The sequence below is a fragment of the Nicotiana sylvestris genome, chromosome 1 (assembly GCF_000393655.2).
Source record: "Nicotiana sylvestris chromosome 1, ASM39365v2, whole genome shotgun sequence".
Lineage (NCBI taxonomy): Eukaryota > Viridiplantae > Streptophyta > Magnoliopsida > Solanales > Solanaceae > Nicotiana > Nicotiana sylvestris.
The window spans coordinates 187,694,134-187,765,601 of NC_091057.1; the positions used below are offsets into that span (position 1 = coordinate 187,694,134).

The 71,468-nt window shown below is 39.7% G+C and overlaps 5 protein-coding genes across 11 annotated transcripts; 2 read left to right on the plus strand and 3 right to left on the minus strand.

Annotated features, from left to right (window-relative positions):
- Positions 1-88: 88 nt before the first annotated feature.
- On the minus strand, positions 89-3,662 carry LOC104243446 (probable flavin-containing monooxygenase 1). Of its 2 annotated transcripts, XM_070172535.1 has the most exons (6): positions 3,048-3,662; positions 2,168-2,405; positions 1,892-2,067; positions 843-1,201; positions 338-726; positions 89-200 (listed from the first exon to the last, which is right to left on the minus strand). In XM_070172535.1, exons 1-5 carry the CDS (start codon positions 3,507-3,509, stop codon positions 384-386), a joined length of 1,578 nt encoding a protein of 525 aa, XP_070028636.1. In that variant the 5' UTR covers positions 3,510-3,662; the 3' UTR covers positions 89-200; positions 338-383. The 2 variants fall into 2 exon arrangements, with proteins under 2 accessions (XP_070028636.1, XP_009796934.1); XM_009798632.2 differs by having other exon boundaries at positions 89-726.
- A 13,630-nt stretch (positions 3,663-17,292) lies between these two features.
- LOC104243445 (SEC1 family transport protein SLY1-like) lies at positions 17,293-20,150 on the minus strand. Its single transcript, XM_009798631.2, has 3 exons — positions 19,880-20,150; positions 19,431-19,769; positions 17,293-19,085 (listed from the first exon to the last, which is right to left on the minus strand). Exons 1-3 carry the CDS (start codon positions 19,908-19,910, stop codon positions 17,593-17,595), a joined length of 1,863 nt encoding a protein of 620 aa, XP_009796933.1. The 5' UTR covers positions 19,911-20,150; the 3' UTR covers positions 17,293-17,592.
- Positions 20,151-21,101: 951 nt separating this feature from the next.
- On the plus strand, positions 21,102-26,949 carry LOC104243444 (metal-independent phosphoserine phosphatase). Its single transcript, XM_009798630.2, has 6 exons — positions 21,102-21,247; positions 23,509-23,589; positions 24,616-24,744; positions 25,956-26,018; positions 26,129-26,253; positions 26,512-26,949. The coding sequence occupies exons 1-6, from the start codon at positions 21,149-21,151 to the stop codon at positions 26,702-26,704; spliced, it is 690 nt and encodes a 229-aa protein (XP_009796932.1). The 5' UTR covers positions 21,102-21,148; the 3' UTR covers positions 26,705-26,949.
- A 1,062-nt stretch (positions 26,950-28,011) lies between these two features.
- LOC104243443 (uncharacterized) lies at positions 28,012-33,649 on the minus strand. Its single transcript, XM_009798629.2, has 10 exons — positions 33,494-33,649; positions 33,326-33,384; positions 33,173-33,213; positions 32,515-32,546; positions 32,185-32,213; positions 31,989-32,025; positions 31,760-31,816; positions 29,361-29,437; positions 28,966-29,039; positions 28,012-28,312 (listed from the first exon to the last, which is right to left on the minus strand). The coding sequence occupies exons 1-10, from the start codon at positions 33,575-33,577 to the stop codon at positions 28,293-28,295; spliced, it is 510 nt and encodes a 169-aa protein (XP_009796931.1). The 5' UTR covers positions 33,578-33,649; the 3' UTR covers positions 28,012-28,292.
- Positions 33,650-35,372: 1,723 nt separating this feature from the next.
- Positions 35,373-40,706, plus strand: LOC104243442 (uncharacterized). 6 transcript variants are annotated; one of them, XM_070172561.1, is made up of 5 exons: positions 35,382-35,490; positions 36,838-36,942; positions 38,535-39,246; positions 39,341-39,427; positions 40,311-40,706. In XM_070172561.1, the coding sequence occupies exons 3-5, from the start codon at positions 38,535-38,537 to the stop codon at positions 40,385-40,387; spliced, it is 876 nt and encodes a 291-aa protein (XP_070028662.1). In that variant the 5' UTR covers positions 35,382-35,490; positions 36,838-36,942; the 3' UTR covers positions 40,388-40,706. The 6 variants fall into 6 exon arrangements, with proteins under 6 accessions (XP_009796929.1, XP_070028662.1, XP_009796928.1 ...); XM_009798626.2 differs by having other exon boundaries at positions 39,344-39,427; XM_070172550.1 differs by having other exon boundaries at positions 36,838-36,929.
- Positions 40,707-71,468: the final 30,762 nt, after the last annotated feature.

The window sequence follows — 71,468 nt, forward strand, 5'->3', positions numbered from 1 at the left end:
ACTGTTTAGATTGACCAGAAATGGAAGGAAAACAATATAGCAAATTTAAAATGCTAGCCTTATTGTTCAAGGTTAATGAACAACAATATAACACACCGTTTCGAAGATCCCTCTGATATTCTTGTGCCATTGAGTCAACACAAACTGTTTGTCATTCAGTAGAGATTCATAAAGCTGAGCCAGCATGCATGATCGTCAAGCTAGTATAAATCAGGGTTTCCAAAGGTGGATCACAAGCTTATTGTGCGAATGCTAAGGCACCCGGCCATCAACATGAAGAAAAATAAGAAAAATACAATAGAATTTTGAATACAAGCGAGAACAGAGGAAAGGAGACCTTTCTGAAGCTGGCAGAAGAGGACCTGATGATACTCTTAAACTCGTTAGCCGGTGTAATCCATTGGTCCATAAGGATCGAACCACTCAGACAAACGACCCTTTTTCCTTTTAGGATTCCATCCCATGTCCTTGCACAGTTGGTCATTGTACCAAATATGCAATGCGCCGATGCATGATCTCCTGTAGTTCTTCAAATATGAATATCTCTTCTTGTATTTATCCCACTCTGCTATGTCTTCTTCCATGATCTTGATGCTAGGTAGCTTAAATTTTCCATCCAGAAGTTCTGCCAGCCATCGGCATCTTATTTCCGAGGTGTATAGATTTGCTATGCTTTCCGAGAATCCAATTATTGCCAGATGTGGAATTCGAGGATGAATGCATTCCCTGAAAATCATCCGGAATGACATTACTTTCACACAAGATGAGGTTATACACATAGATAACTCTGATGAACGTATGCAAAAGAATTCCCACCACTACACAAAGCTTTTAATACTCACCTATAGAGAGGAACTGCAGAGTCATCTGTGCCTGCAATGAAGTCCTGAAATCTTGGTGATTCAAAAATGTGTTTGAGCTTATCAATTCCCTTGAAGCCAGTAGCGAGTATGACTAAGTCGGATTTTATTGGTTCAGCCTGACCCTCAAGAACGATACCTTCTTTCGAGAATCCAAAGCTCTTCGCTTTCTTCAGCTTGATACTTCCTTCCCCAACTCTATCGTAGAATTCTTCAGGCACTAAAGAAATTAAACATGAACTCAATTCGTTTAAGAAACTATGCTCTGGCACTATTCCATGTTTTGCAAGCCCGAGTTTGTGTTGTATATGACTTTCTACAAATTTTGAGAAGGCCCACCTCTGTAAAAATATGAGTGATTTCTATTAGTACTGCATGTTAGTTTTGTGAGAGGAAGAATAGAAATCACATTCTTGTAACTTCGAGCATATGGGTAGTAACTTTAAGATGACTTCTAGTAACTTTGGGATGGATTCTGATATTTTGAGAAGGAATAGTAGTTAACTTTGTCGACGGTTGCTGCTCCGTTGTTGCTTCAGCAGCAATAATACTTATTTTTCTTGTTTCTTCACTTAACTTGCACACTTGCATGTATCTGTGTTACGTAACAGTCATGTATTTTGATTCTTATGCTAAACTCCACTTGTTTACTTATTTTATCCTTTTGGGTTCCAAAGTGGTGTCATGTAAAGAGTTTTTCTTTGCTTTTTTGCATTTTTTTATAACAGTTGGTGGAATAACTTTTCATTTCCAAATTCAACATCTTTCCAATTTACAAAACTACTCAGATTCTCAGTCTTTGGTTATTGAAATTCAGGTATATAACTTATATGTAGCTTAGTTTCTCTACAATGGTTAAGTTTTGAGCGACATGTACAGTCCACAGCCAGAAATGAACATTAGTCAATCTCAAAGTATTTGGCTTTGTTTGCAGATGCATTTGTTAGTTTCAATGAGAATGTATGACTAATTGTTGCTGCACATAGTTGATTTTTTTTATAAGTTTAATTAGTCAGGAAGAAAACAATTACCAAAGGTGAAAGAGTTGTCGCCAGGAGACTTAGAAGAAGGCCTTCGCCTGGTTTATGCACCATAAGTTCGGAGAATCGACTTAGGTAGAGATATGCCAAAGGGAATCCCCATGGAAAATAATCGGGAATGTTCCAATGCGGCGTCCTAGTTAATACTGTGCATGGACGTTCAATCCCTGCAAAATTAGTGCAAACAGAATCAAGCTGATGTTTATAAACAAACAATAAAGAGGTCCAGGGAATGAAGGTATATGGAAGATCAGTAGCAGTACTTACCATTAACTGTGGAGCACTCCATGGCAATGTCCATTCCTGATTTCTGGGACCCAATGACAGCTACATTTTTTCCTTTGACAAAGTTGGTTGCAGTTGTTGAGTCCATTTTGGAATAGTCCATTGAATGGATTACTTCACCTTGAAAAGCTTGGGGGCCTTTGTTTGGAGGGAATTGAGGGATATTTGGAACTTGGCTGAATCTTCCCACGCAAACTACTACAAAATCCACTTGGTATACCTGCAGCCATGAGAGATATGCCAGCTTATCCTCCATTTGATTGTAAAAATCAACTTTATGCAGATAGATATCAAGCAGGAGTCGACTCAGATAATACTAATACATACTGAATTGAACTTGTAAAAATAATTTGTAGAAGTTTTTGAAATGGCACTCTGCCGTTTATGCAGCTCTCATTGGGTTACAAACAATCATTATACACACTGCATTAGATTAGCTATTCTAGTAATTACTGGGGAATTATATTAGAACAGTGTTAGTAATTTAATACTAGCTTGTCAGCTCCACTACTCTTACTAATTAAGTATTGGCCTGGTGATCAATATATAGGACAAGCTCGGTTAGATACAATGCGTTAATGTATTCCAGTACTAGCTAGTATATGCTAGAGAATGCCAAGTTGCGTTGCTCTAGTTGTTGTTATGTAAATACTACTAATTGACCCAAAAAGTATGATGCCAAACAACCTAAACAGAATAAGTATATTTCAGAATCTTAGACGATACTACTCAAATGTCATCATCGGACCGGACGTTGACACCGACATGAATCTCGAATGTCTGAGAACATTTTAAAATAGGAGATAAAGAAAGTAGCATAGTAATGGATTTGCTATAAGGGGGTGGTTAGTTAACTAATTACCTGCGGGGAGGGGGTTCGAGTGTCCTGTACAGTTACGTTCCATTTCCCCTTAGAGCTAAAAGGCTCGCCTGTGCCGCCCCACAAATTCCATTCTCCATCAGAGCCGCCACCAGATTCATAACTGAGGCTCAACACTTTGCTATTGAACTGAATGTGACGGAGCAAATTAAAGTGATGAGCATATGATTCAATGTACTCCAGCACAGTTTGTTGGTCGGGAAACACATCGGTTACAGAATCAGGCCATGGAAAATCAGAGAACTGGTAAACAGGTCTTGGTGTCTGCAGCTTGGTACTCCCAATAGTCTTAGTCCACACACCTCCAATGCTACCCTCGGACTCAAACACAATGGGATCGAAACCTTTTGAAAGGCTGTATTTGCAGGCCAATAGGCCGCTTATACCAGCTCCGACTATTGCTATCACCTGCTTCTTTCTGCTCTCTCTTTGATTAGTTGCCATTGTTATGGCGATAGGATGAATAACTTGATTTCTGGACAAACTTTGATAGTCCTATAAGTATTAATTTATTGGTAGTTGATCTACCTTTCCTCTTGTATGATTTAAAATTCTTAATTACCCCAGCACTATAGCATTTAATTAATATCTAAACCATAAAAATATCTGAGTTATACAATACACTGCACGACAAGAAGTATTATATTCCTAGTGAGCATAAGTAATATTATTAATAAATTGCTGGCGCCAAACATGGTAATGTCGCTTTCCAAGGTCCCAGTATTACCAGATTTTGATGCTAATCAGGATTAGGTACTTAAACAGATTGCATTACTTAATAAGGGCAATGTTATTCAATTGTATGGCCCATGTCCTCCTAGGACATATCATTGTCAAGACAAATGTAGCTATCAGTATTATATAACCGTTTTACAAACGTTTCTAACTTTGATGCCAATATAAAGATATTGACACTGATATTTTCAACAAAAAATCAATCACGTGGAGACGAAGAGATGTAAAAAAATCAGGGAGGGACTTGGGAAAAGCCACTGATAGAGGATTGCGTGCACATCTGGTTCTAGTGCACATCTGGCATGCTTCCTAGTACTTTAACAAATGGTTTCGTCTGTCCAAATTGTTGCCTATATTTTCCCTGTATGCTGGAATATTTAGCAGCTGCTTATATTTTGAATATCAAATGTTTGATAAAAGTTGAGTAGGTATGGCATTGTTAGGCCATGTTCAAAAATGCCGAGGTTGCTAATGCTTGTTCAAAATAGTTGTCTCTATTGTTTTACTATTATCATAGCAATTTTTTATCACGTTGTTATTTCCCCTGCCTGCAACATATAGGAAGTGTCAAGATATTGAGTGATTTTATTTTGTGTCTCACACAACTTACACTAGTTGTGTGAGACCTCTTTTTATCTCACATATTTGTGGACCCATATCTTACACATCTGGGTCCACAAAATTTTGGGACCACACAGTTGTGAGACAAAAAAGTTGTGTGAGACACAAAATAAAATTTTCCCAAGACATTGGTTGCGTCCATGTTCCTAGTATTAGTTAGGAGATTATCATCGTAGACGGGCCATAAAAAGGAGGAAAAGTATAACCATGCTCATGCACAACTCAGAAATGTTATTGAACGTGCTTATGGAGTTTTAAAAGCAAGATTTCCAATATTGGACAAGATGGCTCTATATCCTATTGATGTCCAAAGAGATGTTGTTATTACATGTTTTGTTGTCCATAATTTTATCAGAAAAGAGCGTCTAAATGATGACTTGTTTAATCAATATGATTTACCTCAAGTAATATTTGAGGAAGAAGGAGAACATGAACAAGTATTAGATGAAACAAATGGACCTAGCTGGACAACTGAAGATTCACAGTTTATGAACAATATGCGTGAAGCACTTGCACTTCAGCTAATGCAAAGAAGAGGAAATAATTGATAGTTTCATATTTTTGTTATTAGAATTATGTTTTTAATGTTTGAACACTAGAATTTTGACATAATGTTTAATTACTATTGTTCGAATTGTGTATACACAAACACACAAACACACATACACACACACACACACACACACACACACACATATATATATATATATATATATATATATATATATATATATATATAGAGAGAGAGAGAGAGATAGCATATTAATTATTCAGTTGTGTATTCAGATTCAGATGTCTTGATCTTAATGCATATCTTCATATTCAGATGTGTATTCAGATTCAGACGTCTTACTCTTAATAAAAACAAATGAGGCCTTATACAGACTCTTTAAGAAAAATTAATTAGGACGAGATTTCGACTATTTTATCTTTATTTATATTTTAATATTTAATTTTTTTATTAATATTTGAACAAAGTTATCATAATTGAGGTGTTTGTAGTCTTCAAAGATAATTACTACTAAAAATAAAAAATAAAAAAGATAATCTATTTTGTCTTGAACTTTTAAAGTGACAAATAATTTGAGATAACTATTTTTAGTAACCTGTTAATATGAGACGGCATGAGTACATTATATTGTGATTATTAATGTCGTATTTTAATTTAAGTGTCTTAGTTTGACCAGCACAAAATTTAAGGGAGACCTTAAAATCTTGTGATTTTAAACTAAAGTAACATGTAATGTACAAAAAAATCTTTTGAACTTTGTGGCATTAAACGGTCATATAGATAGTTAGATTTAAAAAGTTACTAAATTAAGAAGGCCAAATATATAAAGATACCATTAAACTTGTTTAAAAAATAGGTTTGAACACCTAAACTAAACGAGTGTTCTTTTACCCTTTTAAATATATTTGGAATGAATTATTTCACCACCTAAAACACGAATACCAGTCTCACAATATGACAAATAAATAATTTTAATGACATTTTGGGCATCCAAGCGCAAGCTTTGAACCAAACTGAAGACTATTTGTTTCCATTTTTCTAGTTCTGACTGTATGGGTCCAAATTTGATCGATCACGACCTACAACGAGTATGACAAATGACCAGGTATCTTCGAGTCGACGTCCCGAGAGAGACTACCTTAGGGCAAAAGAAGAAATTATACGACCCCTGCAGTAGAGTAAGCCCATTAGGGGACATTAAGAATATTCCGTCGAATATTCCTTGTATTTTGTTTCTTACAAAAGAAAAGAGTTTCTCTCTAGTATATGAGGGGGACAAAAACCATGTAATAAGGCATCGATACTCTGGGAAGCTTACCATTCTTGAATGAAAAGAAACTAACAACCATCTTCTCTTTATCTATTATTATTCATTCTAGAGATTATTATCTTCAGCTAGGATTTACCCCTTCATCTTAGATTGATTTGTTCAAAAGGTTTTAACATCTTTTGAGCCAAATAATTTGGCGCCGTCTCTGGGGATTTCTATAGCTGAAATCGTAGTTTTCATCTAGATCCTTGAAAGAAACGGTCATCTCTCGTCAGCTCCATAAAAATTGACGATGGCGGAAAGGGAGAAGCAAGGTTAAAGGCAATAGAGGGTGTCATAAATAACTTTCTGAATTCCCTCAACGAGGCCAGTGGAGAACACACTGAAAATGCGACACCAAGTGTTATACCTGAGGGTGAGATCTCACCTCCTCCGCACGGAGATCTAATGATCTTACGCGAGAGAGGAACCTCAACATCCTCAGCAGGAGAAGCGCCACCAGCTGTCAAAAGGCTACTAGAAGAATGGTTAACGAGTGCCTTGAGCAACATGCTCGAGAAACCCATTCAGGGAGGCGTCGAAGACGCGCTACCCACAGAAATCGCAACCGCTGCCGATGAGCCAAGTGCTACATGAACAGGTAATACCCACACTGTTACTGATGCAGGTGACGATGCCCTTATGTACATCTTAAAGAAAATGGAAGAGATGGAGGATGAGAATAAAACACTCTGCGACTAGATGAAGGAACATCAGGAAAGGGTCGACAAAATACCAGGCGCTCCGAAGCTGTTACCAAAACGTGACGAAGGCCGGTTCGTTGAATAGCCATATAGCGAAGGGGAAACTCCCCATTCTATTAAAAGACCTTCAAAATGTCGCCATATTTAAAAATATATGATGGTACTACAGACCCAGAAGATCACCTAATCCACTACGTTACCGCAGTAAAGGGTAACAATTTATAAAAGGAACATGTGCTATCTGTGCTGCTGAAAATGTTCGGCGAAACTCTGACAGGAGGAGCGCTGATATGGTACTCTCAGCTACCAGTACGATCGATATCCACATTCAAAGAAATTGCAGATAAGTTCGCAACCGCGCACGCGGGAGCGAAAAAGGCAGAAGCTAGGTCAATGATATCTTCGTCGTCAGGCAAACGATGAGCGAGGGACTTCGGGATTTCCTAGCCCGATTCAACAGAGTAAGGATGAGCCTACCAAACGCGTTTGAAGGGATGGTAGTAGCAGCCTTTCAAAATGGGCTAAACAAAAACGGGTCGAAAGCAATCAAAACGTTACTCAGCAGACTCATGAAGTACCTTCCTACCACATGGGAAGAAATCTATAATGCCTATTGCGCCGAAGTGAGGGTAGACGAGGATGAACTGAATGGCCCGCTTCAGTAATTGACATCATTCCAGATTGAAACCAGGAGAGATCGCTGCCATGATGGGCGAAGGGAGCAACTACCACGCTTCAATCGAGAAAGACACCAGCCCTATATCCGAGCATCCTATCCTCCACCTCCACGACATGCAGATATCGCGCCTCGACATACCACACCCTCCCGAAACGAAAGAGGTATGCCTCCACTACTATCTGCTCATAACTTTTGTATTTCCCCTTCAAAAATAGTGTATGCACTGGAGAAGTTCGGCACTAAGGTGTAGTGGCCGCAAAAGATGAAATCGTACCCGAGCACAAAGAGGTCAAACATCCCATGTGAATTCCACCAAGAAAGAGGACATAAGACCGAAGATTGCATAGGTCTGCGACATGAAGTAGTTAGGATGTTAAACCAGAGGTACCTGAAAGAACTGCTAAGCGATAAAGGACGGGCCAACTTCGCTCGAGAGCGCGACCCACCTTAAGGACCTCCAAAGCCACCATCACCAGCTCGTACCATACAAATGATCATTGGCAGCGGTGACAACACGACAATCAACCATGTGAAGTTCACCACCATGCATAAACCCAAATGGACAGTCGCACACGAACGTTATGACAACCTCAAAAATAGTATCATCTTCGATAAGTCAGATATCGACGGTTTGTCTTTCCCTCACTATGATGCTTTGGTTATAACTTTACATATCATTGATATCGATGTAAAAATAATCATGGTGGATGACGGAAGTGGCGCGTGTATTGTTCACCCGCAAGTTCTCATGCAAATGAGGCTCGAGAATAAAATAATATCGTGTTACATAACACTAACGGGTTTTAATAATGCAGTAGAGCGAACATCTGGAGAAATAGTGCTACCCGTCCTAGCAGGAGGGGTTACTCTGGAGACGACATTCCACGTCGTGAATTAGAAAACAGCCTACAACGCCATCATAGGGTGACCATGGATACACGCCATGTGAGTCGTCCTGTCCAGTTTTTATCAAGTAATCAAATTTCCCACCCCATGGGGGATATTTAGCATCCTCAAGAATGCAGGGGCCACGTACTAGAGGTTAGTCACCAAAATGTTCAAAGAACAGCTCGGTAAGACCATGGAGGTTTACATTGACGACATGATAGTAATGTCGACAAAGAAAGAGGATCACGTTGGCCATCTGAAGGAAGCCTTCAAGATATTAAGGCAATACGGGATGAAGTTGAATCCCGAAAAGTGCGCCTTCGGTGTAACTTCAGGAAAATTCCTTGGTTTCCTCGTGTCACAAAGGGGAATCAAAGTCAACCCGGATCAAATCAGGGCCATCGACGAAATACCAGAGATACTGACCAGCAAAAAGCAGGTGCAAAAGCTAACAGGGCGAATAGCCGCCCTATTAAGGTTCATTTCACGATCCTCGGATAGATGCCACAAATTCTTCAATGTGCTGAGAAAAGACCACGGTCTGCAATGGAACGAAGAATGTATCGATGCCCTGAGAAAATTAAAAACGTATCTATCCTCGCCACCATTACTCGTCAAAGCGGACCTAGGTGAATGTCTACTTGTGTATCTAGCAGTTTCCGAAGTTGCGGTAAGCGCAGTCTTGGTCTGTGAAAATAAAGGTATGTAATCTCCGATTTACTATATCAGCAAAACTTTAATCGATGCCGAGATGAGGTACCATCACCTTGAAAAGCTAGCTCTAGCATTGGTCGTGGCTTCACGGAAGCTTAGACCGTACTTTCAATGTCACCCCATAAAAGTGGTAACAACCTTCCCACTAAGGGGTATCCTACACAAACCCGAACTATGGGTAGACATGCCAAATGGTCCATAGAACTAAGTGAGCACGACATAACGTACCAACCGTGAACTGCCATTAAGTCGCAGGTGCTCGCCGACTTCGTCACTGATTTCAGCACGGAAATATTGCCCGAGGTAGAACAGAAAACACTCCGTACTTCCACGCATACCGACCTCTGGGTCCTCTACACCTACGGTGCCTCTAATACCTCGGGATCGAGACTGGGACTCGTCCTCGAGGTCCCTACAGGCGATGTAATTTGCTAGTCCATACGATGCCTCGAGATGACTAACAACGAGGCCGAGTATGAAGCTGTGATTGCAAGTTTAAAGTTAGCCCTCAAATATGGCGCTTAACAACTCGTCCTCCACTGTGACTCTCAACTCGTAGTGAATCAAGTCACCAGGACTTTCCAAATCAAAGAGCATAGACTATAAAGGTACTAGTCAGAAATCTACAAACGGCTGCCAGAATTCGACGAATGCCGCCTCGACCAAATACCTAGGGCATAGAATATTGAAGCAGATGGCCTCGCTAAACTAGCTGCGGCTACCAAGAATATCAACAAGGAAAACGTGGTCACCCTCCTTCATTCCGCAATAGACCACGTCGAGGTACATTTCATAAACTTAACTTGGGACTGGCGTAACCGCTTTGTAGCCTATTTGCAGGATGGTACGCTCCCGTAAGATAAAAAAGAAGCCAAAAAACTCCGGGTACAGGCAGCCCGATACAGCCTAGTAAACGGTAATCTCTACAAAAGAACGTTCGGTGGCCTCCTAGCCAAATGTCTTGGACCACATCAAACAAGACGAGTACTGGAAGAAGCACACGAAGGGCACTGCAGCGCCCACACAGGAAACCGCGCCCTCGTCTGATGCCTTATCCGCGCCGACTACTGGCCTACCATGAAAAAAGAAGTCGCGGACTATGTCCGGAGATGCGAGCAATGTCAAAAGTATGCCCCTATGATACATCAAGCAGGGGAACTCCTTCATTCTGTCACTTCGCCATAGCCATTCATAAAGTGGGGAATGGGCATAGTCGGCCCCCTCCCAGCAGGACGAGGTAAGGTACGCTTCCTTTTGGTTTTAACTGACTATTTTTCTAAATGGGTGGAAGCAGGTGCATACACTCAGATACGTGAGCATGAGGTCATCGCGTTCATATGGAAAAACATTTTATGTCGTTTCGGCATCCCTAAAGAAATTAGCTGCGACAACGGACCTCAGTTCGTCGGGAAAAGAAGAGTGAGTTTTTCGAAAAATGGCACATCAAACGAATACTCTCCACACCATATCACCCTTCCACCAATGGTCAAGCCGAATCCTCCAACAAAGTAATACTGAATATATTGAAAAAGAAGCTTGAGGATGTTAAAGGGCTATGGCCTGAACTACTACCGGAAGTATTATGGGCATACCGTACTATGCCAAAAACCAGCACAGGAGAAACGCCATATTCACTGGTCTACGGGACTGACACAGTTATACCCGTCAAAATCGGAGAACCCAGTTTGAGATACTCCAACGAGAGCGGACCAAGCAATAACGAAAGTAGGCTACAAGATCTGGATGAAGTCGAAGAACGGAGAGACATGGCCCATATAAGAATGGTAGCCCAGAAATATCAGGTAGAAAGAAATTACAACAAGAGAGCCAATGTGCGACCACTCAAAGTTGGAGACTACGTCCTCAAGGCCAAAACACAAGCATTAAAAATCCCAAATGAGGGAAAATTGGGAACGAACTGGGATGGACCCAAAAAAATCGTAGCTGCAACAAACAAAGGAGCATTCCAGTTAAAAACAATGGAGGGAAAATTACTCCAAAACAACTGGAATGTCGCCCACCTCAAGTACTTCCACTTCTTAAAATAAGGCGTTACCTAAGTCGTACTCTTTTTCCCTCACCCGGGTTTTTTCCCAATCGGGTTTTCTCGGGGAGGTTTTTAACGAGGCAGCGAGAGAGACGCCTCAAGGATCGAAGTGTTGTTCATTACCTCGACCCATCGACATGGTCTTCGAAACGAAGTAATGAAGGGACTGGATATAGACAGTCGAATCTCCATTGAATGTGTAGAGTCGACATGTGATTCTCACGAATTTAATCAAATATCCATTGTATGTGCAAAGTCGACATGTGATTCTCACAAGAATTTAGTCAAATCTCCATTGTATGTGCAGAGTCGACATGTGATCCTTACAAGTATATAATTAAACCTCCATTGCATAAACAAAGTCATGTATTCCTACGAGAATACGATCAAAATCTACAAGAAGAAATGGCCAAGGCCATCAACGAAAAATATGAGTTCGACCTCATTCGAACTACGACGAGATCCTACTTCGACGACAGATCGAAGCAACATCCCAATGGCCAAGGCCATCGACGGAAATATAGGTTCGACCTCGTTCGAAATACAAAGAGATCCTACTCCGATGACGGATCGAAGCAACATCCCAATGGCCAAGGCCATCAACGCAAATATAGGTTCGAACTCGTTTGAACTACGACGGGATACTACTTCGACGACAGATCGAAGCAACATCCCAATGGCCAAGGCCATCGGCAAAAAATATGAGTTCGACCTCGTTCGAACTACGACGGGATCCTACTTCGACGACAGATCGAAGCAATATCCCAATGGCCAAGGCCATCGACGACAATATAGGTTCGACCTCGTTCGAACTATGACGGGATCCTACTTCGACGACAGATCAAAGAAACATCCCAATGGCCAAGATCATCGATAAAAATATAGGTTCGACCTCGTTCGAACTATGACGGGATCCTACTTCGACAACAGATCGAAGTAACATCCCAATGGCCAAGGCCATCAACGAAAAATATGAGTTCGGCGTCTTCGAACTACGAAGGGATCCTACTTCGACGACAGATCAAAGCAACATCCCAATGGCCAAGGCCATCAACGAAAATATAGGTTCGAACTCGTTTGAACTACGACGGGATACTACTTCGACGACAGATCGAAGCAACATCCCAATGGCCAAGGCCATCGGCAAAAAATATGAGTTCGACCTCGTTCGAACTACGACGGGATCCTACTTCAACGACAGATCGAAGCAATATCCCAATGGCCAAGGCCATCGACGACAATATAGGTTCGACCTCGTTCGAACTACGACGGGATCCTACTTCGACGACAGATCAAAGAAACATCCCAATGGCCAAGGTCATCGATAAAAATATAGGTTCGACCTCGTTCGAACTACGACGGGATCCTACTTTGACGACAAATCGAAGCAACATCCTAATGGCCAAGGCCATCGACGACAATATAGGTTCGACCTCGCTTGAACTACGAAGGGATTCTACTTCGATGATAGTTCAAAGCAAGATCCCAATAGCCAAGGCCATCGACGACAATATAGGTTCGACCTCGTTCGAACTACGACGGGATTCTACTTTGACGACAGTTCGAAGCAACATCCCAATGGCCAAGGCCATCGACGACAATATAGGTTCAACCTCGTTCGGACTACGATGGGATTCTACTTCGAGGACAGTTCGAAGCAACATCCCAATGGCCAAGGCCATCGACAAAAATATATGTCCGACCTCGTTCGAACTACGACGGGATCCCTCTTCGACGACAGTTCGAAGAAACATCCTGATAGCCAAGGGTGTCAATAATATCATGGGTTCGATAAATGCAAGAAAGAACAAGTCGATAAAGTAAATTTTACATTACAGCAAAATATTATTTACACTTACCCCTACAAACGGGCTCAAGGATGCCCCGTGCAAAAAACCCTAAACAAAAGCAAGTACAAACAAAAACTACACATCATCCTCAGTGGGGTAAGCATCTTCGTACCACGAATCTGAAGCAAGGCGGTTCGCATCATCAGAGTTGATATCATCCCCGTCAGGTGTGAGAGGGTCGTACCCCGTATGCCTCACGAGCTGCACGAGCCTCAGCGTGCACAGCCTGAACCTCCGCCTTAGTAGCCCGTCCCTCGACATGAAAAGCCTTCTACACATCAAGTCGAGCCTCCGCGTGGACCCACAACTCGTATAAACTATGGGACACGACTGGATCGGCTGAGGCACGAGACATAGAAGGCTGAGAATGTCGATTCACATCCTCCGCCCTCAGTGAGGCCATTTGTCCATTTAGTGCAACCAGCTCCGCCTCCAGCTCATTAACACGACCTACGAGCCCTGATAACCTGACGACCAGAGGCTTCCTTCTCTTCAGTCAACTCCGACCTAGAAATACGGAGGGCATCTTCCAAAGATACCGATTCAGAAATAGCTGCCGCCAATTTATCAGTGTCGACGCTCATCTCGCCCTTAAGCCCCTCTACCTTTGTTGCTTTCGTATTCAGCTCAACGGTCAAATCGGCCACCTTTGCCTACAAGTTGGCATTTTCGGCTATCACCCCCTACTCAACTCAAGCTCGTCGTCCTTCACTTTGAGGGAAGCCTCGAGCTCGCTATTACGAGTGACAGTTTTCATGAGTTGCTCATCCCGCTCCCTTAACTCTTCAATATTACGCTCTAATTGGTCCTCCCGCTGTTTGAGCCCCTCGCGAAACAACTGAAACTCGGGGTCTTGATGATAAATGTCAGCCATCGCCCGATGCTTAGCACGATAATGCTGATATTTGGATGACATTTTCTCATAAAGGCACGTCCTTCTCCTCTCTCGACGCTCTCTCTCAACCTCTATGACGAGGGTCTGACAAAAAAGAGAAGGGCAGAAGTTAGAAATAAAATACAGAACGACGATTACAGCACAAACCCAATGACGAAAAGGGAAGGAAAGGCACCTACCTGCAGGGCCATACCAACGACCTTCTGAGACAACTCCACGTCACTCATCGCCCTAAGCGTCTCGCTTTCAGGAGCGGCACATAGAGGAGCTAGGGCTGACGCCACTTGCTCGTTGTTCAGCAGCAAGTTGTAGTCCCCCGGAACGACCACATGACGGTCAGATCCGTCCATCCTAACCTCCACAAGGGTATGGCGACCCACGAACTCATTAACATCCTCTGTGTCGATATTCGAACTTGAGCCGCCACCCTCAACACGATGCCCTCCAACGTTGGACAACGCACCACCCTCAATAGAGCACACTGAACCAGCTCCTGGGCAAACTCCTTCCACTTGGGGAGATCTCCCCGACAAAATGGTGTCGGCCATGAATACGGGCACAGGGACTGTTCGGGATGCCCTGCTTCTATCAGCGTCCATAGCCACGCCCTTCCCAAGCTCCAGCCTCCTTCTTTTCCTCGACAACGACTCGTGCCCGTTAGAGGATTCATCCAAAGGATGTGAGGCCGGTACCGAAGAAGCCTCTTCCCTCGCGGCCACGACTCGAGACAGATCTCCCAATTGAATAGGTTGAGGACGACCCTCTTGAATAGACTCACTCAAGACAAACTACATATCTGTAGTAGCAACGGCTTGTCGAAAGGCGGGGACTGGCGCCCTTCGCCTGGAAGCTACTCGACCTATCATCACAAAGGGTCGTACCATTAAATAAGGTCGCATGGACAACGAAGCAGTAAGACATTTACTAGAGGGAACTTTAGGGTCGTAACGCTTCACGAAGGCGGGCCAAGTTCGAGTTTCTGCTGCATTAGGCAACAGACTGGCTACCCAATCCCTAATATCCGCAATATGGCGAGGCGGACGGCCCATAGCTTCAAAATGGCAAGAAAAATAAACCTTACAATGAATACAGAAGAAAGGGGAACAAAACGAGTGACGACACTTACAAGCCTCGTTCCACCGCTCTAGAAATCTGGCGAAGTCAGAAACGACGTGCTCGGTCTTGACAAAGAAGTATTTGTGCCAAAACTTGCGGCTTGCCCGGTCATCCGTCCCGACCACCAGCCCTTTCGTGCCACGAAGCCTCAAATGCACCATGGTACCCCTGAGGAAGCCAGGCGTGAACAGGTGCAAAAGGTGGTGGACAGAAACGCTACATTCCGCCAACCCTGCATACTTGGTCAATAACAGAAGCACCTCGAGTATATGGCGAAAGTTGTGCTGGGCAAACTTGGTAGAATCTATAAAATTCTTCCGCTAAGGGGAAGAGAAGAAGAGTATAGCCGATCATAAAAGGGTATTCATAGAAAGCGCAGTACCCAGGTCTGTGGACATCCACGTAATCTCTCCCTGCCGGAACTATTTCTATATGAGCAGGAATGCCATACTTTACACGAAGGGCATCGATATGGACTTGCTTCGTCTTAGAAAATACAGGGTTCGGGGTAGGAGGGGGATCTTTGAGGAAGTCACTCCGGGATAAGGAGTGTCTCGGTAGTAACTCCTCCACCGTAGGAGGGCTGTCACCATCTTCTACCACCATATCTCTGCCGTCAGAAGGAGGCACCGTGGATGACGGGGTGGCTTCAGGAACCTCTTCACGAGAACGACGAGACCTCGTCATGATATCGTTCAAAGGAATATCAACACAAAAGGAGGAAGGAAGAAGAAGCTTCACGCGAGGAACGAAAGAAGAAACAGAAATATATGAGAGCAAATGAGAAAGAGTGAAAGAGGTTATCAAGAGAGAAATGTTTAAAGTTTTTCGGAAAATCAAATCCTTCACCTATTTATAGGGTTGGGTGGCGCCAGAATCGAGGCGGCAGGTCTCAAAGCAGCGCACAAGAATCGAAGCACCAAGCCGTCAATCCCTGCCTTGAAAACCTGTGTAATGATGACGCACGTAAAGCTGACATCACTTCTCGGTAAAGTGTACCACTCGGTGTTTTGCTGAACATGATGACCATCTCCCGTTGGCCACGTCGTAACGTTTTAACATGTCAAATTTCTCCAAAAGAATGCATGAAGTCCGCTCATCGAGGACGCATCCGGTCGTAACCCCAATGAGCGGAGGGACTAACTGTATGGGTCCAAATTTGACCGACCACGACCTACAACGAGTACGACAAACGACCGGGTATCTTCGAGTCGACGTCCCGAGGGAGACGGCCTTAGGGCAAAAGAAGAAACTGTACAACCCCTGCAGTTTCGTAAGCCCATTAGGGGACATTAAGAATATTCCTTGTATTTTATTTTTTACAAAAGAGAATAGTTTCTCTCTAGTATATAAGGGGGACAAAAACCTTGTAATAGGGCATCGATACTCTGGGAAACTTACTATTCTTGAATGAAAAGAAACTTAACAACCATCTTCTCTTTATCTATTATTATTCATTCTAGAGATTATTATCTTCAGCTAGGTTTACCCCTTCATCTTCGATTGATTTGTTCAAAAGGTTTTAACATCTTTTGAGTCAAACACCGGCGACATCTCCAACTTGGCTCATCTTCTTCTCTACATTCTTACTCCTCTTTTATTTCGTACTTTATATGCTTAGATCTCGAATTAATTATGTTTGGCTAAGATTTACCATCATTATTATCAATAATCAGTTTGACGAAAGAGTCTTATACTTTTTGCTCAAACAGTATTACAGCAAAATATAACGGGAAAATCAAAATGGAGGAAAATTAAGTAATAATGAGGTCATGCTAATAAAGATAGTAATTAAATAGTTATGAATGCATTTTACATATGAAAAGAAGCCGGTTAAAACGAACTGCGTTCTTGTTCACCCAAAATAAATTGCGATTAGTAAACAGTCAAATAGACAGCTGGAATCTATTCTCTTAATGGGGCTTCCAGCTTAATGATATTGTGGCGGAGCGGAATGACTGCATTTAAGCTGTTCTTCATCGTATGTGGCTCTTCCCAGAATGCTGATCTTGAAATGCCAGCAATGCATGCATATTTAAGTTTTCAAGTCAAGCTATGCAAAGCATCGAGCTTTACAGAGCGGGAAAATACAAATTTTTATTGCAAAATAATAAACAATAGTTGGAACGAGAAAAGCAACTTAAACTACCACACACTATAGGAAATAAAGAATATAAGAATCCACAGAAACCAACTTTGAGTGTTTACTGTGCGATGGTACGCAAACAGTTCCAGGTATATCAACTACAGAACAGCTGTTATAAACAAAATATATGAATTCCTCATACTTTAAAGATTACTATGCATCATCGTCAAATGTCACAATCTAGGAGCACTATGAAGAATATGGTCAATAAATCCTTCTCCAATTACTCAACAAAACCCTGATAAAGTGCACACAGTCGATATTGAACAACAAAAGGTTTCTTTTGGGGATTGTACACAAAACTAATCTGCATTAATGGGCTGGTGCTGCACCACTAGTTCCCAATCCCATCTTCTTCCCTAGTAGTGCAAGCTGCTCAATGAACTCACCTCCTGAAAGAATTTCTGTCGTCCCATATATGACATGCTTAACTGGCTGCTGACGACTGGCAAGCTCTTGTAAGCTTCCATACTCCACATAGTTACCACCACCTATCATGAAGACAATAGCTTCTTTAAATGGTCCTTTCAGATGACTGCTACTCATCCCGGAGCTTGATTTAGGTGCACGAGGATCAAAAACAAGATAAGAATCAATCTCGGGGTTGGGTTTCCCCTCCATTAGTGCTTCTACTGTTCTTGACAAAGCCAATTGATGATCACTGGATAATAGGTTTTTCACACCTGCAGTTACAGCACTGATTGACTGCCCATATAGTTTTTCAGCCCAATCGACGATGTTGCTCCTACTTGCAGAATTTGCTGATGCTAAAGAGACATTCAATGATTTTATCTTCTTTACATACTGAAATGCAGTGGTATCGACCTCAGACTCCCTAAGTGCTGTTTCAATCATTTCAACTTCTGATTGAGGTAAGGTTTCAGTCGAGATAAGATACATGATAGCAAACCGCAGCTTATCCACCTTAGTCCCTTTTCCCCTGAGAGCTCCAATGAGCTCACTGCGATCAATGGCACCTCTTACCATCATATCACTCTCGTTTTTGGCATATGAATCAAGGGACCTCTCCTTGATCTCGCCTAACAATACAGTAGCAATATTTGTGTGCTTATCAATGACTTGCTTTCTCTCTGTCAACTCAGGCAGGGAATTTACAGCATTCATCAAGTGCTTGGTATTTCCAATCAAGTCTGTCCCATCAAACTCAGCCCCTGCGTTCCCACCAGTTCTTTTATTTACCTCCTCAACATCCTTCTTGTACTTGTTCAACTGAGACTCTATCTCCACAGCAACCTCTGGAAACTCCAATGACCAATTTGCCGTCCAGAATGGATCAGATCTGTCCAACTCATATGATTTCATCCCACCTTTCTCTCCCTGCACACTCAACCTGTTCAATCTCAAACCAAGCACATCATGAACAAGTGGTCTATACCTAAAATCATGCTGTATAGCTACCGACAACTCAAAGTTTCTATCGAATAAACACAAAATTGGCCTCTGAAATGAGCTAGTGAAATTCCCACCCTCAGAAAATAAATTGTTTTTAGCCAACAGATGGTCTCGCAATCGCTGATCCAACAGGGATGCCACCATCTCAGCAGGCCCACCACGGGGACACCTAATGATAGGGACAACAGAAAGAGTAGCCAACACACAAAATAAGCCACTGACAATCTTTTCAATGATCTCTTCAATTTCTTTATCCCCAGCAGAGGGATCATTCAGCTGAAGATAACAGTTCTTGTAGGCAAGTGAGAACAAATTATCCTCAAGCGTGACAAACTCCAAATACTGATCATGCACTTTTGAGATCCTTTCAATCGATTCAGAATTAATCGTTCCTGGATCAAAAACAAGTCGTAGGAGTTAATATTTCAAATCTTCACCCAGCACCACCCAGAAATTGTATTAACCATTAAGTGTTTCGAGTTTAAATCAATCAGTCAATCAAGCTGTTGCCTCTTCTCTCCGTAGATCCGTGCCCCCTTTATACAGTTGTATGCAAAATTATCTATCTAAACGAAAATTAAAGTAGATCTTTTAATCCCTTATCCACTAGGTGGAAAAATTGGACGAGCTGGGTGAATAAAACAGTATTCATTCCAATACTAGCTAGCATTTCAAGCATAAAATTCAACAAAAAGAAAAAAATTAATAATGATGAAAGGAGAAGGCGTAGGGTGCACCTGAAGCGAGATCTTCGAGCAAGGGCCTGGGTATAGAAGAGGAGAAGTTCAGATGGAAAGAATCGTAAAGAGACTTGGAGGCATCGGCAACTATACGCTGTATATTAGGATGGGTGGGTTGGACGAAATAGACAGCTGGAACATCGTGGACCGGTTTGCGATCCTTGTCAATGAGGAAGTAGAGGGTGACGCCGTGTTTCCGGAGGTCCTTGACGTGAATCAAAGGGGATAAAATGTCTTGGCAAAAGCGATCGTAAATCAGGATCTTGTATACCTCCTCATTCGCTGTGCCACCCGCATTCACCGGCTGGTTCAGATTTAACATCCGCGTAATGCACTCTGCAATTCCACAAAAGTGTATAAAATTCCAAATTATTAGATTCATAAAAAATAAGTGTGGAGAGAGCAGAAATAAATCTATACAACAGAGAGAGAGAAAATCCAGTTACCGGTTTGCTTTTGACGAAGATTTAGCGCCATAATTTGTCAAGCTTCAAACGAATTATCAGTTTACTTGTCAGTTCTCTGACAAAGAGGAAGACTATGGGGACGAGGACGATGGTGTTTTGGGGTTTGTAGACGATGGATGAGATCTCGTAGCTTGTTCCTTGTGCCTAACTAGCTGTACTCTCTCTCTCTCTCTCTCTGCTTAATCTTTCCGGGTCACTACAACCGCAAAAAAAATGGACTGACCCGGATCCGGCTACCTGCTTAATGAATAAAGGCGACTCGTTGTTCATTGTGCCTAATATATTGTACCTTTATTCTTCCTTAAAATAGCACAGTCTAGTTGGTTTTCAGACTTGTACTCCCTCTGTTCCAATCTATGTGAACATGTTTGACTGGTCACGAAATTTAAGAAAAAATGAAGACTTTTTGAATTTGTGGTCTTACACCAAGTCAAAAAGGAGTCCAGAATATTTGTGTGGTTATAAAAACTTCTCATTAAGGATAGAATTAGAAGCTTAAACTAAATTGTTTCTAAATTTAGAAAGGGGCCATTCTTTTTGAAACAGACCAAAAAGGAAATAAGTTCACATAAACTGGAACAGAGGGAGTAATTAAAAATAGTCTATTAAAAAATAGTTACTACTTTGGTGCAACATGAAAAATTTCAGCATAATAAACTGGAGATTGATGCACCTGTGTATGAACTTCCAGCATATTATGCTGGAACTCCAGTATATTATGCTGAAACTCCAGCATATTATGCTGGAAATTCACATGTAAAATATTCGAACTCCAGTATATTATGCTGAAATATTTTTGAATTTTGAACAATGTTTTCATTCAAATTTATCCTTACATAAAAAGTAGCTAAATTCGTTACTTTTAAAACTGTGGCTATTTTTTAATTACCAATTGTAAGTATGGCTATTTTTCAATTTGCCCTTTATTTTTCAATTGTAAACTGAGGTTGTGAGTTCGAGTCTCCCCAAGAGCAAGGTGGGAAGTTTTTGGAGGGAAGGATACCGGGGGTCTATTTGGAAACAGACTTTTTACCTCAGGGCAAGGGTAAGGTCTGCGTACACACTACCCTTCTCAGACCCCACTAAGTGGGATTATACTGGGTTGTTGTTGTTGTTCTTCGGTCACTACAGTCAAAAATTAAATAAAAAAGTAAAACGACGTCGTGGAGCAGCCTATAACTACCGCCCCGGATTGGCTGACATGCGTAGCGAATAAAGGAACAGCACAGAAGAGTGGAGAGTTAAAGAATGGCAGAAGGCGGCGTTAGGTTTGTGGGGAACAGATATTGGGTGCTGAGGCATGGCAAAAGCATTCCCAACGAAATGGGCCTCATTGTTTCCTCCATGGTCCGTCCATTTCTTTTTTCTCTACTTCATTATATGCTAAAACAACTTTTCACTTCCTGTGTTATTTCGCTCCTGATACTATTCTGTAATGTTTATCTGTCAGTTAATCGGCTCCAAAATCAAAATTTTAATTTGGGTTAATTCTCTTTACTGGAGTATGATGAAGCTATCCACCTTATTAGGAGGATGGTGGAACAATACAGGATAAGAAGAAGAATCTCCACATGGTGTTTATCGATCTAGAGAAAGCGTACGACAAGGTTCCTAGGGAGGTCTTATGGAGATGCTTAGAGGCTAAAGGGGTCCCGGTTGCCTACATTAGGGCGATTAAGGACATGTATGATGGAGCTAAGACTCGGGTTAGGACAGCAGGAGGCGATTCCGATTATTTTCCGGTTATTACGGGGTTGCACCAAGGGTCTGCGTTCAGCCCTTTCCTATTTGCCCTGGTGATGGATGCTATAACGCATCATATTCAAGGGGAGGTACCATGGTGCATGCTATTTGTTGATGACATAGTCCTAATCGACGAGACACGATGCGGCGTCAGCGAGAGGTTAGAGGTTTGAAGATATGCCCTTGAGTCCAAAGGTTTCAGGTCGAGCAGGACGAAGACGGAATACCTTGAGTGTGCAAATTTGGGGCAGAGCCGACGGAAGCGGGAGTGGAAGTGAGGCTTGATTCTCAAGTCATCCCTAAGAGGGGTAGTTTCAAGTACCTGGGGTCGTTTATTCAGGGGTCCGGGGAGATCGACGAGGATGTCACACACCGTATAGGGGTGGGGTGGATGAAATGGAGGTTAGCGACGGGAGTCCTGTGTGACAAGAAAGTGCCACTGTTACTGAAAGGTAAATTTTATAGGGCAGTGGTTAGGCCTGCTATGTTGTATGGGACCGAGTGTTGGCCGGTGAAGATCTCACACATCCAGAGGATGAAAGTTGCAGAGATGAGGATGTTGAGGTGGATGTGTGGGCATATAAGGAAGGATAAGATTAGAAATGTAGATATTCGAGAGAAGGTGGGTGTGGCCCCCATGGAGGACAAGATGCGGAAGCAAGACTCAGATGGTTCGGGCACATTCAGAGGAGGAACACTGATGCACCGGTGAGAAGGTGTGAGCGACTGGCTGTGGTGGGTACGGGGAGAGGTAGAGGGAGACCTAAGAAGTATTGGGGAGAGGTGATCAGGCAGAATATGGCGCGACTTAGGGTTACTGAAGACATAGCCCTTAACAGAGAATTATGGAGATCGAGCATTAAGGTTGTAGGTTAGGGGAAATTGTGATTTCTTTTTACAGCGCACTAGAGTGAGACTAGCCAGTTAGGAATTAGTCTTAGGATGTTATTGATCAGCTACAGATGATGGGCTTTATCTGCTGTTTATTAGTATACCTTACATCTTTGTCGTATTTCCTATATCTCTTATATTGCTGTTATTTTGTTATTTTATGGTATTTATGTTATGTTATGGATTTTATGGTATTGTATGTTATTTTATTATGAGTCTATTGATAGTACTAATATAATGTCTCTTGTTGCCTTCTTGAGCCGAGGGACTCCTGGAAACAGCCTCTCTGCCCCTCGGGGTAGAGGTAAGGTCTGCGTACATATTACCCTCCTCAGACCCCACTTGTGGGATTACACTGGGTTGTTGTTGTTGTCTCTTTACTGGAGTATTTTCTTTAATAATGTTTTTTTTTTACAGTTAACAGTACATTTTAGCTAGTGTTCTAAAGGACTGAGCTTGCTTTCTGCTTGTCTTTTTTGAATTTTCCTTATAAAGTAACCAACTTTGACTAAATGCCATTGCACATTTGACATTCATTTGGTAGTCCACGGTTTGCCCTAACAACTGGTAAAGTTTGCAGCTTTTGAATACATAATTAAAAAAAGGCAACCTCCTCTCTGGCTATGTTCCACTAACCCATCAACACAATGATCTTCCTCTTCCTGCCCCGTGGCGCTCTACTTAGATTGGAATACTTGCTTTAAGTAATTGACACATTGTACAGCGTGATCGCATTAATCACTTAGTTCCAAATAATAAGACAGACAGACCTTCTTTCTATTATTAACACAGTTCAATCAACTAACGTTAATTGGGATAGATGGTTTACCTAGCAGCGGGAATGCACAGACCTTTAAAAGTCGGAACAATACAACATTTGACTGTTTGAGAGTTGGCTGAAATGATATTTTTTCCCTTGTTACTATATTTTTCTTGGCAATCTCAGTTACTGAAAAGAGCCATTATCTTTACAGGAAAATGGAGAACTTGAACAATATAAGTTGGCTCCTGAAGGAATCAAACAGGCTGAATTGGCTGGAGAGTCATTCCTAAAGGTTGGTATTCCCATTGAATTCTCAATTTTTGGTTTCCCAGAGTAGTCCGCGGCAGACATTTCATGATTCAGATGTTCCACCTATATAGGTATGGAGTTACGTGCACCATAATTGCTGTCGGCCATTGCTTTCCCTAGTTATTTTTAAACATTTGACTATGTATGGTGTTGTATGTCCTGGAATCCTATCACCTACCTCTTTTTGATGCTCAGAAACTTATTATATTCCAGTGAAATCCCTTGGGATTTTACAATGCCTCTTTTCTAAAAAGTTTGGATGCTAGATCCATGTCCATTTCTCATTATAAGAACAATCATTGCGATGTCATAGTTTTGAAGTTAGCAACACTTCCTCATCCAAGGTAGACAGTATAATGAGGATAAGGAGATGGTGACATGTTAAACAACCGGAAACTCAGGTCACATGTGAACAATCTGTTTCTTTTTCAGTGTCAAATCTTGGATAAAGTTGGAGGGTATGTAGTGGTTGAAAGAAAAATCTAAGCAACTCAGAGAAAGTGAACTAGTATTACCAAGCAAGTGCTCATTACAAGTAAATGATGAGTTCTATCTTCAGCGATAACATGATTCACATAAGCAAAAGAAAAAGTTTTAACCAAAACTGTCTAAGTAGAAGAGCGGGAAGAGAAAAGTGTTTTCTGAAAGGACCATGTATGGGCTTCTATCCCCTTAAACATTATCATGTGGAGGCTCACCTTTTGTCAAACTAAATGCTTTCTCCAGTTGTGAAATCATGTTTCCCTAGAGGCTTAGAGTTGAAACAGCCAGTTTATCTCCATAATCCATACTTTATGGCAACTAACAGAGTCTCCTGGTGATTAGCACCTTGATGTATGTATTTCTGTTTGCTGCCCTTCAGTTGAAGACAGGTAAAGACAGACTGTCGTATCGTTCCTGATTCTGAGTAATTACATATTAGTTACTTTTTTTGAGCTAAAAAGGGTCTATCCCTTCTCTATAAGCTTAGTTCAATGGTATTTACAGGCAATCTGTTTTCTGATAACAGGCACTGAAAGAAGATGAAGTACCACTTGAAAATGTTCGAATCTGCTACTCTCCCTTCTCGAGGACCACTCATACTGCACAAGTGGTTGCATCAGTTCTAGATATTTCTTTTGAAGGACCGCAATGTATGGTAAGTCTTATCCGTCCGTCACAGGGACATATAGGCCCTCTTGTAACCTCTTTTTGTATATTTTTATTATTTGCTTATTTTGTTGCAAGGTTGTATTCAAGTAATTTTTGGCTTATTAATAAGTTAAAAAAAGGTTTTGTAAGTGTTATCATGGTACTTTTGTTTGCAGAGGTACTTGAGATCTAAGTTGCTCCGACATGGCAGTTTAAGTGCCGCACCCGTGTCGACACGACACTAGTATGGGTGTGAGTATAGGATCCGTACTGGATTTGTTCAAACAATTTTGGGTACTTTGACCACGATGGAAGGAAAAATTCGAGACGAGATACCATTTGATTCCCAAAATCAAAACCAAAACTAGGGTAAATTTGAAGAAAATAGCATACCTTATTTAGGAAATCAACCTTTTACTTATCTACAGCTTGAGAATAAAAAAAGAAATCCAAACTTTACAAGCTATGCGTAAGTATTCCACAAAATTTCTCATAATTTAGAGATATTTTTATATTTTTATTTTTCTGAATTAATTTTAGCCGGATCCCCGCACCCGTATTCATATTAGGATTCGTATCGCCGAATCATAGAATTAACATCTCGAAAGATCCGCACCCGTGTCAGACACCCGCACCCTTGTCCGAGCAACTTAGCTTGAGATAATCAATTCATAAAGCTCTGATCACTGTTATTAGAACCCATGACATGAATAGAGAGTAAAAGTAGCAAGGACCTATAGCAACAAAGTCATTTCATAGGCTGAGATCTCGTTTTGTCCTATTGATATAAGCCATTCAGTTGAGAAATGCTCATGTAAATAACAAGGATGAACTGTTTGGTCTATATCTCTTTTTCGGGCAATATCTCTTTTTCACCTGGCATCGTGTCTTCCTTAAATGCACATTTCTAGATTTATATGCTTAAACTGAATTGCTATGTACTTTTCCTTCTGGTGATGAATTTGATTTAGCTGCATAACTTTTCATCTTTTATATCATTTTTTGCCTGATGCCCTCGATCCAATCAACACTAAGCCTAAAAAGCTTTTTGAGTGTTACATAAGGTAAAGCTCCATTTCCTTTTCCCCCCTGCCTTTCCTGTCACGGTGAGATGCTTCTAAGCTAAAACAATTGATCGATTGGTATGTTATGATTTTGGCTTTAAGACGAGTAGATTCTGCTGATAAGCTCTGAGTTCAGACAATTTTGTTATTACAGGTTCTAGAAGATCTTCGGGAGCGTTTCTTTGGTCCTTCATATGAACTTAAGTCTCATGATAAAGTGAGTTGTTATTTGTTCTCTGCATTTCAAAATCAAGTGGATCCTCAACATTTATAAGCATTTGCACTTGGTTTGTGTCTCTCAGACTGATTAATTATGTCTGATTTCAGTATCCAGATATATGGGCTCTAGATGAGAAGGATCCATTCATGCAGCCTGAAGGGGGAGAAAGTGTTGCAGATGTAGTGTCTAGACTCACAAGTGCATTGATTAACATGGAGTCACAATTTCGAGGGTAATGTTGTGCTTTTAACTCCAACATTAATCATGTAGAGTAGGAAGTTTTTTAGTGCTAATGAGGTTTGCTTATTCTTTTTAACAAGTGAAGGAAATTTTGCATGGCAATAGAATCACAGTTCATGCTTAAATTCAAGATTCTCCTAGTGTTTCACATATTCCCGCTAATGAGGAGACCATAAGCCTTTAATTGCATTTTCATGATATCTGATGGACTTATAAATAACGATTGTGGTCTGGAACACTGCAATTGCAGATGCACAGTGTTGGTGGTCAGCCATGGCGACCCTCTGCAAATTTTCCAGACGGTACTAAATGCAGCTACGGATTACAAAGGATCCTGTGAAAATGACTTGACATCAAGAATACAAGCAGTCAAAATCCCTTCTGTTCTGTCGCAGCACCGGAGGTTTGCTCTACAAACAGGAGAATTGCGCTCAGTAGTATAATCCACAGCTTGAACTGCACATTCTGAAACATTCTGTCAGCTCATGCTGTTATTCTTCTCTATACATTCTGAATCCCCTTTCTAATTTATCTGTGTCTAGGGATAATAATTTGGTTTTAACAAATATTTGAAACTAATGAAGTATAAATCGAATAAGGAACAGCAGAATATTCAGTTTGCAATCTCCTTTGCTAGGGAGGTGAGCTGCTGTATGAGTACATCCACTGGAGAGCTTTTCTAATGGGCTTCTGGAATCTTTTTGGTTCTCCCCACCCCATCCCGGAAGAGTACCGAGTCAATATGAGGGGAAATTTATACTTTTAACCTCTTAGTTCTATGTTAGCCTATGGATGATAAACATGTTAAGAAAGAAGTCAGAAGATCTACTTCTCCATTCAAGATTTATACTCCCAACTCTTGGCCAGATGACCTTTATGTATTAAACCAATTGCTTCCTGTTCCAATAATGGCTTTTCGTCCTTAATGATTGTGAAAGTTAGGGTGATAAAGATGGAGATTAAGGCAGAACAGACTCTTCCATGTCTTATTTGCCACAATCTTACCGGATTAGAGGCTAATGTTCAGGTTATTGCCAACTGATCCTTGAAGTTATACACACACACACACACACAGAGGGAGGGAGGGACTTTGTGTCCAAAATAAAAATGGTTAGGCGCTTATATAGCGCTGTTTAAATTTCTCTACCTGAAATGCCATGTTTTGCTACCAAAGAATCACTTGAATCACCTATTCTCTATTTACATGCTAGAGTCATGCTTCAAAATACTGGACGCTGTTTCCGTACGAGAGCAAATCGGCAATTACAGCAAATCTGCTTTGCTTTTCCCGATATGCAGAAACGTTAGGTTAGATGATTTATTGACTATATTAAATTCATCATCAGTAATACTATGTCTGATTGCGATTTTTATCTCTGTATTTATAATCCTTGCATTACTTACTATTCAACAACCAATTAACTATGTTAAATTCAATGCAAAATAGCAAGAGATTTTTCAGCAACACATGTATTAGATTACCAGATGCCCCTTGAAACTATTACTTGTTTAGTTAATCATCTTTAATTATGTTTCTTTTGCTTTTTGAAAGTGTTTATATTATTGATTCTATAATCACTAAAGAATCTTAACAAAGAAAAACAAAGGAGAAATGCATGACTTGTTAACTAACTTTTATTTTTTGCCTCATATTATAGTATAACTCACTGTAATTTTCATCTTAAAAATATTGCTTGTTTGACATAATTAAAAATGGATGATTCTAAATATTATTTTATTCACACAACAATAAAACCAACAAGTTTGATAAAGCAATTAATATGCGCTAAGGTACAAGTTTTAAATGTACATTGTATATCAATCCATGCATTACAATCCTGGTATAACTTGTGCACGAACAAAAAGAATCCTTGGTACTCCAACCATACACCGGTTGCTCTAGCCTCTTCTTAAATCATTGCATTTTACAGAAAATCGCACAAAGCACCTTACTTTCAAGTCACCAATGCTAATAGCAGTGAGGCTAAGGTCATACTCAGCAACTGGAAACTGGATAGTGAGATGACGGCCTTAGATTCTACAATTAGCAGCTGCAAATAAGAAAAGAGGAAGGGAAAAAGACTGCTGTTATAAAACGAAGCATGCTACATTGTATTCATAAAGCAAACAAAAAATCTTGACCAAAAATGGATGACAACCACTGATACCGGTGGGATAGATGCAAACAGGGTTATATAAGTCTTATATTTATTTCAATAATCTCACCCCATAACTAAAGGTAAATGTTGAACATTTCCCAAATCCCTAAAGGAATCATTTCCGTTCTATTGTTCCTTCTCCTTGCATGCCAACGGGAAAAGAGCATCATACATATCCGTCAAGGATAGGGATGGTGATTAACTCCATTGGCATGCGAGACAAGCGTAACAGTTTGGAAGGGCAGACATCCAGATAACTACGGTCATCCGAATGAATAACACAATCTTCAGTAACAAGTGAGCTTTACCATTTTGTGGCTTCAAGCAGACTATTAAATGGGAAGACTTCCAGCACAGACAATAAGTGGGGTTTATGGGTTCACCACTCAGAGGATGAGTAAATGCTACCAGAAGCCACCTTTTCTGAAGAACCTCTGAATGGACTTTCGATGGGAATCCCTCCCATCTCTACTACAGATACCAATTGGCGGAATGCAAAATGAAAGGCAGTATCACAAAGACAAGAAGATAATGAAATGACTCACTGCAGTAGATAAATTGGTTGATATCAAGAGTCACTCGGCCTTGCTTGCCTGTATCAAATGAATCAAAAAGGTTCCTGCAAAGATCAAGAATATTATTAAAGTTTTTGCTAAGAAGTTCAAACTGAACTAACATCTGAGAACTATTGGAATTGCAGCTCCACTGAATCACATTTAGCCTCATCAAGACCTACAAATCTTTGTAGTTGAAATGAATGTCTATCTCAAACACTAATTGACGTGTCTTAACCAAGAATCCTTCCTAAGTTCTAAGGAAGATGTCAGTGACTCAATTTCAAAGTGCCAGATATAAAACAAGTGGCCCTCATCATATACATCGATCATGAATATTATAAATGCAAGCGACAACCATCTCATGTAAATAAAGATCTACTCACCGTGCAGACTGTACAAAGATACAAAGAGATATGAAGTCATCAAGCCTGAATTTTCCATTCTTGTTCCTATCAAAACTCTGCAGAATTTACCCAGAAAAGGAACTATATCAGTTCAAAAGCAGAGGACCAGAAAGAACTTTTTTCACCCTCAAACCAATTAACATACAATGTATCACATGACATTCCAAATGCGTATCTTAGTTAAAATAACTAATTAACTAAATGTCATCCTGCGAGTAACCCTCCACGCGGACAACCAATTGAGTACCCGTGACTGCATGGTAATACAAAAGGTGTAGTAATGAAATCATTAAGCTGTTGTTATTTTTTCCCCTGATCAGTAAAGGCAGCGAATTAAGCTATGTTTTATCGTAGCATTTTATCATCCAGCTTTCATGAACCACAAAAAAAAGAAAAAGCAGAATAACAATTTAATAAAGTTCGTGAGTATCTGATTGCTCATTCTGACTATCTGCCACAACCTTCACCATAATCATCACAATCAGCGCTATGACTATGGTTTGCTAGCTATAGCAAGCCATTAACTATCACCTTTTCACATACCTTTTATTCTTTTAACATGTTTAGAATACCACCAGGTCATTATAAATACAAAAGAAATTTAAATTAAAAAAAAGATCCTTGGGCTTTAAGTGAAAAGCCAAGGGCAATTTCTTCTAATCCATACTGCTAGCTTCAATTAAAATATGGCAGAATACATAGTTTACCCCCCTGACCTTGAGGTCAAATCCCTGTGACACACTCCTTCAGAACAGGCAACCTTTTATACATGCAACCTTTTAAAAGTGTGTCTAAGACACACCTGCTCGGTGCTTGACCACTTTCTTCCCAGCAAGTGTAATTCACACACACCATTAATATCGTGACACGTGTCATTAACTATTAAAAGAAAAAAAGAAAATTACGTTTAAAAATCTCCATCTTCTTAAAAAAGGAAAAAAGAAATAGAAAAGCTCCCTCATCTTCTTAATCTACCCAAGACACCATTTTAGCCAAAATACATCCCTAAAAATGGCTCTAAACAACAAAAATCCCAAAGTTTCTTCTTCCTCAAATAATTTAAAAGGCGAAAACCAACAATCCAGCGTGGCTATCAGCTTTGGAACGAATTTAAAACTAGATTATGTTGACCATATGGGCAATATTTATTTGTAGGTGCTTTCTTTCTCAAAAAAAATTGTTATAATTTGGAGTTGGAAAATTCCATTTTGAATCATGTGCTCATTATTTGAAGTCTCTTCATTTAACTCCTTAATCCCTTAGCATTCGAAGCTCTTATTTTGAGCTTTTGCTACATTGACAGTGCTTGAAAATTAGAACATTGGGGATTGTGATAAAGAATTTGAAATGGGTTTCATTGAATTGGTGGTAAAGTAGTGGCTTTTTTCCTTTGTAGTTTATGGGTTTTATTTTTGAACAACGTAAATGGAAAAAAACTATGGTGTGCATAGATTGAGGTAGGTGATGTTGGCGGCAACAATGGAGGATGGCGGCGGAGCATCGATGAAGGAATGGTGAAGATGGGGGCTAAAGAATGTTTTTAAAAAATAAATTTAAGATTTTAAAAAATTTGATGAAAACAGAAGACAGATAAAAAAAAAAAAAATGAAAATAACTGGACACATGGTGTCAATTTATAGCTCCATACACAAAAAAGTTAATGCTCATTCGCTTCTATTGGGTGTAAATCACACGATACCAGGTGAGCAAAAGTGGTGTGTTTTAGACACACTTTTAAAAGGTTGCCCGTATTGAAAGAGTGTGTCATAGGGATTTGACCTCAAGGCCAGGGGGTAAACTATGTATTCTGCCATTAAAATATAGTTTAACCACATACATGTCAATAGGAACTCCATGCCTATACTTTTTTCTTCTCTTCTATGAATATGGTTTAAAAAACTAAAACGGGTAACCAAGAGTACTTGAACAATTTTAATGCTTTTTTCAAATTATGTCATTTGGTTGTCAAGACCAGTTATTTACGAACTTTTCCTTCTCTTCTATGAAATACAGTATAAACAACTAAAGGAATAACAAAAGGAACATAGAATAAATAATGCTTTTTCTGATATATGTCATTTGGTTGTCGAATTTTATTTTGACACTAACAACTTCATTAGCTTTTGTTTTGATGATGAAACAAAGATATGAGCTACAAGAGAAAATATGCAATGTAGGTAAAATGAACAGCCTTTTCAGTTTCATTGGTGCTTTGAGAATAAGATACTACATATTAGTGTAGGTCTCAAGGAAGTACATCAACCTTCTCATAACACACATTAAGTCCATTGAATGAGTATATTTCTGCATACCACTTCACAAAGAACAATAACTACTGAATCTCATAACCATAATGAATTCTATAACAATTATAATACCTCGCACACAGTGTATAATGCAGGAGAGTCGAGGTGGAATCCTATTTTTATCAACGCCTGCAAATGATGCAACAATTTCATTGATAGATTATTGTCCATTGCAAATAAGCAGGCTGTTAAAGACCATTCGGCAGCCCAAGCATTCTTTCCTCGCCATCAGAAGGTCTGAAATGTACTAATAAGCAAACACAATAAGGCAGAAGGAGTTTGAGATTAAGGAATTTCTTGCCTCGTAAACATCATCTGGGACAAGGAATCCACGACCCCTAATTCAATAACCAAAATAATATAAGGATTAACTTCCTAAAAATATATTTCAAATTCCAACCAATGACATGATGAAGTATTAGGGGACTCAAAGTGTACCATATTAACAAAAGAAAGCAAGCAACAAATGGGAATGCTTTACCAAAAAATAAATTCACCTCTCCAAGTCTGAGAACACATGTTGCACCTACAAATGATAGATTGATGGTTCATATAAATCAAACAATTGAAAACATTTGAAAGAACACAACTTAGGAAAATGAGAACCATCTATAGGAAAAGAAGAAAGACACCATTGAATTCATGCAACACTAAGGATTTCATTCTAGTGCTGCCAAGATGAGGTTGTGCAACTATTGCCAAATTCTGTGTATGAGAAAACACAGCAAGGTGCCACTCAAATCACATGCAAATTGCATACAGAAAGACCAGATAATGTTATTGAAAAAAAAACATATACAAAAATATAACTTGGGAAGAAAGCTGACCTTCAGCAGAAACTTGTTAAGTTCAACAAACTCTGGCAAACAAAGATAAGATTAATAACAGTATAAGAATCTCAACGGAACAATTATTAAGCATAAACCCAATTGCACCAAAATAAAGTAAAGGAGGGCCTAAAGTAGACTGAACAGCAGCTTAGCACTGGGGATCTAGACAATGCTTTGATATATCTCATGCCCGGAGAGTCGGAAGCAGTAGCTTCTATTAACAGTCTGTCCCTCTCTTTCTCTCTCATTATATATAAAAGTAAGAAAAAGGGAATTCTATGTTAAGGTTAAGCTAACATTTCATATATGCTCATAATGTCTTTTGAAATATCTCCTTCCTAGTCTACCTTATAAAAAAAATGGCAGCCCAGTGCACTAAGCTCTCGCTATGCGCGAGGTCCAGGGAAGGGCAGCATCTTATATTGATTTCATTTTCCTTGTAGACATTCCCACTCTCCTAGCTCAAAGCACATATGTGTTTGCTTTTCTCTTTTTCTCTTTCATTGTTACTTCGAGACGTCCAAGTTTTATAACGATCTTATTTGAGATTACATCACTGTGATTGAGAAGATTTCTATAATTAAACAAAAAGCACAAAACTCATGAAACTCTATTAATGAGAGTAGAGAGACAATCAGCAAGAGATCATCCTCACCTTCAAAACTCATAGTTCCATTCTTGTCAAAATCATACATCCTGAAAATTGATATAAAATGGAAGAAATAAAATAACAATTGGTAAAAACCTGTGTAGTAATTATTTGGATGTTATTGTCTCGTAACTTAATACAAAGATGGAAAAAGAAAACCTGATCATTTGCTGGACAACAGAGATAGGAAATTCTAAATTTCCAATTGCAAAAGCACTCTGAAAAGTAACGATCCCAAACAGGGCCGCGCAGTATAAAAGGAAGGCGTCAAGTTCAGTATCGGAATACGTAAAACAGAAGGCTTAAATCTACAAAACCAAAACAGACCTTGAGTTGAATAGCAGTGATACTGCCGATTTTCTCCGAGTCGACCCGATCGAACCACTCTCTCAGAATCGCCGAGCTTTCCATTTTCTTCTACTGCTTCCCTCCGCTCCGCAATCGTACTTCTTGCTCACCAATGTCCTTTTATTAATTGCACTTTTGATCCTTCATCTATTTGTAAATTTTAATTTACTTCCTATATAATATTTCACTATATATAGTTCTACTCCATTAAATTAAAATGATATGTGTTTTTTCACCCGTTGAAGTACTATTTAGATTGTTTTTTTATAATTATATTTGTATTGCCTTATTGCAAACTAAAAAATAAATATATTTTTAAAATTAAAATGATTCATATTCATACATTTATTGAGTTAAACAAATAAGACAATGTTTAAAAGGCGAAGGCATGAGACGATGCGTTTAACCTTACACGAAGCATATTGACCCTTGAAGTGCAAATATTTTATAAATCACTTTGGCTTATAAGTTGTTGTAAAATTTATTTATTTTATTATCTTACAAAGTGGACAATGTAAGTACTTAATAGCATAAAATATCAAAATTAAAATTACATCACATTGATTTATCAATTACAATTCATATTTATGATGATATGTAGATGATTATGATTACTATTAATACTAGGAGGGCGAGAGTAATGAAAGTATTAATGCAATTAAAATCGGTAATGGGTTAACATGTATGTTCATGCAATTATCTTAAGCTTTAAGCTTAATAAGAATTAGGTTAATTGTTGAGGGAATAAAAAACGTTCATACGTATATCGACTATTTGCACTAAAATTAGGTTAATTTACTTTAGAAGAGCATTTGTCACAAGTTGAGTTGAGTTAGTTTCATTTTAAATTCTACGATTGATTGTAAAAATAATTGCTAAATGAAAATACTAGTTATGTCCATTTATAAGTAGCTTATTATAAAAATTAGTTAAATCATAAAATATTACTAATATTAGCCAATTAACTATTTGTAGTAAAAAAAAAAATCAAATTGTTGCTTTCTTTTGAGTGGGTATTATTAGAATAAATTGGACACATCTCAAGAAGCTTGAATCTCAGTTTTGGGATGATTTGGTGGAGTTTTGAGGTAGTTTGAATTGAAAATTCGAAGTAGAAGATGAATATGAAAAAATGATATGTGTATCACACTGTAGATCACTTGTGTATCAGATATGTATCATATTTGTATCAAATGTGTATCACATGTACATCCATGTATAACTGCGTGTGGGATATATGCGTGATACATGTTTGATACATGTGTCACAGAAGAACTTTTTGAACTCGATTTTAACTACGAATTTTGATACCAATTCAGTCCAAATCACCTCCAATCTTCCTCAAATTTTATATATTGACTTATCAATATGTTTCAATGAATCTCAACCATACCCATTGAAAAAAGTCCTTTTTTGCTTAGATTTTTGGAATCTTGTATATATATTTTTTCCTATATTTAATCACCTTATTTGCTACCTCGTCCATGAAGTTTCTTTCCCATCTTGCATCTAGTGTTGCTAATCACGCTTGAAAATATGTAAGGAGCTCTTTGTATGTGATTTTTGGAAAGAAAAAACCTTATTTCTTTGTGTTTTCAATTTTTATATGTACTTGGCGAGTTTTGGTAGGTCTATGATTAATGGCCAGAGGTTGGTAAGTGGAAATTTTTTGGGACATTTCAATCAGATTCCCAATTTGAAATATATAAAAATAAAATAAACATCTAATTCATTTGTTGGTTGGGCCTGAAAATTAGAAAATTTGGGTCTAATTGGACCACATCCCAAATGGGCCACATGAGAATTGGGCCGAAACGGGTCACAATAATAACCAATGATTCTCCTCTTAGCACACACCAGACAGGCACGATCAACAATTTGAGGGCCACTGGTTGTTTGTGCCCGCTATTCCTCCGTCGTTGTGATTACCTTCCACCTTCTGAAGAAATTGGCAGCATATCCGTGTACATATTAAGGTACTTATTTCATTTATTTTCTCAATTTATTTTTTGATATGTTAGATTATAGTTATGCAATCCAATTCTGTCGAATTGATATTTGATACTGTAAGCAATTTTATAGCTCATTATTGTTGGTTTATTGATTCATGGTATAAAGCTTCTGCTAAGTTGGATTTTAAATATATTCAAAAGAATTTCTGTATCCGCTGTTACACGGATTGCACTATACTACTATTGCTGGAGAAAGGGATCTCTGTTTTCTTTATTGAGAGTTTGGTATCACTGTATTGCATTGCTCTAAAAGAAAAAAGCTTCCTAATTTTAGCTATGAACATTGTAATTCAAAGGTGATTCTGTTGTCCAGGAAAGATTAATGAATAGGCTTACGGGAAGATCAGGTTATGACCAATTCTTCTACTTAACCCATTTTAAACTGCCCCATATTTTTTGCCATATCCATTATCTTTTCTAAGCTTAATCACCAAACGAATACGCTGAGATAGATAGAGAGAGAGAACTGCTTTTATTAGCTTAATACATTAAACTATAGTTTACAAACTTCCTCAGCTCTGTTCTCTTTTTTTAAGCTAATATACCACCACGGAGGTTACCTAGTGGCTAATTTTATTAATAAAGATTCCAAATTGAGTGCAGAACGAGTGTACACTATTACAATGAAAACAAACCATGTCTAATGAAATAATGAAACTATCTAATGTCATCTTTGAATTTATATAATATTCCAAGATGAACTCACATCGAACAAAATAATAAAATGCTCGAAAGAAATGAAGTGTCCACACTGCCAACGATTTCATTTTGTGCAAGCTGCTTTCCACCTTGAAGTATCCGAATGCCACAGAATAGAACCATTGCCCCATCATCCGCCACCATCTGCTAATGAAACTCTTCATGGTATAGAATGTCACTGTTTTCTTCCCTTCACTGCTTTGGTTCTCAACGATGGTCACTGTAGCTTATCCAAATTCAAAATGCCCTTTCTTTGGTGTCCAGCTCCACAAATGAAGGCTAAGTCTGCCAAATGACCAGCTAGCTTGTTACCTCAGCTCAGCTAGCTTGTTACCTCAGCTCTATTCTCTTGTATCAAATGACTTGGTTATTTTTCTGTAAACCTGTCATTGCTCAAATTTCCGAGACGAATCATTCTATTAGTAGTATCTGCAAAAGTGCTTCTCTAAACCATGCAGATTAAGTGGACACATTCAAACCAATTTTAGCAGAACTTATTTTATTTATCTCAGTTTAGTAAATTTTGTTGGATCCTCTTCCCTTTTGCTCTTTGTTTGGTGAAAAATGCTGAACTGGGAATATGTTCTCATCTGAGTTGCTGCTTCTTTTCAGAGCTGCAGATAATTTTCATTATGTCTTGGAATGGAACCACCTCGAATGGAACATTTTCTTCTTCTCATGTCATGCTCCATCATCTCGACGCGGTGAGCCTATGAGGTGAGACTGTGAGAGTAATATTCCCGACTCCATCACACATGAGATACATTTAGTCCATTTTCTGCATGATTTCTTTGCTTAGGACATACATATGTACTTGACAATCAAATGTAGGCATACATTGCATTTGTTCTAAATTCATTATTTATCAAGTTTCTTTTCATCCATGCAATTGTTTTATGTAAATCATGTCCTATTTATTTTTCCCTACACCACTCCTTGCTGTGAACATTTGAAATAAAATCCTACATTAATCTCGAATAGGGTCAAGATCACTGCTACCTATGAAGCCCCAACACCCTAGAGTATCTTTCTTTGGCCTCTCCTAGATGTGTAAAACTAGAATTATCTGATTATCTCCCAAGTACCACTACTTTGTTGAACAACTGCTGGGATGAATTGGTCCCTCTACAACACTGCGGCTCAAAATGGTTATCTTCTTAACTTCTGTTTTAAATTTTTCGGGTTTTCCTTATAATATTCTGAAAAGAAAATGATTTCAGTTATTAAGACACAGCTTTCCAAAAGAAAAAATTGAAAAGAACCTTTCAAAAGTTAAACACGCTCATTGAGTGTGGCAGGGTTGCTATCTACACCTAACTTGTGCTAGTTTTTATAGTTTGGGACTTGATGTTGCAAATCTGTTGGAAGTAGTTACCTTCTCTGAGATAATTCTAGAGCTGATGGATTTGTTCCACTTAAGGAGCTTATTGATTAGTATATGCTTGTTCCTTCTATTATAATCAGTGCATAAGAAAAAGTGGTTTTGAATTTATCATGGTGAAGATTGAAGAGTTGTATTCTAATGGTTGAGTATCACTTTTTTTTCCGTGAATGGTGAATGAATTATAGCAAGCCAGGGCTTTAATATTAAAAGCAAATATTTTTAAAAGAAAAGCGCAAAGAAGCAACAAGGTGCAGGGTTTGAAGCGAAAAGCAAGAAATGAAGCGCACAACTTACAGAAAATTACAAGCTACCAAACATATATGAATTTAGTACTATATAATGATCAAATTGCAATTGCAAGATTAATTTTATCATCATCCAATATACAGTAATACTGATATTAATCGAACTCTTCAAATTTGAGATTCAAAGAACCAACAACTTTGTGTTTGGATCACTTTGTGCATTATTGTTTGAAGCGCGTGAGACTCATGAAGCGATAATCCCTCGCTTCACCTTGCTCATCCTTTTAAGCGAAGAAGAGATAGACTTTTAATAACGTTGTTTAAAACACGTTAAATGTAAAACAACAACAACAAACCCAGTATAGTCCCATAAGTGGAGTGTGGGGACGGTAGATAGTACGCAAACCTTACCCCTACAGTGAAAAACACGTTAAATGTGTTTTTGCAAAAAGAAAAAAAAATGAGGTATACGTAGTAATGCTTTTTATTGTCTTCTTATAGTTATTGTCTCATTTCCAAATTGTAGATGAATTTAGAGAGTATCAGAAGAGCATATTGATTTGGAGTGGTTGCTGTTATATGATAAAGAAGACATTTTTTAACTTTTACACTTAAGATTTGTTCATATTTACTAGAAAAGGCAAGATCTATTTAATTGTCTAACATACACCTTCTCTTAGATGGGTCAACAAACAGTAGATTCAAAAACAAGTGACCACGGGAAGGCTAATACTAAATCTGGTGTACCCAAGCATGATAAACCGCTATCAGTGCCAGAAGCTGTAATGGGTACTGCAGTACAAGATTCGCAGAGCGAGAATGTGGTTGCAGCCTCCAAATCAATTGAAAGCCCACTATTTCCTGAAGCGAACAATATGGTCAATAATGTTTCTAATATAACTGGCTCCAAAAGACCTACTCCTGAATGCCTAGTGAACCCACTCAACCGATGCTCAACAAACAATTCTGGTAGCGGGCATCTTGTCTATGTTCGTAGAAGACCTGACGGAGAGTTAAGCAAGACTGCTGCTAGTAACAACCAAAGTGGTGTTACTGATTATTCACAACTGAAAAAGCTTAGTCAACATGATGAGAAAGCTCAGACCGAAATCCAGATAAAAGAAGCTAGATATTACGTTCCAGAAGTTTCATCAATGTCAAGGACTCCTTCGAGGGGCTCCTTGTCCATGAAACCTTCAGTTCCTCCGTCTACAGGAGAGTCCAACAACAATTTAGCTTCAGTTAATGTTAGCAACTATCAAGTAACTTCTACCAGCCTATTGTTGGATAATCCCAAGAAGGTTAATTTTAAGCATTGGGAAGAGCGGTATTTCCAATTGCAGAACTTATTGCACAAACTGGAGCAATCAAAGCAAGAGGATTATATCCAGAGTATGTATTCAAATTTCTTGAGGCTTGTTCACTGAATTATCTGTTTGTAGTAATCCTTCTTCTCACTCATTTGCTCAAATATAATCTCATCTAGCAGTGCTTCGTTCTCTGTCCTCTGTTGACCTAAGCAAACATGCTGTTGAACTGGAGAAGAGGTCCATCCGGCTTGCATTGGAGGAAGGTACTTTGTGATTTTGCTTTTATTGTTGCTTTATTATAGCCCTAGAGATATGTGTAATTTTACTACAGAAATTTGAATGAAAAAGTAAGTAAACCTGCAGACTCTATTGTTGTACTCTTGGATTTGCCTTGAAGTATCTTTTTCCATTTTTTGATGAGTTGGATTTTTCTGGTTGATCTTATAAGATGCATTTTGCTTCAAGAATTGACTCCTGTCCGTTTAGTATTTTACTTGGCAAGAAATGATACAGGATGGTGTTTGATATCTCGTAAAGTCTTGTGTCTGTATTTGCCTTGGTTCTAATGAAAGGGATGACCTAGAAGATAGTTATGAATTGGACTACAAGCTAATTGTGCATTTTTCTCTATAGAATCTTTTCGGGTAAGCCATTCTCACAGTCCTGGGAATGGCCTCTGACTAAGTTTTGGTAAATTTGAATCCTAAAAAGAGGATGAATGGTGCATTGTATGGATTAACATTTTGTTAGTTACTCTTGGTTTAAGTTTGGAGTGGTTATATAATATTGTTGCATTGACTGCTATATGATAGGACTAGGTGTTTGAATCCAATGCAATCAAGGTCCTTCCTTGTGGCATCTGAAAGAGAATCACGGCCACATTTGATACCGGACCTAATTTTAATTATTGTGCTTTTGACTCGTTTCCTCTCTCCCCTCTTTGTTCCAGTGTGATGGTGAATAGAAAAGGAAAAAAAAGAAAGATCGTCTCATGTTTGCAGTTTTCAACCCAGAAAAAAATTTATTAAATTGAGGATTTCCTAATCTATAGAATTTTAGCACAATTAGTCCTAAAGACCTTTTTGGTGCTGGTATTGATTCTAAATTTCACCTTCTTTTTTTTTGTTTTCTTCTTAAATTTCTCAGCGAAAGAGGTGCAACGAGTAAGAGTCTCGGATGTTTTGGGGAAATATCCAATGAACCCCAATAGCTCTGTAGCTTGACGTCCTGAACAGCTTCCGAAGGAAGGAAATGTGACTGTACTGTAAAACAGAGTTTGTACATTTTGTAACCTGATATTCACTAGTGTCGTAGTTAGAGTCTCTGTCTGGTCTTAGCCAGTTAATGTGTTGTACTATTCTTTGTTAATACTAACTTATAGTGCCTTCTAATGAGGAAATGGTAATGGCATTCCTCAGGTCCATCTACAATAGTTGAGATTGAATTCTTGTGCTTAATGTATCATGTAAATCTCTTTTTATCTATGCTTAGTTGTAGAACTTAGTCGAAAAGAAAAAGAATCTGTTGCTCAGTTGTGGACAAGATTTTGGCAGAAATTTGTTGTGGGGTTGCAATCTGTTTTCATGATGAATTTGCGAATACCTGGCCATATAATCAGCCCCAGCCAATATTGGATTGAGATGTAGTTGATTGATTGTTCTTGTGATCGTTACTGAGTTGAAACAAAAATCAGAAAAATGTTAGAAGAATAAAGAAATATATAAAATAGTAAAGAATCAGAAATATTCCGAGTCCACAATTTTCTTGTGCGTCCTTAAGGAATTTTAACCCCCTCACACGTTGCCAAGATAATGGATTAAATCCTCCCAGGATAAAACGGAATAAACCTTCCTGCAACAGTGGCAATACAAACTGCAGGATACCAACGAACTCAAAGAACTGAGCAAAAACACACTTACGAATTTGAGAGAGAGAGACTGTGAATTAGGATGCAGTATATTCAGAAAGAAAGAACTTCTAGAGTGTTTTTCGTATTTGGAAGATGCAGCCTTGCCTCAGAATTTATAGGCAAATATCAGAAGATGTGTCTGGAAAGGTGCCTTTTCAGAAAATACGTGGCCTGCCGCGGTTCTACCGCGATCGCGGCCGAACCGCGGCCAGAGAGCCTCTCTGAATCTGACTGCCGCGATTCTACCGCGGTCGCGGCAAGGCCCTCTGAACGTTCAGCAGTGATTTGACATTTAATTAATTATTAAATAATTAAATAAATTTTGTTCAAAAATAATCTTATCGATCGATCATTTGACAAATCCAAATCCAAAGCCAAAGCCAAAGCCGAGCCGAGCGAGCGACGACGACGGCGCGAGGGTTCATTCTCTTCAACTCCTTTTAAGAGCTTTAAGAAGTGAATCGATCGATCATTTGACAAATCCAAAGCCAAAGCCAAAGCCGAGCGAGCGACGACGACGGTGCGAGGGTTCATTCTCTTCAACTCCTTTTAAGAGCTTTAAGAAGTGAATCTATATATAAGCACATAAATGTGATTGTCCCTCACCAATGAGGGATAAAGTGCAAGACAAAAGTTCACTTCTTCAAATTTTCATTTTCCCTCCATTTCCAATTCACACTTCTTCTCTTTTAAAGCCCAATAGCTTAAAGTCCAACAATCCCCCACATGAATGGGAATGGCTGTATCAAGAAAGATCATAGATGAAAGCTATGTGATTTTGCAAGTAAGGATTTATTGCATCTGGATAAGTAGGTTTCCCTTTGAACTTTCTGTAGTGAATATATATCGGATATACTCGGTCAATCGGTAGATTTGATATCTTTGAACCGTCGAACTTTAGTGTATACCTAGACAGCCATATGTCACACAACCAACCCTTAACCGTCTTTTGGTTCTCATTGTTGTGTTCGTTTTAGCCATGAACACCGCCTGGTTTCATAAATGCGTAGAGAATTGGCCTTACAGAATTCTCATTGAAGCGGCTTCTACTTCACACTTACATAGGTGATTCCTAAACGTGTAATCCTTTAGATTGACACTATTTGATAAATACCTCATCAAACTTAGGTAATCATTAAAGAACGTGTAAAGTTCTATCCTTGTTACTGAACATTGTCTTCATCACGAGAATGGACCAAAGTTTTTATTTTGACAATGTTGAACCGGTCAATCATAACTTTGTTTGAGCTCCTTGAACCTAGATCTCGGAACAACCAAAATTCTAGGTAGAGTTACCGCCATGTTGACTTGTCCTCGGCCATAGTCTCATTCCCTTAGATGATTTCTCAACTCCCTCTCTAGTTAAGCCTTTTGTAAGTGGATCCGCAACATTATCCTTTGATCTTACATAATCAATAGTGATAATTCCACTAGAAAGTAGTTGTCTAACGGTATTATGTCTTCGTCGTATATGACGAGACTTTCCGTTATACATAACGCTCCCTGCCCGTCCTATTGCAGCCTCACTATCGCAATGTATGCAAATAGGAGCCACAGGTTTCGTCCAGAACGGAATGTCTTCTAAAAATTCCGAAGCCATTCAGCTTCTTCACCGGCTTTATCCAATGCTATAAACTCTGATTCCATTGTAGAGCGAGCAATACATGTCTGTTTGGAAGACTTCCAAGATACTGCTCCTCCACCAACAATAAACACATATCCACTTGTGGACTTTGTTTCTGATGAGCCAGTTATCCAATTAGCATCATTATATCCTTCAATAACCGCAGGATATTTATTGTAGTATAAAGCGTAGTCTTGGGTATACTCCAAATATCCCAGAGCTCGTTTCATAGCCACCCAGTGATGCTTGTTGGGATTACTTGTGAATCGACTAAGTTTACTTATTGTACAAGCTATATCGGGTCGTGTACAGTTCATGATGTACATTAGACTTCCCAACACACGAGCATACTCCAATTGAGACGTACTTTCGCTTTTATTCTTCATAAGATGATGGTTTAAGTCAATTGGAGTCCTTGCACTTCTAAATTCCAAGTATTTGAATTTTTCAAGTACCATTTTCACGTAATGTGATTGAGACAAAGCTAGACCTTGAGGAGTCCTCTGGATTTTAATTCCTAGAATTACATCGGCAACTCCTAAGTCTTTCATATCAAACTTACTAGCAAGCATATGTTTAGTAGCTTGAATGTCGGCAATGTCTTTGCTCATTATTAGCATATCATCAACATATAAGCAAACAATGACTATATGATTTGGAACGTTCTTAATGTAAACACATTTATCACATTCATTAATCTTAAAACCATTTGGCAACATTGTTTGGTCAAATTTCGCACGCCATTGCTTGGGTGCTTGTTTTAGTCCATAAAGAGACTTAACAAGTCTACACACCTTCTTTTCTTTTCCCGGAACCACAAACCCCTCAGGTTGGTTCATGTAAATTTCTTCCTCAAGATCACCATTTAAGAAGGCTGTTTTTACATCCATTTGATGGATTTGAAGACCATACAAGGCGGCTAACGCTATTAGCATCCGAATAGATGTAATTCTTGTTACCGGCGAGTATGTGTCAAAATAGTCAAGACCTTCTCGTTGTCTAAATCCTTTGACAACAAGTCTTGCCTTGTATTTGTCAATAGTACCATCGTCCTTCATTTTCTTCTTGAAAATCCATTTAGAACCCAATGTTTTGTTACCTGGAGGAAGATCAACCAATTCCCAGGTATGGTTGCTCAATATGGATTCTATTTCACTATTGACAGCTTCTTTCCAATATTGTGCTTCTGAGGAAGACATTGCTTCCTTGAAGGTACGAGGCTCATTTTCTAACAGAAAAGTCAGAAAATCTGGACCGAATGAAGTAGATATCCTTTGACGTTTACTTCTTCTTGGATTTTCTTCATTAGGCATACCATCTGTTATTTCCTCCCGAGGTCGTTTTGACTTTTGGCAGGTCACTTCACTTTCCTTTTTATACGGATAAATAGTTTCAAAGAATTCAGCATTATCTGATTCTATTATTGTATTAATGTGAATCTCAGGATTTTCTGATTTATGAACCAGAAAACGATATGCCTTGCTATTGGTTACATATCCAATAAACACACAATCAACCGTTTTTGGACCTATCTTAACCCTTTTAGGTTTAGGAACTTGTACCTTAGCTAAACACCCCCACACTTTGAAGTATTTCAAGCTAGGCTTCCTTCCTTTCCACTTTTCATAAGGAATGGACTGTGTTTTACTATGAGGTACACGGTTGATTATCCGGTTAGCTGTAAGTATAGCTTCCCCCCACAAGTTTTGTGGTAAGCCAGAACTTATTAGCAATGCATTCATCATCTCCTTCAATGTTCGATTCTTCCTCTCCGCAATTCCATTAGATTGTGGAGAGTAAGGGGCAGTTGTTTGGTGAATAATGCCATTTTCCAAACAAATTTCTTCAAAAGGAGATTCATATTCGCCACCCCTATCACTTCTTATCATTTTGATCTTTTTGTTTAGTTGCGTTTCAACTTCACTCTTGTATTGCTTGAAAGCATTAATTGCCTCATCTTTACTATTAAGTAAATAAACATAGCAGTATCTCGTGCTATCGTCAATAAAAGTAATAAAATACTTTTTCCCACCGCGAGATGGTGTTGACTTCATGTCGCAAATATCTGTGTGAATTAAGTCTAAAGGACTTGAATTCCTTTCAACGGACTTATAAGGATGCTTAGCATACTTTGATTCCACACATATTTGACATTTGGAATTAATGCAATCAAATTTTGGCAATACTTCTAGATTTATCATCTTCCGCAATGTTTTGAAGTTTACGTGACCTAAACGCGAATGCCATAAAGTGTTTGACTCAAGTAAGTAAGAAGAAACATTCACTTTATTGATAGGAACTGCTATTACATTTAGCTTAAAAAGGCCCTCATTTAGGTAACCTTTTCCTACATATACATCGTTCTTACTAAGTACAACACTATTAGAAACAAAAATACATTTGAATCCATTCTTGACAAGAAGTGAGGTAGACACAAGATTCTTGCGAATTTCTGGAACATGGAGGACTTGATTTAGAGTCACTATTTTTCCCGACGTCATCTTCAACGCAATCTTGCCAACTCCTTCAATTTTGGCCGTAGATGAATTTCCCATGAAGATTGTCTCGTCGGGTCCTGCGGGGGCATAAGAAGAAAATAACTCCTTGTTAGCACAAACATGGCGGGTGGCTCCAGAATCTATCCACCATTCTTTTGGATTTCCTACCAAATTGCATTCAGACAACATGGCACATAAGTCCTCCATTTCATCTTCAACCATGTTAGCTTGATTCTTTTTCTTCTTATCATTCTTGGGCGCACGACAATCCACGACCTTATGCCCAGATCTTCCACAGTTGTGGAAATTACCCTTGAACTTTTTCCTGCTTGGGTAATTCTTTGGTCCGGAAGCCTTCTTCCTCTTCTTATTTTGTGGCGCCTCCTCAACAACGTTTGCCCCCATTATTGTCGAGTTTCCACGTGACTTCTTTTCAGCATTTTTGTTGTCTTCTTCTATCCTCAGACGAACAATCAAGTCTTCTAGTGTCATCTCCTTCCGCTTGTGTTTAAGATAGTTCTTAAAATCCTTCCACAACGGAGGTAACTTTTCAATGAAAGCAGCGACTTGAAAGGCCTCATTTATGACCATACCTTCAATAACAAATTCATAATTAATAATAAGATAAATCTTATTAATAAAATTATTGATTCGGGTCATACCTTCAGCAAGGAGGTCATGCACAATGACTTGTAATTCTTGGACTTGAGTTATGACGGACCTAGTGTCATTCATCTTGAAATCCAAAAACCTTGCAGCCACGAATTTCTTAAGTCCAACATCCTCAGTCTTGTACTTCTTCTCAAGTGCATTCCATAATGCTTTTGAAGTTTCCATGACACTATAGACATTGTACAAGCCATCTTCCAAACAACTCAATATGTAGTTTTTGCACAAGAAATCAGAATGTTTCCATGCTTCAGTTACAACAAGTCGTTCATCATCCGGAGTATTTTCAGCCATGACCGGAGGATCCTCCTTGATGAAACGTTGCAAACTCAACGTAGTAAGATAGAAGAACATCTTCATTTGCCAACGTTTGAAGTCAATACCGGAAAACTTTCCGGGTTTTTCTGCCGGTGCCATAGCATGAGCAGGAGTAGAACGGCTTGTAACAGCAGCAACCGTTCCCGCAACACTTCCATTAGTTTGGTTTTCATTCGTCATATTTCTGTAAAGTTGAAAACAATACAGAACTTGTTAATCAGTGAAGTTTTTGATATCTTCAAACTGAATACCAAACCAACCATACAACACGTAACAATGGTGAAGTTTTTATATACTTCAAACCCGTACGTTTATTATTCCGACACAGTTTTTATGTACTTTAAACCGGACAGAAACAATTATAGGAGTAGAAAGCAACAAGGCTTTAGTCTCCAACAAAGTATAAAGAAAACAGTTTAATAATCAACACAGAAACGTAAGTAAATTAAAATTCCTTAAGCTTGTGATCGTTACTGAGTTGAAACAAAAATCAGAAAAATATTAGAAGAATAAAGAAATATATAAAATAGTAAAGAATCAGAAATATTCCGAGTCCACAATTTTCTTGTGCGTCCTTAAGGAATTTTAACCCCCTCACACGTTGCCAAGGTAATGGATTAAATCCTCCCAGGATAAAACGGAATAAACCTTCCTACAACAGTGGCAATACAAACTGCAGGATACCAACGAACTCAAAGAACGGAGCAAAAACACACTTACGAATTTGAGAGAGAGAGAGACTGCGAATTAGGATGCAGTATATTCAGAAAGAAAGAACTTATAGAGTGTTTTTTGTATTTGGAAGATGCAGCCTTGCCTCAGAATTTATAGGCAAATATCAGAAGATGTGTCTGGAAAGGTGCCTTTTCAGAAAATACGCGGCCTACCGCGGTTCTACCGCGATCGCGGCCGAACCGCGGCCAGAGAGCCTCTCTGAATCTGACTGCCGCGATTCTACCGCGGTCGCGGCAGAACCGCGGCCAGCGAGGCCCTCTGAACGTTCAGCAGTGATTTGGCATTTAATTAATTATTAAATAATTAAATAAATTTTGTCCAAAAATAATCTTATCGATCGAAATCCAAAGCCGAGCCGAGCGAGCGACGACGACGGCGCGAGGGTTGTCACACCTCCTTTTTACATACCCGAGAGGGTACAAAGGAGTTTTTTCCAATTAAAGGACAATCGAAACGGGATTGGTTTGTTTATTTCAGAGTCGTCACTTGGGAGATTTAGGGTGTCCCAAGTCACCAATTTTAATCCCGAATCGAGGAAAAGAATGACTCCAAATTACAGTCTGCATACCAGAAATCCGGATAAGGAATTTTGTTAACCCGGGAGAAGGTGTTAGGCATTCCCGAGTTTCGTGGTTTTAGCACGATCGCTCAACTGTTATATTCGGCTTGATTATCTGATTTAATACAAATATGAACTTATGTGCAAATTTTATCTTTTAACCGCTTTATTATTATTGTTTTTAAAAGAAATGTGAACATCGCTTAAAACACGTCTTTGGACTGCGTCACATGAAATGCACCCACAATCCGGAACACGTTTTATTTGATGTTTTGGGATTTGGATTCGGGTCGCATGAAATGCACACCCAGGCTTAAGAAAGTAAAATATTAAACACGCGCCTAAAGAGACTATCGCGTTATTATTTTGGGGAAGACCGTGAAATTCGCTAAACGGTCCTTCCGAATTCTAATTAAACCATACATTTTGTGAGGGCCCCGCAATCTATACGTTTTATTTGGCGAGGCTCGTCTCATTTTTATTTTAAAGGATAAACCTACAATGACTATATTTTCTATTAAGTTCGTCTCTAAAATAAAAGAAAATCTCTTAATTATTTACATGCTGAAAAACGTAACTTATTAGTTATTAGTTTACGGCTAATGCGAATGGAAAATTGCGATCGAGTTTGTACAAAGAAAAACTGCTTTCATTTTATATTCTGTTATTCAATAATACTAGAACATGAGATTGACCATAATATCAAAACAGATTAATTATTCTCCGATTAATTTAAACTAACATTATTAGATGAAGAAAGTATACATATGCAACCTCATTATTCATGAATCATTCAACTACATATTTATATGAAGAAAGAAAAATTATATTCAACCACGAATCTAAACAGGAGGAGTTCAACAGGAGCAAAGCCTGATTAATATTTCATTTTTGCTTCAAGCTGAGATTGTACAAATGTGTACCTGGAAACAGCAGTACAAGAACAAAAGAAGTAGGAGTCAGCAGCAATAATACTACAGCAACAGCAGGTTCAGCAACACCGCAAACCAGTAACAACCAGTAGAATAACCCCAGTAACAGATTGAAAACTCAGCAATACCAAAGTGCAATTGTAGTCAAAGCAGAAGAGAGACTGATACAAGATGCAATAGTTTACTGATTTTCAATAACACTCGAGAAAAGACAAACGGAATTTATTCAAGTAGAAGTTCAGGTTGTCTTTCTCTTTTACTCTCTAACACTCTTGAAATTTTCCAGAATGTATTACTCTCGAAAATATTCTCCCAATAATCTCTAAGTCTTCCTCTTAATGTTCAAGTTTTCTAAAACCTCTCTCCAGAATCCCCTTAATAATGTTCAACTCTCCTCCCCTCCCCTAGTCAAGAATGACCCTATATATAGCAAGGCAAGTCTTCAATTCCCAACCCCAAATTCTTCCCCCAATGGCATGCTTTGTCCCACTATTAAATGTTTTCTTTATTTTAAACTTTGTCCCCCATGCCTACATTAAATAAATACCACATTCCCAACCCATTACAATATGTCCCCCATGCCTACATTAAACAAGTACAAGATTCCTCTCCATTATGTTTTGTCTTGTCCCCCATTATATTAAACAAGTACATCAAAACTCCACCCCATTATATTTTGTCCCCCATGCTTAACATAAAGAATCAAAATAATGTTCAATTACCAAACTACCCTTCCGACCTTATTGCAATTTACCATTTTACCCCTGAACGGATTGCAATTTACCAAACTACCCTCATCAGCTCTAAACACTCAATTAATCGTAACTTAACCAAAAGATAGCTAAGATGACCAATTTCTCAACAATCTTCAACAACAAATCATATGAACATAATGAACAACACAATCTCAAAATTAATGGAATGAATCAATCATATCGGGAACCAATCCTGGTTAATTTAGACCATGAATGTATGAGCAAGAATACAACAATACAAACAACAAAATACATGATTCAAACTAAATTAACAAATCAAAAACAAACATAAACTCACATTAAATCACTGGACTTAAACATGAACTTCAAACAAAGATGAACATGACCTAAATATATTTTTGAACAACAAACATGACGGATTCAATATGACTCAAACAACATTAATATTTTCTGGAAAATACATAACAACATGAAACAAATTGAAGAAATAATTAATTAAATTTCAATTTGAATCTAACAAATATTAAACTAACAAATATTCACTTAAACAATAATACAAACATGAAATAAACATGAAAAATAACTAATTAACTTCCATTTGAAATCTGAAAATTAATTCAACAAAAACACATGAACATGAACAAAATAAAAATCAAATATCTAACCATAGACATGAACAAAACAAACATTTGCCGATTTTAGATTCGAAAATATCAAAACAAAATACGGACAAAATAAAACTAAAAAATTACTAACCGGAGATGAACAACATACGTACGGACTATTTTGACGACCAAAGCATCGAACGAATGACGATGAACCTGGGTGGAAACAATCTGTTCGGAAATGACTCTCGTACCAAGATAACTTGACGTCGAAGACGACCGAAGAAAGGACGACCAAAGAAGCGTGGCAACCCGTCACAAGAAGATGGATGAAGCGGAAGGCAGCAGCACCCCGGAGACACAGTGGTCGCTGCTGCAGCGTCGCCTGGGCCTTGAACGTGAAGCAGCTGGGGCACGTTTGGTTGTTTGGATGGAGGAGATGAAGGCAGAAGAAGCAGCTCGGAGGAAGGCAGCCATGGCGATGAGCCTCGACGAAGCTGGGACAGCAGCGTCGGGGCAGCAGCAGCGGTGGCGCGGCAGGTTTTGGTCGTGACGAAGCAGCGGCGACAGGGCCTCGAACAATAGAAGGAGCAAACAGCGGGCTGGTAGATGCAGCAAGCAGAAGCAACTGGTGGTGGCGACGGACTGTTTTGACGGAGAAGATGAAGCTCAACCAAACGACGACGAACTGGAGCAACCATGGTGGACGAAGGAGATGAAGTGCTTGGGCAGCAGCTGTTTGGACGTGAAAGAGCAGAAGCAGCGGGTTGTTTGGACGACTAGGGTGTGTCGAAGAAGAAGGTAAAGGGCAGCCATGGATGCTTGGGGTGGTTTAGTTTTGGAGAGGAAGAAGATGGAGGGTGGCGGGTAGGCTTAGGTCTTTTTTTATGGTTTTTTGCTTTGTTTTGTTTTGTGTTGGATGAAAAATGAAGAGGGGTTGTTGGGTTAGTGGGTCAATCGGGCGGACCGGGTCGACCCGGTCTGAAGTGGACTGGGTCATGGAGAAGATTGGGCAATATTTTGGGCCTTTGGCTTACAATTGAAGAAGTGGCCCAATCCGATTTTCTTTTGTATTTTTTGTTCTCTTTTCTTCTTTTATTTTCTAAAACTAAATTATAAAAATACTTAAATTATTATTAAGAACTAAATAAAGTTATAAAAGCGCAAATTAACTCCACATAACAATTAACGCACAATTAAGTAATAATTAAGCATAAAATTGTATATTTGGACATTAAATGCTAAAAATGCAAAAGATGCCTATATTTGTAGTTTTCATTTTTGTAAAACTAATTTAATTACTAAAAATTGTAGAATTAAATTCTACATGCAAAATGCGACATATTTTTATATTTTTTTATTAATTTAACAAATAAGCAAACATAGACAAATACAAATAATTATCCAAAAATGTCACAAAAATACTCAAAATTGCACACCAAGGAAAATCAGTTTATTTTGCATTTTTGGGAGTATTTCTCATATAGGGCAAAAATCACGTGCTTACAGCTGCCCCTCTTTGCCCGAAGACACGAAGGGTTTTCGCGCAAAGATAAAGCGAGCGATTTTTGCCCATCCGAGTACTCCGTGTGAAGCATTTTTTGAAAAAGATTTAACCGAACCTCTGCTTCAAAGGTTTCCTACATATCCCTGGCTAAAGGGGAATCAGGTTAATGTAGTTCGGGAAGTTTTTGGTAGCTGGGACTACCGTGGGACTGCAATGTTACTGTTGTTGCATGCTGTTATCACTGCTTACCGATCTCCTTATTACACCGTATTTAAAAGAAAACAAGAAGCTAGGCTAGACTGAAAATTTGTTCTTGTTGCCTTGCTTTCTTGTCGGCTTGTGTTTCCTCTGGTGTTTTTCTTCCTTGAATTTGGGAATGATACTGGCCCTTTGCTTTTCTGAATACCAGTTTTCGTCATTTTGTTTGGTCCGCTGGGGACATGGCTTTCTTCATTAAGCTTCTCGGCGGTTCCTCTAGGGGTACGACTCTCTTCATCAGATCTGTTATGCTGGGCATGATTTAATGTTCACATGCCACTTCTTTCAAAACGCGTCCTTTCTTCCTTTTGACTCAGGCGCTTGAATTTGTGTTGGGACCTCTCGCTGCAACCTTTTGCTTCCCGGTGCTGGGGATTTTTATTGTTTCCTGTTGGGGATTCCTGTTGTAACCTTCTACCTTCCGGTGGGGTTACTGATTTCAAAATCTGCAATATAAGCCTAAAAAGTATTCCTCTTGTTATACATGTGGGCGCCTGAATGAAAAAATATGAAATGTATGCCCGCATTATACTGGTGGGCGACCTAGAACAGAAAGTATTCCCGCATTATACTGGTGGGCGACCTAGAACATGAATGTATTCCCGCATTATACTGGTGGGCAACCTAGAACAGAAAGTATTCCCGCATTATACTGGTGGGCGACCTAGAACATGAATGTATTCCCGCATTATACTGGTGGGCGACCTAGAACAAAAAGTATTCCCGCATTATACTGGTGGGCGACCTAGAACAGAAATGTATTCCCGCATTATACTGGTGGGCGACCTAGAACAGAAAGTATTCCCGCATTATACTGGTGGGCGACCTAGAACAGAAAGTATTCCCGCATTATACTGGTGGGCGACCTAGAACAGAAAGTATTCCCGCATTATACTGGTGGGCGACCTAGAACAGAAAGTATTCCCGCATTATACTGGTGGGCGACCTAGAACAGAATGTATTGAGTTTGTTTCCTCGTTATTCCGAGAAATTTTTTGACAACGGCAGAAAATTTTCTGCCCCGGTTTTGGTGATTTCCCTGGCTTCGCGCCCTACTGCCATCATCAACCTTTATTTTCCTGCAGCAGACAAAAAGGATTTAGTTAGTTTTAATCATGGTGGGAAGAGGTGTCTTTCCGGTAGGCGATGGTTTTTCTCTCTTGCTCTGTGCCCCCACAATTGGTTAGTGGACAAAGTTGCTTGCTGGGGCGACCCATCTGACGGGGATTGTTTTCCATTTATCCCCCTTTTCTGCTTTTCTCTTTACGGAACCAACTGTGGGAGTCTGCTTTTACTCCCGAAACCACTCCCTTTAGGAGTTTACTTCCTCCTAAGAATTGCAAGGCACAACAATGCATCGCCTGGGGCTAGCCTTTTAGGATGGTTGGGGTTATCTCGCCTCGGATGAATTCCCTTCGGTCTCTGGTAGTAAACTTTGAAAAATCCTTTTCAAAACAAATTTTTAGAAAGAAAAATGAAAAAGATAGAAAAGGAGAAAAATCTTTCTGAACCAATACTTGGTGGAAAAAGGAATTCAGAAGAACTTATCGGGATGACATGACTGGTCCTTGTGATCATGACTTGCACCATAGATTCCCGACCCAGTCTATTTGTATCAATCAACTTGCCCGATGACCTTACTTGCTGGGGATAAACGGGTGTTCCTTTCTTTGCGAACGTGGACCCTTTTGTTGATCTGTCTTGTCGTCTCATAGTGCCCTTCGAGGGGTTTTTACTAATGAGACTCTCTCTTTTCTCTCAGCTCCCGGCGTCTTATGGTGCCTGTGAAGGTTTTCACCGATAAGACTCTCTCATTTCATATCTCTCATCTTTCGTCGTCTTGTGGTGCCTGCGAAGGTTTTCACCGCCAAGACTCTCTCATTTTATTTCTTCAAAGGAGAATTGGAGTGCTGCCGATGTGACTCTCTCTTCTGGAGATCCCTTTGGACTATCAATTCATTCCTAGTTTCATGATCCTCTTCTTTGCCGGGGATCAGTGTATTATTCTCGGCTTTATTTGCATGACTTGGCACCTCTTGGATATAGATCGGGAGGTCTTTTGGACGTCGATGTTGGTTATGGTGTGGGGCTAAAAGGAAGGCTATCAAAAATGAAATAACTTGATGGGCGATCCACTACAACTTTTGGAATCAATCCTTTGATGGAACTTTAAAACATAACCTCTGCCCCAGTTTTCTTGCTCGGGGGATTTTTTTTTTTTTTATGTTGAGCTATGTGTATTACGCACACTGTGCCTGTTATGCACACTTATGTACATTATGCACACTATGAACACTATGAACACTATGACCGAGCCGTGAGGCGCCTACGTATCCTCTTTGAGGAATCAGGTCAAACGTAGTTCCTACCGGTTTTGTTTTTCTTGTGATTTTATCTCTTTTTTTCATTTTCTTTTACAATTTTCTTTTTCCTTCTCTTTTTTTCATATATTTTTTTATTTTTTTTATTAGTGATTCCAAAAGAGGGATATGAAAGAATAACTTAAGGCTCAAAAGGGGGAAACAAGGGTAAAAAGTGTTTGGATAGAAGAAAGAATTGCCTCCGTCATTTCATTATCCAATAAGTACCAAGTACAAACAAACGAACCAATAATTGCCATAATCAAAGAAATTACGCATAATATCTCTTGACCGCATCCGAATTGATAGCCATGTCAACACATCTTCCCTCGATATCCGTCAAACACAAGGCACCGTTGGACAATACTCTGGTCACGATATAAGGCCCTTGCCAATTTGGGGCTAACTTGCCTTTTGCCTCGACCTGATGCGGGAGGATCCTTTTTAGTACCTGTTGCCCTACTTCAAACTTCCTTGGGCGTACCTTCTTATTATATGTTCTTGCCATTCTTTTCTGATACAGCTGACCATGGCACACTGCTGCCAATCTTTTCTCATCTATCAAGCTCAACTGTTCCAATCGAGCTTTGACCCATTCATTATCATCAATCTCGGCTTTAGCAACAATCCGTAGGGATGGAATTTCGACCTCCGCTGGTATTACGGCCTCAGTTCCGTACACCAACGAATAAGGAGTTGCACCTATGGAAGTCCGGACGGTAGTGCGATAACCCAACAAAGCAAAGGGTAATCTCTCGTGCCATTGTCTGGACCCTTCCACCATCTTCCGCAGTATCTTCTTGATGTTCTTATTGGCTGCTTCGACCGCTCCATTCGCCTTGGGACGATATGGGGTGGAATTGCGGTGTGTAATCTTGAATTGTTGGCATACCTCTCTCATCAGGCTGCTGTTAAGATTTGCACCGTTATCCGTGATGATTACTTTTGGGATCCCAAATCTGCAGATGATATGGGAGTGCACAAAATCCACCACTGCCTTTTTAGTTACCGACTTGAAGGTTTTAGCCTCAACCCATTTGGTGAAGTAGTCAATGGTTACTAGAATGAACCTATGACCGTTGGATGCTGCCGGCTCGATAGGTCCAATGACATCCATGCCCCATGCCACAAACGGCCAGGGTGCTGACATCGTATGTAACTCTGTTGGCGGAGAATGAATCAGATCTCCATGTATCTGACACTGATGGCATTTTCTCACGAAAGAGATACAGTCATGCTCCATGGTAAGCCAATAATACCCTGCTCGAAGGATATTCCTTGCCGATACATATCCGCTCATATGCGGCCCACAAATTCCAGCATGTACCTCTACCATAACCGTCGTGGCTTGACTGGCGTCTATACATCTTAACAATCCCAAATCCGGGGTTCTTCTGTATAACACTCCTCCGCTGAGGAAGAAACCATTCGACAAACGCCGGAGGGCTCTTTTCTGGTCTCCAGTGGCCTGTTCTGGGTATACCCCCATTTTGAGGTACTCCTTGATATCATGAAACCAAGGCTCGCCATCCGCTTCCTCTTCTACCGCGTTGCAATAAGCGTGTTGATCATGAACCTGGATGTGCAGAGGATCAACATACATTTTGTCAGGGTGGTGCAACATTGATGCTAAAGTGGCCAATGTATCCGCAACCTCGTTATGAACTCTCGGGATATGTTTGAATTTCACCGATCGAAATCGCTTGCTCAGATCGTGCAAGCATTGTCGATATGGTATGAGTTTCAGATCCTGTGTTTCCCATTCACCCTGAATCTGATGTACCAAGAGGTCCGAGTCTCCCAAGACCAAGACGTCTTGGACATCCATGTCTGCAGCTAATCGCAGACCCAAAATGCAAGCTTCATACTCGGCCATATTATTGGTGCAATAGAAGCGTAGTTGAGCCGTGACAGGATAATGGCGTCCTGTTTCAGAAATGAGTACTGCCCCTATTCCAACCCCTTTCGCGTTCGCAGCTCCATCGAAGAAAAGCTTCCAATCCGGTTCTTCGGGTAACTCCAGCTCATTTCTATGCATCACTTCTTCGTCGGGAAAATACGTTCTTAAAGGCTCGTATTTTTCATCGACGGGATTCTCTGCCAAATGGTCGGCCAACGCTTGGGCTTTCATGGCGGCCCTCGTCACATAGACGATATCGAACTCTGTGAGCAGAATTTGCCATTTGGCCAACCTTCCTGTGGGCATAGGCTTCTGAAAGATGTACTTCAAGGGGTCCAAACGGGATATGAGATAAGTAGTGTACGAGGATAAGTAGTGCTTCATCTTCTGAGCCACCCAGGTTAGGGCGCATCACGTTTTCTCGAGTTGGGTGTACTTTACCTCATATACTATGAACTTCTTGCTAAGATAGTAAATGGCCTGCTCCTTCCTTCCTGTGTCATCATGTTGACCCAGCACACAACCAAATGAATTTTCTAGTACCGTCAGATAAAGGATCAAAGGCTTCCCTGGTTTAGGCGGGACCAACACGGGTGGATTAGACAAGTACTCTTTGATTTGGTCGAAAGCCTCTTGACATTCTGCCGTCCAACTTACCGCAGCATCCTTTTTCAGCAGCCGAAATATGGGCTCACAAGTTGCTGTGAGTTGAGCGATGAACCTGCTAATGTAATTGAGTCTACCCAACAGACTCATTACCTCTGTTTTGTTCTTTGGCGGTGGCAAATCTCGGATGGATTCAATTTTGGATGGGTCTAACTCAATCCCCCGTCGACTGATGATGAATCCTAACAACTTTTCTGATGGAACCCCAAATGCGCATTTGGCCGGGTTGAGCTTGATATCATACCTTCGGAGTCTTTGGAAAAATCTCCTTAGGTCTGCTACATGATCTTCCTGATGCCAAGATTTTATGATCACATCATCTACGTACACCTCAATTTCTTTGTGTATCATGTCGTGAAACACAGCAGTCATTGCTCGCATGTACTTTGCCCCGACGTTCTTTAATCCGAACGACATTACCCGATAGCAGTAAGTTCCTCATGGCGTAATAAAAGCTGTCTTTTCCGCATCTTCCTCGTCCATTAGGACCTGATGATATCCCGCATAGCAATCTACAAAGGATCCGATCTCGCGTCCAGCGCAATTATCGATCAGGATATGGATGTTGGGCAGTGGAAAATTGTCCTTGGGACTTGCTTTGTTGAGATTGCGGTAGTCGACGCACACCCTGATTTTCCCATCCTTTTTTGGACCTGGTACCACATTGGCCAACCACTCGGGATATCGAGTGACCCGAATGACCTTCGCCTGCAACTGCTTGATCACCTCTTCTTTGATCTTTACACTCATCTCTGTTTTAAATTTCCTTAGCTTTTGCTTGACTGGAGGGTATGCCGGGTCAGTGGGCAATTTGTGAACCACTAAATTGGTGCTTAATCCCGGCATATCGTCATATGACCATGCAAAAACATCTTTGAATTCCATGAGGGTTTTGATCAATTCTTCCCTGACATTCGGCTCAATGTGGATGCTGATTTTGGTTTCTTGGACATTATCAGCGTCTCCTAGATTCACAGCCTCAGTGTCATTTAGGTTAGGCTTGGGCTTCTCTTCAAATTGGCACAGTTCTCGGTTTATCTCTTCGAAGGCTTCACCTTCGTCACATTCAGATTCATCATCACAAACGACCTCTTGCATCATTGAGTCGGATTCAGATTGATTTATTAGACTAGGTCGAAGATCCGCTGTGCATGCCATGTCATTAGAACCAGTAAAAAGAGAACTGTTCAGAAAGAAAAAGAACAAAACAAAATTAAAATGAGACAAAAGAAGAGAACTTTATTAAACTTGCGGGATAAAAGGGTTCACACTTTTACAAAACAAAAGTAAAATTTGGATTACACCCTGGAATAATCCGAACAAAACAAAACAAACAAAACATAAATCAAAGCCTACTACCAAGACTCCCCTCGGACAGGAAGAGGAGTAACTGTCCAATTGTTGGTTTTGGCCTCAGGCCCCACAAACTGTATCTCTGCTCTGCTGGAACCTTCTCCAGCTTCTACCATACTGACATCAGCGAATAGCCTCTCGAAACTCCGATTCAGGTCCCCATCCATATCAATCAATGGTAAGTTTCCAGATTTTTAGGCAGGGAGACAGGTTAGACAATTCCCTGAAGCTCGACTCCCAGGCCCTTTCCCGGCACAAATCCATTACCCAGCATTTCAGATACCATCACGACTGTTGCGGCAGCTACCCTAGGGTGCGGGAGGATTTCTCCTTCAGAAATTTTGTTTGCCAACACTGCATCGAAAATCTGGTAGATCCACGAACCTTTGTCATCATCGGTCTCTATGAAGGGCACAATGGCGCCACCCATGGTGCACGCCGTGTCCTCGCCGTGTAGTACGACCTCCTGCCTATCCCACTCGAACTTCACCATCTGATGTAGGGTGGAGGGCACTGCTTTGGCTGCATGAATCCATGGTCGTCCTAACAGAAGGTTATAAGATACTGTGGCATCCAACACCTGGAACTCCATGGTGAACAGGACTGGACCGATGGTCAATTCAAGCACAACATCCCCCACAGTGGCTGTTCCGTTTCGGTCAAACCCTCGGACGCAGATGCTATTCTTGTGGATTCTTTCGTGGTCGATTTTTAACTGGTTCAAAGTGGATAATGGACAAATATTGGCACTTGAACCGTTATCCACCAATACCCGAGTAACTACCGAGTTTTCACATTTGACAGTTAGGTAGAGAGCTTTATTATGCTCTGTACCTTCCATCGGTAGGTCATCATCTGAGAATGTTACCCTGTTCACCTCGAAAATCTTGTTGGCAATGGTTTCCAGGTGGTTTACCGAAATTTTGTTGGGCACGTGAGCTTCGTTTAATATCTTCATCAAGGCCCGACGATGCTCCTCGGAATGGATTAGTAATGACAGCAGCGAGATCTGGGCCGGTGTTTTCCTCAGCTGTTCGACCACGGAGTAGTCCTGCACTTTCATTTTCCTCAGGAACTCCTCAGCCTCTTCTTCGGACACAGGTTTTTTGGTTGCATCTGGGTTGGTTCTTCTCAGCTCCACCGGAGCAAAACACCGTCCTGATCGAGTCAGCCCTTGCGCTTCACAACTAACCTCCTCCACTTGTTTTCCCTTGTACATCACCACTGCCTTCTCGTATTTCCAAGGCACGGCCTTGCTATCAATCATAGGTAGCTGGACTACAGGCTTTATGGTGACGAGTTCTCTGTATACCCCCTTCAACACAACTGTAGGTGTGGGCGGAGTCCCTGATATTACCAACTTGTTTGGCTCGGGTTTGCTTGTTATGGCGGACGGGCTCTTTCCCAATATCACTACTGGCTTGACGCCTTCTCTCTGCGACTGTACCCTCGTTCCCCCATTGGTTGATCCTTCTTTCGGGGCGGCCTGGATCATCATCACTGTCTGTGAGGGTTTTCTCAGCTCTCCTCCCTCATACACTAACTCAATCATGTGAGTCTCGTGGTGCGCCGACAGTGAGTTCTGGTTGATGTTAGGAGCCTCCGGTGTCTGGACCTCGATCTTATTGGTGTCAATAAGATCCTGTATGGCATGCCTTAGTTTCCAACACTTTTCGATATCATGCCCCAGCATCCCTGAGCAGTATTCACAACTTATTGATCGATCCAAATTCTGGGGTGGGGGATTTGGTTCTCGAGTCTGGACAGGACTAACCAAACCCAGTTGCCTCAATTTGTGGAACAAAGCGGTGTAGGTTTCTCCCAACTCCATGAAAGTTCTGTGTTTCCGCAGCCTGTCATTCCTAGCATCTGGATTTCCCCGAAAGCCTGCCCCTGGCGGGTTTCTATACGCCCTTGGTGGAGGATAGGTGTTTTGTGGTGGTGTATAGGTGTTCTGGGGAGCCGGCGCGCGCCATTGTGGGCGAACCGGAGGCTGAGTGTATGTCTGGGCCTGGTGTACGGAGCAATGTGGTTCTTGAGGCGGATAGCAATGTTGCGGTGGGTTATATGGGTAGTTTGGCCTGTGAGGTCTGGGTTGGTTGTAGTGTGGCTTGCCAGCCCTGGACCAACTGCCTGCCTCGATCGTGGCAATTTCTTCTTTCTTTCTTCTTCCCAGCGCACCTCCCGTGCCGCTCTGAATAGCCTGGGTCGTGGCCTTGAGTGCCGAATAATTCAAGATTTTGTCAGACCTCAGACCTTCTTCTATCATGACCCTTATCTTCACTACCTCGTTGAAGGATTTTCCAACTGTCGTCACCAAGTGACCAAAGTAGGTTGGATCCAATGTTTGCAAGAAGTAGTTCACCATCTCTCCCTCTCTCATGGGAGGATCGACTCTGGCCGCTTGCTCTCTCCAACGGAACCCGTACTCACGAAAACTTTCCCCGGGCTTCTTCCCGATCCTCAACAACGTGAGACGGTCAGGGACTATCTCGAGGTTGTATTGGAAATGACCCGCGAAAGCCTGCGCCAGATCATCCCAAGTGTACCATCTACTGGAATCCTGCCTGGTATACCATTCTAGTGCGGATCCGCTCAGACTTTGGCCGAAATAAGCTATCAACAGCTCATCTTTGCCGCCTGCCCCTCTCATTTTGCTACAGAATCCCCGCAAATGTGCCATGGGATCACCGTGCCCTTCATATAAATCAAACTTAGGCATCTTGAACCCAGCCGGGAGTTGGACGTCCGGGAAAGGGCATAGATCTTTGTAAGCCACGCTGACTTGGTTGCCCAATCCGTGCAGGTTCCTGAAGGACTGCTCCAGGCTTTTGAACTTCCTCAATACCTCATCCTGTTCAGGGGCTTTAACCGGCTTTTCAATCTCTGCCGGTACCTCAAAGTGCAGATTGTAGGCCTGTGGTTCGGGGGCATGGAATGTAGGCTCAGGGGGATAGTATGGCGTATCGTGAGCATGAAATAATCACTCGCTGGTCGTTCTTTGCAGGGTGGCTGATGTGGGTCCCACAAAGGTGGGAACATTTGGTGTTGGGAGAGGTTGATGGGGTGGTGGAGCTTGGGAATCATGAGAGCTTCTCTCCTGATGATAACGGGTATTTAGGAGGCTTGTTGAAGGGCCGGGGTGAGGGTATTCCGGCATGTGCCCCAGTGGCTCAGGGCTCTTTTGTGCTTTGGCTAGGGCTAGCTGCATTGCATTCATCTCTAGTCCCATCCTTTCAATCTTTTCCATCGCTTCCTTTAACAACTGGCTCATCGGCCTTTCCTCCTCGGTACTGTTCTCTGAAGTAGTCATGCTTGCTGCAACCGGTCCTTTGGATCTGGTTTGGTAAGGGTGTGTTGCCAAAACTCTTTAACAACTAACTGTCCGGAAACAGCCAACAACAAACTTTGTTAGCGTTAGAGATCAACAGATTTGATAACAACACCTTGGGGATGTAATGCTCCTAGGCAGTTAACCATTTCTAACATGCTATGCTTCAAACAACATGCATCATCCCAGCTTACTCATTTGTCCTTTTTAAAGTACTTTGAAAACCCTGTATTTTATTTTATTTTTGTATTTTCTTCTCTTTTTCTTTCTTTCTTTCTTTCTTTATTAAAGGCGGTCGAATCTTATGGGGATTGCCTACGTATCACGTCCCCGCGCGAATCAGACCGGGCGTAGTTCTGCCATAAAGTAAGGAACACAAAATTCTTTTGGAATCATTAAATTCATTCTCAAAATTTTGCTATTACAAATTACTTCAAACAAGGAACAGCAATAGTACAGACTCCACAGTTCTTAACCCGATTTGACTAAAAGCAAAGAAATCAACATATGGGAAAGCAACAAAGCCAAATAAATAGGACTCGACCAAAGATTAATTTTTCAACTTAGGGGCCCGCGAGGCATCGTTCGGCCTTTCCGCGGCCCTTGGTGTGAGGTCCCTCTGCAAGCTCTTCAACTCGTTCATAATCCGGTGGACGCAGCCCATGATGGAAACAAGGAGGGTCTTTCGAGGTATTCGCTCACATGCTAGGAATTTCATGTAGATGTAATGCCCAATTTCGTCAATCCTTCCTCGAATGTTGTCCCTTTCAATGAACAATTGCCTGATTTGTCGGTTCTTCAATCCCAATGCCTGAGCATTGTCGGCAAGTCGATCCTGGAACAACTCCATTTGTCTTTCCATGCAGGCCATCGTATCGTAACAATGTCTTCTGTCGGCCTGGGCATCTCGTGCTTGTTTGATGATCCGATCATGTAAAGTGGAGTTCGTTTCCCTTAATATCCCGATGCTCATTTCATAATCCCTTATGACCTGTTGCAGACGCTGCCTCCGGGCCATTGTGCATCTTGCCCATCTGACCTTCATCCTTGCTACGCGAGCTTCTGATTGTTCTAATTCTTCTTGGCTTTGGACGACCTGATTTTTCAAGCTTGCTATCAACCTCTCGTCGGAGCGACGTTTCTGTCGGTCAATGTTACTTTTGCTGGCTTGATGTAGGCGGGCTTTTAGTGTCTGGTTCTCTTGGGCTAGCTTGTTCTTTTCGCTCTGCTCCGAGGCAATTTGCACATTGTTCTCAAATATAAGCCTTTCAACTTGTTGCTTTAGCCTCCCGATTTCAACCCGGTAACCTTCCTCCCTTTTTAACCATCCCCATTGCTCATGTGAATCATCCGTGAATTGTTGGATGTGAGCTCTTTTAGCAGGTCTCTGCCGAATCTGGAATCTTCTTTCGAACCAAGCATCGTACTTTGGGTCTACCTCACCTTTAGCTAGTTCTCGCACCATGGTCTTGAGTTCCAAGAATCTACATTCGTGCCACAGCTTTCTAATCTTTCCCTCGGGAAATATGACTCCCGGGCTTAGCTCAATGGCGTGCTTGCTCAGGTCTTCATCAGTAGGGATTACTTGAAACCTGCCCAGCTGGCGCAATACCCGATGAGGAGCATATGGCTGGATGCTGCGAAGTCCCATTAAGAGAACATGACATTCTTCAGCTGCCATGTATATCACCTCTGTATCAACCAACCAGCCGAATGCCCATTCAATTTGGTCAGCTATTGTTGACCTTAATCGTGTAAACCATGTTTCGACACCTTCAGGAAATCTGACGCCTGTCATGCGCTTCTCGAAGCCGCTGATACAATTCCTCCCGGTCAACCCGTGGTTCATGTATCCTACTCGGTGATGGAGGTGCTCTTGCATCCATAGCCGAAGTAACAGATTGCAACCCTGGAAGAACTTGCCTCCTTCTCGGCATATCGTCAAGGCTCGGTAGATTTCGGACAAAATCAAAGGAACAACAGTACTGTCTGTTCTTTTGATTGCAATGTCGGCCATCCCTACAAGGCCTATCTCTATTTTTTTATCCTCCCGTGGACAAACCATGACCCCCAAAAATGCTGTGATAAAAGCCAAAGTACGTCTTGCTTCCCATTTGTTTCTGTTCCCGCCATGAGTTAGTCCAAGGTTTGGTTCCTCGAAACCTTGCGGAGTGCCATACCGTTGATACAAGAATTGGAGAGCACAACATCCTCTCGATAAATCGTCATGTTGTACCTTCCGACTGATGCTTAACAAATCTAGGAATGCATGCGGAGATACCGGCCTTGGCGAAAGTAGGTATTGTCCTCTTAACCTTCCATTCAATCCCGCATATCCGGCGACTTCCTCTAGTGTCGGTGACAGTTCGAAGTCAACAAAACGGAATACATTGCGGGTTGGGTCCCAAAATGGTATTAGAGCTTCAAGAATATCTGTCTTTGGCTTAATACCCAGCAAATTGACAAAACCTCCCAATACTCTTCCCACTATCTCTTTGTTGTCGGCTTCCAAATCGTTCCACCACATGTGGAGTTGTAGAGGGACCTCGCTGAGGGCCGAGAACGGTTCGTTTTGCTTTGTGCTCATCCTGCACATTTATTAAGGTAATTAAAGAAAGCTCTTACTAGACTCAAAACAGAACTATTTATTCTTGATTTTTGAAGATGGAGGACTTGGTTGTTCATATACGGCCTTTCAGCACTTCAGGGACGAAGACTTTTAAGGGTGTGTGGGTCAACTGGACCAAATTTTTTTTAAAAAAAAAATGACCCAAAGGTGGCTGTTTATGCAAAGTCAGCCTTCCGGTGTCCCTTTCGGGAACATTCGGCTATTTATGACAGAACAGCATCACCTGATTTATTTATGACTCTAATATATATATATATTATTACTTGTTTTTTCCTTTTTTTTTGGCTTTTTAGCAAAATGGGGGTTGGACCCGATGAGAGTTGCCTACGTATCTCACATCCGGTGAGAATCAAATCCGCGTAGTTCGGGCCTAAGAATAAGTAGATGAACTAACTTCTCTTCTCAACTAACTTCTTTTGTGAATTTGTGAAAGAACTACTTTAAAAGAAGAAAGGAAGTATTTTTTGGATTTTTGATTGATTTTCTTTTTAAAAGAAACACTTCTAAGATATATTTCTGAATTTTCATTTGCTTTTTTTTTTATTCTAAAGAGAAGAAGAAAATATTTTTCGGAATTTTACCTTTAATAAAAGAAATGCTTCTCAAAATGTTTTTTTGAATTTTGAATTTTCTTTTCAATTTTGAAAGAAGAATCAAAATATTTTCGGATTTTTATTTTTATTTTTTTTATTTTTTATTTTATTATTATTATTATTTTTTTTAAAACAATTAGAAAGACTTTTATAAAGAAGTCAATAATGGAAAATATTTTTAAGATTTTTTTTTTGTTTTGAAAATTGAGGGGTCTAGAAACTTTTCTAGACTTTTTGGCAAGACAAATATTTTTGCAACAAATAAAGACATATATATATTTTTTTTTGAAAAATAATAAAAAACTTTTTAGATTTATATATATATACATATATATTTGTGACAAATAAGGAAAGACTCTTTTATTTTTTATTTTTTTTCGCATTTTCATAAACAAATAAGTAATAATAAAAAAACATTTTAAAAAATAAGACTCTTTTTCATTTTCATTTTCATGGAAAAACAAACTATTTTTTTTTTTGAAAAACAAAATAGAACAATGATGATTTTTTTTCTATTTTTCCTTTTAATTAAACAAACTAAACATTTTTTTTCTCATTTTCTTCAAATTTCGGCAGAGTTTTGACAGTATTTGGGCATTTGGTTTCATTCAAAATAAACAATCACTTCCCTAACCGCTATTTTTCTTTTTTTTTCAATTTCACAATATTCATAATATTCAAACACCGGTCAGCGAGACAAAATAAATGCACAGAAAACAAATAGGATGCATCAGGATGGTTTTTTCATATCAGGTTGCTAGTCCTAGACGGACTCAACCCCTGTGTTGAGTCCCCTAAGTCAAATGCAACGTGATGCAAATAAGCGTTCCTACTAGGGATCCGGCATGAAGTCACGTTATTCTATGTTCAAAACCTGAGTCAGTGTTCTAGACCTGGCTTACCCGAGCGGACAGCTCGAGCCGAGGGGGGCAGCGTACCGGGAATACAGAAGCTTCACCGGCTTAGCAACTTGTCCGAACCTCGTTCTAAATTGGGATTTGACACTATACAGAAAAGAAGTCGTACGAAGTACACCCTTCTTCATGATTTAGAAGACTCAGAGAGGAGATGGGTTTCGGCACAGTTTATACACAGTTCACGTAATATCAAAGCGGTAAAAGCAGCATTTAGCACATTAGGCTCAAACATGTAAAAATCAGATAAAACCAAATATAACAATTTATATGAGCTCGAATTTCTAACCCTGAACCACTGGTTCTGGGCTAGTCCCCAGTAGAGTCGCCAGAGCTATCACACCTCCTTTTTACATACCCGAGAGGGCACAAAGGAGTTTTTTCCAATTAAAGGACAATCGAAACGGGATTGGTTTGTTTATTTCAGAGTCGCCACTTGGGAGATTTAGGGTGTCCCAAGTCACCAATTTTAATCCCGAATCGAGGAAAAGAATGACTCCATATTACAGTCTGCGTACCAGAAATCCGGATAAGGAATTCTGTTAACCCGGGAGAAGGTGTTAGGCATTCCCGAGTTCCGTGGTTCTAGCACGGTCGCTCAACTGTTATATTCGGCTTGATTATCTGATTTTATACAAATATGAACTTATGTGCAAATTTTATCTTTTAACCGCTTTATTATTATTGTTTTTAAAAGAAATGTGAACATCGCTTAAAACACGTCTTTGGACTGCGTCACATGAAATGCACCCACAATCCGGAACACGTTTTATTTGATGTTTTGGGATTTGGATTCGGGTCGCATGAAATGCACACCCAGGCTTAAGAAAGTAAAATATTAAACACGCGCCTAAAGAGACTATCGCGTTATTATTTTGGGGAAGACCGTGAAATTCGCTAAACGGTCCTTCCGAATTCTAATTAAACCATACATTTTGTGAGGGCCCCGCAATCTATACGTTTTATTTGGCGAGGCTCGTCTCATTTTTATTTTAAAGGATAAACCTACAATGACTATATTTTCTATTAAGTTTGTCTCTAAAATAAAAGAAAATCTCTTAATTATTTACATGCTGAAAAACGTAACTTATTAGTTATTAGTTTACGGCTAATGCGAATGGAAAATTACGATCGAGTTTGTGCAAAGAAAAACTGCTTTCATTTTATATTCTGTTATTCAATAATACTAGAACATGAGATTGACCATAATATCAAAAACAGATTAATTATTCTCCGATTAATTTAAACTAACATTATTAGATGAAGAAAGTATACATATGCAACCTCATTATTCATTAATCATTCAACTACATCTTTATATGAAGAAAGAAAAATTATATTCAACCACGAATCTAAACAGGAGGAGTTCAACAGGAACAAAGCCTGATTAATATTTCATTTTTGCTTCAAGCCGAGATTGTACAAATGTGTACCTGGAAACAGTAGTACAAGAACAAAAGAAGTAGGAGTCAGCAGCAATAATACTACAGCAACAGCAGGTTCAGCAACACCGCAAACCAGTAACAACCAGTAGAATAACCCCAGTAACAGATTGAAAACTCAGCAATACCAAAGTGCAATTGTAGTCAAAGCAGAAGAGAGACGGATACAAGATGCAATAGTTTACTGATTTTCAATAACACTCGAGAAAAGACAAACGGAATTTATTCAAGTAGAAGTTCAGGTTGTCTTTCTCTTTTACTCTCTAACACTCTTGAAATTTTCCAGAATATATTACTCTCGAAAATATTCTCCCAATAATCTCTAAGTCTTCCTCTTAATGTTCAAGTTTTCTAAAACCTCTCTCCAGAATCCCCTTAATAATGTTCAACTCTCCTCCCCTTCCCTAGTCAAGAATGACCCTATATATAGCAAGGCAAGTCTTCAATTCCCAACCCCAAATTCTTCCCCCAATGGCATGCTTTGTCCCACTATTAAATGTCTTCTTTATTTTAAACTTTGTCCCCCATGCCTACATTAAATAAATACCACATTCCCAACCCATTACAATATGTCCCCCATGCCTACATTAAACAAGTACAAGATTCCTCTCCATTATGTTTTGTCTTGTCCCCCATTATATTAAACAAGTACATCAAAACTCCACCCCATTATATTTTGTCCCCTATGCTTAACATAAAGAATCAAAATAATGTTCAATTACCAAACTACCCTTCCGACCTTATTGCAATTTAACATTTTACCCCTGAACGGATTGCAATTTACCAAACTACCCTCATCAGCTCTAAACACTCAATTAATCGTAACTTAACCAAAAGATAGCTAAGATGACCAATTTCTCAACAATCTTCAACAACAAATCATATGAACATAATGAACAACACAATCTCAAAATTAATGGAATGAATCAACCATATCGGGAACCAATCCTGGTTAATTTAGACCATGAATGTATGAGCAAGAATACAACAATACAAACAACAAAATACATGATTCAAACTAAATTAACAAATAAAAAACAAACATAAACTCGCATTAAATCACTGGACTTAAACATGAACTTCAAACAAAGATGAACATGACCTAAATATATTTTTGAACAACAAACATGACGGATTCAACATGACTCAAACAACATTAATATTTTCTGGAAAATACATAACAACATGAAACAAATTGAAGAAATAATTAATTAAATTTCAATTTAAATCTAACAAACATTAAACTAACAAATATTCACTTAAACAACAATACAAACATGAAATAAACATGAAAAATAACTAATTAACTTCCATTTGAAATCTGAAAATTAATTCAACAAAAACACATGAACATGAACAAAACAAAAAACAAATATCTAACCATAGACATGAACAAACAAACATTTGCCGATTTTAGATTCGAAAATATCAAAACAAAATACGGACAAAATAAAACTCAAAAATTACTAACCGGAGATGAACAACATACGTACAGACTATTTTGACGACCAAAGCATCGAACGAATGACGATGAACCTGGGTGGAAACAATCTGTTCGGAAATGACTCTCGCACCAAGATAACTTGACGCCGAAGACGACCGAAGAAAGGACGACCAAAGAAGCGTGGCAGCCCGTCACAAGAAGATGGATGAAGCGGAAGGCAGCAGCACCCCGGAGACACAGTGGTCGCTGCTGCAGCGTCGCCTGGGCCTTGAACGTGAAGCAGTTGGGGCACGTTTGGTTGTTTGGATAGAGGAGATGAAGGCAGAAGAAGCAGCTCGGAGGAAGGCAGCCATGGCGATGAGCCTCGACGAAGCAGGGACAGCAGCGTCGGGGCAGCAGCAGCGGTGGCACGACAGGTTTTGGTCGTGACGAAGCAGCAGCGACGGGGCCTCGAACAACAGAAGGAGCAAACAGCGGGCTGGTCGACGCAGCAAGCAGAAGCAACTGGTGGTGACGACGGACTGTTTTGACGGAGAAGATGAAGCTCGACCAAACGATGACGAACTGGAGCAACCATGGTGGACGAAGGAGATGAAGTGCTTGGGCAGCAACTGTTTGGACGTGAAAGAGCAGAAGCAGCGGGTTGTTTGGACGACGAGGGTGTGTCGAAGAAGAAGGTAAAGGGCAGTCATGGATGCTTGGGGTGGTTTAGTTTTGGAGAGGAAGAAGATGGAGGGTGGCGGGTAGGCTTAGGTCTTTTTTAGGGTTTTTTGCTTTGTTTTGTTTTGTGTTGGATGAAAAATGAAGAGGGGTTGTTGGGTTAGTGGGTCAATGGGGCGGACCGGGTCGACCCGGTCTGAAGTGGACTGGGTCATGGAGAAGATTGGGCAATTTTTTGGGCCTTTGGCTTACAATTGAAGAAGTGGCCCAATCCGATTTTCTTTTGTATTTTTTGTTCTCTTTTCTTCTTTTATTTTCTAAAACTAAATTATAAAAATACTTAAATTATTATTAAGAACTAAATTAAGTTATAAAAGCGCAAATTAACTCCACATAACAATTAACGCACAATTAAGTAATAATTAAGCATAAAATTGTATATTTGGACATTAAATGCTAAAAATGCAAAAGATGCCTATTTTTATAGTTTTCATTTTTGTAAACTACTAATTTAATTACTAAAAATTATAGAATTAAATTCTACATGCAAAATGCGATATATTTTTGTATTTTTTATTAATTTAACAAATAAGCAAACATAGACAAATACAAATAATTATTCAAAAATGTCACAAAAATACTCAAAATTGCACACCAAGGAAAATTAGTTTATTTTGCATTTTTGGGAGTATTTCTCATATAGGGAAAAAATCACGTGCTTACAAGGGTTCATTCTCTTCAACTCCTTTTAAGAGCTTTAAGAAGTGAATCTATATATAAGCACATAAATGTGATTGTCCCTCATCAAAGTGCAAGACAAAAGTTCACTTCTTCAAATTTTCATTTTCCCTCCATTTTATTTCCCTCCATTTCCAATTCACACTTCTTCTCTTTTAAAGCCCAATGGCTTAAAGTCCAACAGTTCTTTTTATTGTAATCAGTATTGATGGAATTACCAGATCGGGAGAGGTGAAGATCATTTCCCCATCCCATTAGGTGGTGTTGTGATGTGCCCCCCCCCCTATCATGAGGAAATCAGCTATGGTATACTGGCATGAATATGGTATGAGGTATTATAATTCATGTTCCATCTGTTTGGAGCAACTGCTGTGATTTGGTTGTATTGAGCCGGGGATCTTTCAAAAACAACCTATCTACCTTCACATGGCAGGGGTAAGGATTGCGTACATATTATCCTTCTCAAGCCCCGCTTGTGAGAATATACTGGGTTTGTTGTTATCATCTGTTTGGAGCAACATGACACAGTTTACTTTTTAGTATACACAGTGAGGGAGGTGAAGATAGCATCATTACCCTATATAACAATTCTGATGGTAAAATATGTTAAAATGACATGATCAGAATTCAATGGAATAACATTACACCCTGCCGCCCGGGCGTGTCTGGCCATTTTGATATGTTTCTAATGGGTTTCTATGGTTGATAAAACAAGGTATTTTTTCATTCCAATATACTATTTGAATCTTTATTATCCTTAATGCTCATGTTTAGTTAATTACCCGGCATAAATAAGTTTGTTTACAAAATATATACAATTCAGCTTAAAAAGCTCCCAATCCATTATTTGTGCTTTCAATCAAGGGATTTAGTTACACCATTTTCCTTTTTTCTCTCCTCTCCCCTCTTCTCTCTTTCTTATAATACAAGATTGGCCCATATTTTAAAATTAGTAGATCAGAAGTTCAAAACTGATTATAAGAGCATTTTCCCGTTGTGAATTCTATAAACATTTATTTGGTAAATAAAGAATTTTATTTCCAATTGCAATCTATACAGAGAAAACAAGCACTGCATATAAATCACTTCATATGAACAATAAGAAATCCAGAAAATGAAGTAAAAATCGGATAACATAAATCACAAATCTTGTTATTTGTCGTCATTTCTCAAGCAAGGCACATTAAAAACTCTACTCCCACTTTTGAATCCATCAGGACACAATTTCCATTCAACTTTCTTTTGTTATTCAAAATGGATAAATCAGAATCAGATTGGGAGTGGACATATTATGAGAAATCGAGAATGGACAGAGACATAGCTAAACAAAAAAAAAAAAAAAAGCCTACCGACTGAATAACATTTCCAAATAATAATCAAATCTACATAAAATAAAACCTCGAACCTCAAGGCTTATGCCTAAGTTATGTAATGTTTTTGTAGCTTACAAAGAGAGACAATTTACTGATTTGTGCAATGAATTTAAAGAAATGTTGAAAAAAATAATTTCCCCTAATGATCAGCTTTCACACATTATATATTATACAACATATCTACAATTTATCTACAACTTTCATATATTATTTCTACCAGGTTATATACAACTACAATATCATACAAATTAAATATAATTTTTATACAATATTGTTCTAACTTTCATACGATATATATATATAAACAACAGAATACAATTTTTCTACTATTTTACTACAACTTTACTACAATTTTTGCAGTATAATATATGTCATGTCTTCTTCTTCTTTGAGTTTCAATTTGAAATTCAGTCAAAATCAAGTCTAATCTTCACCAAAACACCTTCAAAATTGAGATAAAACTCCAAACCATATTCCTAATTGTTTGCAACAACACCCAATCCAAACAAATAATGGTTTTTAAAAACCCAAATTTGAATTCAAAGTTTCAAAGCTTTTTAATGGCTATCGA

Excerpts from the sequence above, each read along its gene's own strand:
- LOC104243446 (XM_070172535.1), bottom strand. The coding sequence starts at position 3,509 with ATGGCAACTAATCAAAGAGAGAGCAGAAAGAAGCAGGTGATAGCAATA. Across the intron at positions 2,406-3,047 it reads CTCGAACCCCCTCCCCGCAG|GTATACCAAGTGGATTTTGT; the intron begins GTAATTAGTTAA and ends TCATGGCTGCAG. Across the intron at positions 2,068-2,167 it reads GGAGTGCTCCACAGTTAATG|GGATTGAACGTCCATGCACA; the intron begins GTAAGTACTGCT and ends CTAATTTTGCAG.
- LOC104243445 (XM_009798631.2), bottom strand. The coding sequence starts at position 19,910 with ATGGCGCTAAATCTTCGTCAAAAGCAAACCG. Across the intron at positions 19,770-19,879 it reads TCTTCGTCAAAAGCAAACCG|AGTGCATTACGCGGATGTTA; the intron begins GTAACTGGATTT and ends GTGGAATTGCAG. Across the intron at positions 19,086-19,430 it reads GCTCGAAGATCTCGCTTCAG|GAACGATTAATTCTGAATCG; the intron begins GTGCACCCTACG and ends TTTTTGATCCAG.
- LOC104243444 (XM_009798630.2), top strand. The coding sequence starts at position 21,149 with ATGGCAGAAGGCGGCGTTAGGTTTGTGGGGAACAGATATTGGGTGCTG. Across the intron at positions 21,248-23,508 it reads GCCTCATTGTTTCCTCCATG|GAAAATGGAGAACTTGAACA; the intron begins GTCCGTCCATTT and ends TTATCTTTACAG. Across the intron at positions 26,254-26,511 it reads ATGGAGTCACAATTTCGAGG|ATGCACAGTGTTGGTGGTCA; the intron begins GTAATGTTGTGC and ends CTGCAATTGCAG.
- LOC104243443 (XM_009798629.2), bottom strand. The coding sequence starts at position 33,577 with ATGGAAAGCTCGGCGATTCTGAGAGAGTGGTTCGATCGGGTCGACTCG. Across the intron at positions 32,026-32,184 it reads GTGTTCTCAGACTTGGAGAG|GGGTCGTGGATTCCTTGTCC; the intron begins GTGAATTTATTT and ends TTATTGAATTAG. Across the intron at positions 28,313-28,965 it reads CAACCAATTTATCTACTGCA|CTGCTAATTGTAGAATCTAA; the intron begins GTGAGTCATTTC and ends TCTTATTTGCAG.
- LOC104243442 (XM_070172550.1), top strand. The coding sequence starts at position 36,858 with ATGTCTTGGAATGGAACCACCTCGAATGGAACATTTTCTTCTTCTCAT. Across the intron at positions 39,247-39,340 it reads GCAAGAGGATTATATCCAGA|CAGTGCTTCGTTCTCTGTCC; the intron begins GTATGTATTCAA and ends AATCTCATCTAG. Across the intron at positions 39,428-40,310 it reads CCGGCTTGCATTGGAGGAAG|CGAAAGAGGTGCAACGAGTA; the intron begins GTACTTTGTGAT and ends TAAATTTCTCAG.